Source organism: Rhyacophila brunnea, unplaced genomic scaffold (genome assembly GCF_057557595.1).
Source record: "Rhyacophila brunnea isolate RB1 unplaced genomic scaffold, BYU_Rbru_1.0 scaffold_2, whole genome shotgun sequence".
Taxonomy (NCBI): Eukaryota; Metazoa; Arthropoda; class Insecta; order Trichoptera; family Rhyacophilidae; genus Rhyacophila; species Rhyacophila brunnea.
The window spans coordinates 50,502,363-50,574,451 of record NW_028232859.1 but is presented as its reverse complement, the minus strand read 5'-3'; the positions used below and the strand labels follow the sequence as shown (position 1 = coordinate 50,574,451).

At 33.9% G+C, this 72,089-nt stretch overlaps 4 protein-coding genes across 8 annotated transcripts; 2 read left to right on the top strand and 2 right to left on the bottom strand.

Annotated features, from left to right (window-relative positions):
* Window positions 1-15,763: 15,763 nt before the first annotated feature.
* fs(1)N (female sterile (1) Nasrat) lies at window positions 15,764-31,796 on the top strand. The gene is made up of 13 exons (XM_085947323.1): window positions 15,764-15,860; window positions 16,598-16,770; window positions 16,871-17,058; window positions 17,764-18,203; window positions 18,780-19,277; window positions 19,494-19,654; window positions 21,153-21,410; window positions 21,589-22,833; window positions 23,513-23,692; window positions 24,904-25,380; window positions 26,148-26,561; window positions 30,376-30,648; window positions 31,791-31,796. The coding sequence occupies exons 1-13, from the start codon at window positions 15,764-15,766 to the stop codon at window positions 31,794-31,796; spliced, it is 4,410 nt and encodes a 1,469-aa protein (XP_085803449.1).
* Window positions 31,797-41,272: 9,476 nt separating this feature from the next.
* Window positions 41,273-53,070, bottom strand: eEF1delta (elongation factor 1-delta). 2 transcript variants are annotated; one of them, XM_085947264.1, is made up of 7 exons: window positions 53,011-53,070; window positions 52,639-52,738; window positions 48,630-48,719; window positions 46,886-47,074; window positions 45,208-45,379; window positions 43,348-43,589; window positions 41,273-41,928 (listed from the first exon to the last, which is right to left on the bottom strand). In XM_085947264.1, the coding sequence occupies exons 2-7, from the start codon at window positions 52,726-52,728 to the stop codon at window positions 41,890-41,892; spliced, it is 822 nt and encodes a 273-aa protein (XP_085803390.1). In that variant the 5' UTR covers window positions 52,729-52,738; window positions 53,011-53,070; the 3' UTR covers window positions 41,273-41,889. The 2 variants fall into 2 exon arrangements, with proteins under 2 accessions (XP_085803390.1, XP_085803391.1); XM_085947265.1 differs by lacking the exon at window positions 48,630-48,719.
* A 302-nt stretch (window positions 53,071-53,372) lies between these two features.
* Window positions 53,373-60,385, top strand: Ctu2 (Cytosolic thiouridylase subunit 2). Its single transcript, XM_085947258.1, has 5 exons — window positions 53,373-53,591; window positions 54,483-54,757; window positions 56,041-56,423; window positions 59,225-59,521; window positions 59,877-60,385. The coding sequence occupies exons 1-5, from the start codon at window positions 53,521-53,523 to the stop codon at window positions 60,207-60,209; spliced, it is 1,359 nt and encodes a 452-aa protein (XP_085803384.1). The 5' UTR covers window positions 53,373-53,520; the 3' UTR covers window positions 60,210-60,385.
* CkIIalpha (casein kinase II subunit alpha) lies at window positions 60,237-68,764 on the bottom strand. Of its 4 annotated transcripts, none has more exons than XM_085947259.1 (8): window positions 68,524-68,764; window positions 67,761-68,056; window positions 67,204-67,391; window positions 65,886-66,078; window positions 65,564-65,793; window positions 64,813-64,872; window positions 62,940-63,088; window positions 60,237-62,486 (listed from the first exon to the last, which is right to left on the bottom strand). In XM_085947259.1, exons 2-8 carry the CDS (start codon window positions 67,965-67,967, stop codon window positions 62,398-62,400), a joined length of 1,116 nt encoding a protein of 371 aa, XP_085803385.1. In that variant the 5' UTR covers window positions 67,968-68,056; window positions 68,524-68,764; the 3' UTR covers window positions 60,237-62,397. The 4 variants fall into 4 exon arrangements, with proteins under 4 accessions (XP_085803385.1, XP_085803386.1, XP_085803388.1 ...); XM_085947260.1 differs by having other exon boundaries at window positions 68,689-68,764; XM_085947262.1 differs by lacking the exon at window positions 64,813-64,872.
* Between the last annotated feature and the right edge of the window lie 3,325 nt (window positions 68,765-72,089).

Sequence of the window (72,089 nt, the reverse complement as noted above, 5' to 3'; positions counted from 1 at the left end):
ATGTGGTCAATTCAAACGGTAGATGAATCGGTAGCGCACATTTCGAAGTGAAGATGTAAAAATAACAATAAAATGTCGCTTAAATGAGCTGTTGGTGTATTTTCCAAAATCTCTTAGGATAATAATAATGAAAGATTATGTACCTAAATCAATTTTAGCGATATATTGGTCTCCGGAACCCCATATTGCGACGAGAAAAACTTACCAATAGATTTATGTAATTCCTCCTACCTATAATGTAAATTAGAAATTGAATATTGTGTCAGTTTTAATATGCATTCTAGTCAATATAGTTACCAAAAATAAAACAGCTGACAATCATTTTTTTAGTTATAATGTTCTCATTCGAAATTTAAAATATTTAGATCGATCAAAAACTTTTTTTTTTTAATAGCTTCGTGCATATTTATACAACGTTTTTATTATGTCGTATTCTTGTTTGTCCGGTGGTTTTTTATCCAGTACAAATCTTGCAATCGATTTTTAACTAATTTCCCGACTAGCTATAAATTTGAAACTTTTAGAATATATCAGAACACGATGCCAATGCATAGAATTGAATTAATTTTCAGTTAATTCTGTTTTGTATGGAAAGTTATTTCGAAAGAAATCCGTAAACAGTAAAACACTATTTTGGTTGTTAGGGTTCTGGGGTCCTAGCAACTAAATTATTAATATATACATGCGTTACTATGGAAATCAAAATGACATTTCAGTATTATTTCTATCAAGTACAAATTTTTTTGATCGTTTAGGCTAGTCAAGTCAAGTTTATATGATTCAACAGAAAATTTAAAAACGTTGTATATACAAAGTTCTTTTTATCTTGTAATTATTTTAATAATTAATTACCAATTCCGGTTTCGTACGCTTCAGTAGGACATTCTCGACTTACGATGTCAGGTGGTTTCTGTTTGATAATGTCATAATATATCATATAGATACCTTGATCGTTAGGTATTAAATTATGTGGAATAAGTACCACATAATAAATTTGTTGTATTATAATTAATATTCATCGTGTTTTAAATAAATTTTAGTGATTTACTGGTGTCCGGAACCCAATATTGCGACGATAAAAATAATATAGTAATATACCTACTTACCAGTATGCACGTCTCCCTCCCTATAATGACTGTCAATTAGAAATGGAATATTGTGTCAGTTTTAATTTACATTATAGTCAATATGGCTACCAAAAATAAAACAGCTGACAATCATTTTTCAGTTATATTGTTCTCATTCGAAATTTAAGATATTAAAAACTTATTTTTTTATTTTTTTAATTGCTTCGTACATGTTTTTTATTTGTGAATTATAACGTGAATCCTCGCTGGTTATAAATGAGTAATCTTTGACAATTTGACAGGAGATATTATTATTTATCAATTGTACACAATAATATCGTACTCAGCAAATAGTTATTATTCTCCTGTCAAAAACAAACAATTGAATAGCAATTACATACGGCCTACCTAGACACTAAGTGCGATTTGCGAATTGAATTAATTCTGTTTTCGTTCTATTATATCAGCGCAAAATGTGATTGGCGTGATACATTCAAGTCTTTATCTTTGAGTGGCAGTCCATTCTGACTATGCATTATTCAAGTCGGCTGACTAGAAAAGCACAACAGTTGAAGCTGACAGCAGCTAATTATTAGAATCATAACTGCACTTTAATTAATTGTATAACTATCAATAGAAAGTGTGTAAACATATTATTAGATTCTTCAAAGTGATAACTGATAAGTTTTATGTATAATCTCCATACAATCTGTCTAAATTATTATTCGAATTAACTCAAAGGTTACAATGTTTTACAAAATATAAAGGTTTTTTTTTACGTTTTAACTGTATTTTTAACCGAAACCAAACGTTGGAACCCTAAAAGCCCTTAATTATTTTGGAATAGCTTTAATTCCAAATCTTAACACAAAACCACAAAAATTACGGTTACATGTAAATTGTACCTACGTAAAACATTTCATAACATCGCTGTGAGCTTTCTTATCGGAAAGAAATGACCGTAAACTATTTATTAGATTCAATATGAACATTAATTCAATTTTCATAACTGATTTTGGCAAAAAACATGAATTGAAGAATGAAAATCTAACCTAACAAATAATCCAGTATATCAGTATTTTCAAAATTTGCTTGCTGTTGGCCTCCTGTAAAGGGTAACCCGACAAGAACCGTGTTTTATTTAGACATGAATTTTATGTCGTTACTCTATACCTACGACAGGTTGGACGGTCTTTAATATACGGACATATATTTCCGATACAACATTTCACGGTGAAGTGTGATACGGCGAACTGCATACGTACAAGTTTCCAGACACGAAAAATTACGTGGTTCTGGAGATTTCATAGTTATTTTTTTCGTGTTGTAATCAACTTCCATTTCGACAGCCTTCTCCACCGCTTGGCTCCATCCCTCTCGGCATTCAGCGACACGCAGAAAGCACCTGGCATTCTTAATTTGGTCCGCCTATCTGGATAGTGCTCTTTCTCGTCCTCTCCAACCATCGACCTGACCAAATATTAAAAATTTCCTCGGATTATCATTTTTTTCTGCGGGCTATATAACCAAACAATTGAAGAATCCGACGAAGTTAACCCTAAGAGATTCTGCCTCGTTTGTATTCTTGACCATAATATACGAGAATCGCAGGATCCGTATCTAGCACTACATTTCTTAAACGTGTATACTCGGCACTTCCCTTACTTTTACCGTCCAAGTTACAGATGTACCTATACAAATCGAGAAGACAAGATATCATACTAGGTGCATTTTTGTCATTATTGTAATATGTTTGCTCTTCCAAGATGGTTGTAGTTTCGATATATTTTGCATTACTATTCTTCTTCCGCCAGTCTCGCATCCGCCTTTGCTAAATATGCTCGACCTGAGATAAACATATTCGCTGACCATCTCCATATCTTTCAGCAGCAGACTGGGTTACTGCAAAGTATAATATGAGATCGATGACCTTCAGTTTCGCATTCGATATGTTTATTTTTAAGCTCATCAGTTCACTTTCGTGTTATAAACTTTATATGCTGTTTATCAATCTAAATTTGAGCCAGAGCATGGACCGAACATAATTGGTTGAGTAAGTGCCTAGCATTAATTTCTCGATAAAATCAAGATCCACATTGAGTTGTAGAGCCAATATTAATTGTATTATTTTTGAACAACGTTCAGTCTTGCTGGAGTCAGTTTTTTTTCCATAAAAATATATATTTCACATAAAATTATGTATGAATTACTACTACTGTTTTTTACTAGTATGGTTGCATATTTACAAATTGTGGCGTCTATTGACAAAACAAAACTAATTTTCTATAAGATAATAATAGCGGTTAGGTACCTACAAAGCTATAAACATACGACATTAGCGTGAGTTTTGATAGTTTTAACAGAAAACTAGACAGCTAGACAGAGGGGCGCCGATCGGAAGGAAGCAAGGCAATACTATTAGTTTATGCAGTCTAAGATAGCAACTGTAACAATATTATTACAAAATTCACATTATTTTTTGTCCTGCGTGTAATTGCTGCGCACTCTAAAAATCTCATCTGCGCATGTTCAAGATTAAGTCTTTTCACTATAAGTACCTACTCGAAATGTGTAAAATAAGTGCCCATATGACATGTATACTAGGTATGTATATCTTCCTTTGAGTGTATAACAACTAATCCTCGTAACTCTGTCAACATATTATACGTTCAATTAAAAAAAATCGCATGTGTCTGATTGTGTGAGAAGAATATAGAGACATTTACAATAGAAACGATAAGTATTGGAGAAGCCTTCATATTGATAATGAATAAAATGCGTCTGATGATATCATCCTGCATCTGACGTTTACAGTGGTCGTTTTGCTCCTACAAGTACCGGGTGTAAAAGAAGTATCCAGTAGGCAGTGGCTACCGTGAGGCGAGTCGCTTATCTGTGTGCCATCAGCCCTGATGCCGCCTGCTCGCCTGTTAATCATCCGCCCACCGAGGATTTATTTATAGCGCACGCCGCCCACCCGATAGCCGGCTAGCTGAGGACTTCGCAGCTTTTAAAATTTCTACCATAACTTCAACAGGGTGTTTTATGTAAGGTAAGCTAAAGGCGAAAGGTAAAACTAATGACCTTTTTAATATATTTAACGTTTACTTGGTGGTATATTTCAAAAATATAAAAATGCATACTGGATGATATTATATAATATTCTAAATTGCTTAGACAGAATGCTTTCAAAGAAAAGGCTTTATAAAAATATATTGCAATGAAATACAAACCTCCAAAATGCACTCAAATATCACCAATATAGAATTCGCGTAGAAATTTTAGTACATAAAGACGTAACAATTGAAAATAACATATTCTTTAACATATTGTGATCAATTTTTATCCCATATTTCTCCACAATCGAGAATTATTATACCTTCTTACCACACCCAGAGAACTCATAAATAATGGGAACTGAAATACCTAACGGGTAAGGAGAAGCAGGCAACCGATGAAGAATACGGGATAAACTTTAACACGTGTCGAGAATACGTCATACGTCGAATACTGACAACTGCTCTCGGTTTATGCATTGATATCTCAATTAATATTGCTGTATTACACACACTATTGCACGTATACAATGCATGGTTCATTTTCGTAGGACACTCACACATTCAAAACCCTGCGTCAAAATGTATTGTATTGGTATATAGCCTATCGGAATTCTATTTATTATCTGTTCTGTGTATCTAACGAACGCATTTCCGTGTTCCATGATCCCTGGTCGCAGAGCGTTTGGCAATAATGTCAAAAAAGATAATATCTTTCTTCGCTTTAAGTAATCTCTATTGAAGATATAATATCTCTTTTAACTTTTGTAATTGTTCAAGACATATTATATGAAATTCTAAAAAAGAAACGTAAATCTTCTCTTCGAAAGGCAAATTGGCGACATACTAAGTCTATTGTATCACAATTTTATTTTAACACCTTCAACCCGAGAGTCGAGACATCTTTATTTTTGTCACCACAAATTGACGACATTCAATAATTATTATAATAAAACTTTGTATATTATTGACAGATTGAGCATGGAAGTATTCAGTCAATTTTAAATGATGACGGTTTTTAGCCCTCCGCCCAACCCATTGGTATAGGTGGACGTTATTTTATAAATTCTTAAAATAGGGTCTGCTTAACTCATCCGGTGTACTTCCTTGTACCTATATACTTCACATTTTTTGTATTTACACATTTATACTATAGAATAACTTAATATTGCATCATTACAATATTACATAATACTTTTTTAATAATATTTATTTGTTTCTAAATGTCATGTTGTGAACGTCTTAAACTTATAATTTGTAATGTCCACAATATGTAAAATAAATTAAAATTGAAAATTGAAAATTATGTTACCAGATATGCGATTCAAACCGCCACGGCTACAGATATGGGTACTCCACCATAGGACTCAAAAATTAAATGTATGTATAATTGCACAAATAAATTATCATAGACTACAAAAATTCTAATATCATAATAATAATAATATACTGTTTGCTAATGTGGTGAAATGCAGGATGACAATCACACCAGTGACGTCCCGTGGGGGTAGGCGGGTCATACACGTATTAAGGGTGGTACATTTTCAGTTGTGACAAATAAATAAAATAAATAAAACGATAGTTACCACTTTTATATTATGTTACATTCAATATGTCAAAAGCTTGAAGATTTTGATTGCATTTATTCACTTAAGTTTGACATAGGCCGACAAGAAATGTTTACGTAGGTAATTAATTTACATATAATTTGAAAGGTACCTACTAAAATGGAAGAGACGGTGTTCTCTAAAAGCGTCATAGTTTGTCGATAATACGTATTAGGTAGAGCCATTCAGCAATCGTCATGGCGGTTTATCGTACATCCAAATTTTTCACAAGGGTACCTCCAAAGCATCAAGAACCTCTGCGTACCTAAAACCACCACTGCTTTCGAGTAGGTTTTGTGGAAATGCTCTAATTTTCAGTAGGTATATGGTATGTACGTCAATTTAAAGAGTTTTGGAGTATTTGTTTGCTCCAAGATAGCCGAAAATAAATAAAAAAAATATACAGTAAAAACGAAACAATTATGCGGTTCGTCGATTGTATATGTAAGCATACGTACGAATACGCGGTCATTGGCTGCTAGGCATTTATCACGGCTCCCCATACGCACGCACACTATCGACCGGCCGCATTATTGTTTCGTTTTTACTGTAAGTAGGTAGATACCTAACACATTTCCAGATTATGTGTAACTTTAAAAAAATGGGACGTTGTTCTATGTCGTACAGTGATACGTACTTTACTTACGGTACTTTAGGTACAAGGACGTTACTGTATGTATGCCATGGATTCTGAAAAATAAATGTAATAAGATACTACGTTAAATGAATTATTATTGATCCTGTTATTAGATAGGCCATAGGTATATACAGATTGTTAGTTTGATTGAGATCGTATTATAATTAATTTTAATCAAAAAAAATAATACTTTAATAATTAAGACAGGTGCCTAAGTGTTATTTAATGAAAGACAAGGTACACGTAGAAAGGGATGCAGATAAAACAGAGAGACAACTTGATGAGAGGAAAAAAACAATATGAAGAATAAGTAATGAGCGCCAACTGTAGTGACGGTAGCCAACTCAAAATGTATGTGGGAACCTAACCAATCGGAAATGGGATCAGGTCTGAAAATGTTCTTCGCAAAGTCATTTTCAAATAAACCTCTCTAGAATGAATTTCCCAGTTAATAACTACGGTCTGGCTGATGTGACTAGGCTGGTGAAGTAGGAATTCGATTAACATATTAAGGTAAATAAAAATAGGTAAATAAAAAAGGATACGAGATCCTTTGCTCAATTCCTAGGTAGGAAAAATCATATAAGTATATTATTATTGGTTCTATAATACATATAAATATTCCTGTTATTAGAGCTGGTGTCATCGCATCTACGATCAGAATCTGTTTCTTTTTCCTCTTTTATCTCCCTTGATGTGGGTTTGGTGAATGGCTAACAAACCAACCACTTCACGCGAACCGGTAATTTAAAAAAAAAACATGTCATTGTGATGTGCATGGTATGAATATATAAAATCTTAGAATTATAGCATATTATCAACTGAGTGGAAATGAAAGTTCTACATATTTCCATCCCTCTACAAAAATATTAATTAATTATCGTAATGTTTAAAATATCTTTCCGACAAATTTTATGTATTTTCCAGGATTATATCACTAACATACCTACCTACCCATAATTATTAATTTTCGTGTCACATCTGCCCTGTGGGTATATTCTACACACAATGCAGTATCGACGATAGTTTATCACATTTATGTATTGAGGCAGTTCATTGCTACAATAAGTTAACCGTCTAAGCACTCTAAACTGTGAAAAGGTGCTATGTTTTAACAGCCCCTCTCTTTTATGTGTTAACTTTTAAAGCGAGTTAGACAGTTTTGATAGTTTAGACGGCTAAGTTATTTTAACAATTATACCTCAATACATAAATGAGATAAACTATCTATAGAATGAGATATACTAGAAGTACAAACGTCCGCAAGGTAGACCTAGAGGCCGCTGGATCGACGAAATGATAAAGTTCTGCGGAAGTACGTGGCAACGCAATGCACAGGTACGAGAGAAGTGGAAGCAGCTTGAAGAGGCCTTCATCCAGCAGTGGATAGATTCAGGCTGATGATGATGATGATGACATAAATGAGATAAACTACCGTCGATAGCCGCTGATAGCCGCCTTGTGTATAGAATAGACCCGCTGGAATGTAATGCTATTGAGGGCAGAATTAAAAGCATGCAATTTAACAAAATTTAGTGACAATTTACATTTTAAGTATGTAAGTATTTTGATGAATAAATAAATACCTATCATATTATCTATCAAAGTTTAAAAAATCCCAAGAATAAAAAAAAACCGTTACGAAAAGGGCGTGCCATAGTTTCATTTTATTATTTCGTGGCTATTTTTTGATCATTAAAATGGTAAAGGTTTCAAAAAATGTGACAAAGAAAATTTTGAATTTTCCACGGTAATACAATAACTATTTATAATTTAAATTGTTTTTTTCTACTTTCATTTTATACCTACACCGAAATCAATATTGATAGATAAGATTTCAATTTTACACATTTCAATTTTTACTTAATAATATAAAATAAATTAAAAATCTCTTTATGATCTTCCAATGAATTTTTAAGGCGGCGAGAGGTGACGGGGTTAACAATATCTACCAGGTGCCACTGACTTCCGTATTTACCCGTTAACTGCTTCTGAATACTGCATATTTCCAGGAATATTCGCCATACCCAGGCACTCCACACTTTGTGTCTAGCGATAAACACCTGACCTACGTGTATTACTAAGGGTACTCACTTACAAGTCGTTACCAGCTGTCACATCAAGTGATTATCAATTATTGTGCGTGACATAATTATTAGAATCGTCAGTATCTGTTTGTGTCGTCCGCTCAGTCTTGTCTTTTAGATATGCCGCATCAGAATATTAAAGCAAATATCGGGTGCCCCAGATCGTTGCAACAGTTTATGAGTGTCTTTCAGTGGCCACAATTGCCGAGAGAACCTTTAAAGGCTGTCCGGGTCATGAGCCTCATGACGTCTTCACAAAAAAGAATAAGTAATATTCCATTTACCTAGATAACTAAGTGTTTTTCCATTTTTGGGGGAATCCAGACCCGAAAACCCCCGTGTGCCCGCCTGCTTACAATGCTTACAATGCTCTGTTGCACCAATAGAGAGGTGCAATTGTATTTTATGATTCAGTGATATTAGCAGTGACGGCTTGTCCATATGCACTGCGATATTGCAGCACCCCCAAGCAAATTGAAACAAATGTAATATTATAATATACATAAATTTATGTATATCATATGAAAATATCAATATTATTAAGCGTGTAATCAGCTGGCCGGCGCACCGATACATCCAATGTCCAATAATATTATCATACACCGCCGTAGGTACTTGATTTTGCACAGTACCGATTTCAATAGAATATTCTCGAGTGGGCGACGTAGGGGCGCGGGCAGCGGTGCTCGCAGCTTCGTACTGCCGGTCAGACAGTCCAATTTCAATATTTCTCCGTGTCTGCGTCGCGCGTGAGCACGCGCGCCACAGCAAGGAAAGAAATATAGCTATAATGATGTATTGACATTGTTAAAATTTATTTCTGCAAGCAATTTATGCAAAGTTCTTTATTTTGATTATTAATAATATAATTAATTATTTATATTTAATTTTGATGTTAATAATAAAATATAATGCAAATAAACATTTATTTTTATTTTTAATCAACCGCAGCACCCCCAAATATCTTATCTACGAGCCGCCACTGGATATTAGTCTATGATTTAGTCTTTGGTAACTTTATTGTCAACCTGTCTGGTCGATATTCGGTTTTCGAATCGATCCTACATAGAAACTACGTAAATATCGATCGTGCACTTTAACCAAGTAAGTAACCGCATATTTGTGTAGTGAACAGTCAACGCTCGAAATGGAAAAGTTTACGAAACGGAGCGCTCGAGATATTTACATAGTTATCAAATTGTATGCGTATTTCATACAAATAAATGTGTTAGATTTTCTATTATATGGCCCATCTAGCTCAGACGGTCAAATTATTTTCTCCACGAAACGGAGCGATAATTTTACCGATTTCACGAACAGGAACGGCGCTTCGGTGCACTCCATTCCATTTCGAGCCCTGGAACAGTGAGAGACAAGTGCAACGTTTACGTATATTATCTATGAATGCAATCAGACGGTCATCGCAAAAAAGTATGTAGGTAGATACCTATGATTGTTTATTTAATTAACTATTTCTTTTATTCAACGAATAATTCACAATATTTTAAGAATGTACTATTCTTATTGAACATACATAATTCTGAAATCACTCATGAGAAAATATAGCCAATACAAAAAATCTGTTTTGAAAAAAGTAAGACACCCGGCAAGATAGAACCTGTGTCTCTTGGGTATCGCGCCCTGTGCATTACCACTATGCTACGACTGCCATGCTTAATTGTGACAAATTTTAACTATTTTAATTACTTAGGCCTTTTTAATACCTGCTCATAAGCGCTTTCCAAATTGAGTTAAGATACCTGTCTCTTGGGTATCGCGCCTATAGTTAAAATGTGTCGCAATTATGTATGTCAGTCGTAGCATAGTGGCAATGCACAGGGCGCGATACCCAAGGGAAGCAGCTTCGGTTCCTGCCGGGTGTCTTACTTTTTTCAAAGAAGTTTTTTTTTATTGGCTATATTTTCTCATGAGAGAATTATGTATGTTCAATAATAATTGTGGTAGCATTTTTCGCTAAGATTTTTATAAAGAAATAAAACAGAAAAATATAAATATAGTTTGAAAATACTATAAATAACTACCTAACTAATAATAAGTCTCTAATATATATTTTTTAATTTTGTTGTGTTTCTTTTTTAATCTTTTTTAAGAAATCTTAAAACTCGTATCGTAGCCATAACAAAACGTGTAAACATGTATTATCGTACAAATTGCAAGATGCATGCATGGATCAAAAAAGTTCAGAAGCTTCTGAATTTTCACGTGACAATTGGCGCAATATCTGCACCTGCGCAGTAGAACGATAGTGGCGAAGCTGCCAGTAAAAAAACAAACTACACTGTGCAGACTCATTTTGAGGTTAATCGATTTTTACGACCTGTCAAATAGTACCATACAACGACAACATCGTGTCTCACTTACTCTTATAGAATGAGATTGGCGAGACAGTCAGCACTTTTAAGTTTAAACAGTTATTATCGCGATAGTTTAACCGGATGTATGCCACAAGCGAGTATACGCGCTCTCCAACTCTCTATGCGCAAGGCCAACCATAGAAAATGAGTGTGTATACATGGTGTACTTTACACTCATACTAGCCCCGGTCGATTGTTTTAATTAATTAAATATATTGTACACACATTGCCATCTTTTAGAATCATGGTGAAATACTTAACCAAAATACAAAACAGCCTTTATGATTTAAGTACCTACTTTTAATATATTTCCAACAAAAAGGTACGTTTATAAGGTTTAATTTGCGGCCCACTGGGTACTGCCATGCTAATACTTGCCAGCCAATGTCATTGTTGCCAGCAATTGAAAATACACACTATTTGTGTACACTAAATCCATGCATGTGTACAGGCGCTATTATTTAATCTATGAGTAGGTACACATTATGCTCAGATTGTTCAAAATGCGTATCTGTTAAGTTAAGGATTTTAAAACTTTCTGGCAAAGCTACACCATTTTAAATTTAAATGATTTAATTCAGTAAAAAAACACTCAATCTGTACAAATTCGATTCCAAAATACCTACTATAATTTCAAAAACAAATAATAAAAAAAATCCTTCCTACCTTCAATATAATAAAATTCTATACTTATGTTACGAAGCATTACAACTACTAAACATTGTTTATTTTGTTCTACATAGGACTTTTAAATTGATTACTGAGTGAGTATGTACTTTTTCTAGTACCTAAGTCATTATGGTTAATTAAATTTCTTGTATAGTTTTCAGTCAGCTTTTGGGTGTCAACCATGTTTATTGAACTGCAATCTTTGTTATTTCTTTTTTGAAATGCATTTTTTTATTTATATTGTTGTTAGTTTGAGTGTTGTGTCTTCGTTAAATGTAAGTAAAATAAGATTATTATTAAATTTATTACAAACAAATCGCTATATTGGACTATTTTTACACTTTATTTGATTAATATAATAGTATCTATGAACTAGCCAACTAGGTGTCATTATTTTTGAGTTAAATGAATTTTAATTAGAAATTAAGGTTAGAAATACTGAGTTAAATAATTTTTTTCACCACAATAACTCTGAACAAAACTTGTTTAAATATTATATTAGTATCATCATTCCACAACTCTACTCCGTGTGCAATTATTGAAAATAGGCAGGTATAGATTGGACAATATGTTTTCATCTGACATCAGATAATTTAGTAGACGGATGATACGTACAAGTAGGCAAAACAATGCGAAGAAAAATAAATTACTTACATAATATGAATATGTGTATTAATTAAGGCGCTATGTACCAAAAAAATAAAAACTGACATTTTTATAGAAAAATGTTCTACATACCAATGTCAACTATGGTCTGAGTGCCTCAAGCAAGTCAAAACAATAACAGCAATATATTTAAATCTGGCGACGTTGTAGTCTGTTGGGGTGTTTTATTTATAAATACTACTGCAGTGGTCAACGGCATTGAATATAAAATGGCTGACGACGCTGTGTTGACACTCGCGAGTTCTTAATTCCTAAAATTATTAAATTAAGCTACCGAGATTGCTTCACACTGTGAAACCACATTTTTCAAGAGGTCTGCTTCATGCAATTTTACTGCAATGACTCAGTATTTTGTAACCGCAGGTTTGTACTTAGCACCTTAATTAATACACATATTCATATTATGTCATAAAATATTTGGAGAACTGTATTCATATATTTTTACTTGCATTCAGGATAAACTATATCAGGATATCAGGCATTCAGGATATACTATTACATAAATCTATTTCTATCTAGATTCCCAAAAGTAATTCATCTTCATCGCTGAATGAATCATTGTCAGAAAATGATCAATCATATTTGTTCTTCAACACCGAAGAAGACGAAAGTGAAACAAGCACAAACACAAGTAGTGAAGAAGATAACGTTTTCAGCTCGGTGTCTTCAACGAGTCAAGACAATCAATCGTTAGACTATATCTCGCTTCCAAATTGGTCAATTGTAACATCATCGAGTGATAATGTTTCACTTAATATTTCTTTATCCGATATCCTATTATCAACCCCGTCTAGTTCGTCGGATTCTCAAGTATCGGAGATATCTTTGAGTGATGTTGAAGAATGGATCTCGTTTGAGTCCCAAGAATCCCTATCTAATCTCTCCGATTCGTCGATATTAAATAGAAGTCGCAGTTACTCAAACTACACTGATAAATCTGATGGAAGCGACTCTACAGACACAGATGATAAGGAAATTTCAGATGACTCCGAAAAAATTATTGATGAAAATAATTCTACAGACACGGATGAAAATGGTGCTTCAGATGCCAGTGAAGAAAGTATTGATGATAGCAATAATGATAAAGAAGTTGAAAAACAAAACTCAAATGAAAATCCAATAAATGGTGAAGACCTTCTTCAAATTGTTCATAATTCTGATGATGATAGTAAAGAAGGCGTGATATTTAGTGATGCTTCTAAAAATCCAAGTGATATAATATTTCAAGACAGTGATGAATTTGATTTTAATGAAATGAACAAATTTAAACCAGAAATTGAAGATGGTCATAAACCAAATGATGACAGTTTTGTATTTGTAGGCAAGCCCAATCCATCTTTACATGGAGATATTATAATAAATAGTGGTAAAAATAATACAGAAAATGAAAGCCCACTTATGGAAAGTTCCAAGACGGTTAAAAAAGCAAGGGAAGCAGATATTATGTATGATGAATTTCCAGATGAAGAAGACTTTGATAATAATTATTACAGAAAAGATGAATACACGTCAAACGGTGCATACTATCCCAGTCTGCGAATAGTTGTTAATAAAGAAAAGGGCAAGAATAATACGCAGCCTGAAAAACAAATAACTACTTCGAAGCCTGATTTATCAAAGATAATCTCAAATGAAACAAAAAGTATTACCCACACCCGAGTCACAACTGAGAAAAGCTTAAATTTACATAAAACAACCGAGAGACCTAAAATTTTAAACAACCATGAGCAAAAGATTCCCAAGCGTATTGATGAAAACAAATTTATTAAACCAAATGTCAATGAAAGTGCTCACGATTCTAAGAAGACAAATTTTCCTAATGAATCTTATCCGGAGGAGAATCAGAATGTTGACTTTGATGTTAATGCAAATTCAAAATGTCCAACGGCCGGTGATATTGAGAGAGAACTAGGCAACGTCAATAATAACTACAATTTTGAGAGACCGATATGGCATTCATACACTTTTAATACAGGAGCATACAACAGAGAAGGTAAATTAAAATTTGTTAAATGACTTGCAGTATGACTATGATTATTATAACCTATAATAATATGTATTGTTTCTGCAGGTGCTTTTCTAATTGTACCTTTGTTCAAAATCACATTTTACTTGACTTAATGACTTAATTTCAGCATAATTCATTTACGGTTTGTTTCTAGAGTTAAGAATTGTGGAAGTTGTCGCAGAAAAATCATTCAGTTTGGATAAACAAATAGTGGAATGGGTGAGCGCTGGAGTTCATGCAGTAGGACTAGGACCACATGGGTTAACACTGCTCACATCTCACTCCAATGGTGTCCATATCGATAATCACGGTAAGAGAAATTACATATTTGTCGATAAAACTTAATAGTTCGTATTATTGGTTATAAATTATTTTTTCATGAGAGAAGGGCAGGCGGAAAGAAAAATCATGTCCATAAAAATCACAAATTGAGTTAATGATACCATCTTGTGGAAAATTTTGTAAGCTATTAGATGGCATACTTAGAAAAAAATAATAAAAATCATTGTTCAAGCCCTAACCTCAGAAAGAAAACATTGAAATTCAAAAGAAAGATCATTATCACAAACATTTGACAAAGAATATTTATATTTTATATATTTTTTTCCAAAACTATTTATTTAGCTAAAGTGAATTGTAATTAATATTAAACTGACATGTAAGAACTTTCAATTTTGAGTTTAATAAATAATATAACAAAGAAGGAATTAAGCTGTTTCAGCTTATCTCAAAACTGAATTAATGTGACAATGATCTTTCTTTCCCCCTACCCTTCATTAGTATTTTTACACTCATGCTGGGAAAGATAGTACATTGCAGTTGACAGGGATTTTCTCAGTTCTTATAGTTTTTATACTAAACTTGCAAAACAACATAATATGTTAGGACCAGTGGCGGCAGGTGATTTTTTGGATTGTAAGTTTTGAGGGTGCGCTGGAAACTTACTTTATTGAAAAATGAAGTCAATTCGGCATTGTTTTTTATTTGACAAAACGTTATTGACATTTGGGAAATTACCTGTATATTTTATATGTTTAATAAAACATGAGAGTTACTTAAATCTTTATTGGATTAGTTTTAAGTAACGATTGTATCTCTTATAGTAGATAAATTACCTCTTACTTTTAACGGAAGCTATCTTATTCTATATAAGTACATTAGGTATCTTTAGCAATTTGTACACTGTATGAATGCAAATGATTTCAGTGAGGATGACGTATATGTGTACATAGTGACTATATTTTCACCTATTGGCAATATGGGCACATCGGTTTATGGTTTGCATTACAATAAGTGAGCGATAATATTAAAAACCTATGAAGAAAAAATATGATTTACGATGTTGAACGATGTATGATGTTAGACCAGCCGCCGCCGGTTAGGACCCAATCGCAACAAGCGTCGAGACAATTGAATTGGTACCTGAATTGTTCCGTGTAATTGCTACTTAAGATTGACGATTTTTTATGGCGATCTGTGTGAGCCGTCGAATCTGTGAATTTACTAAGTAATAATAGGTAATGATAATATTATAATATTATAATATTATAATATACACTACTTTGCAGATTACAATGAACATGTGACGGCAATGGCCATTTTTGAGTGGTGGAATAAATTAGAAAGAGCCACAGAGACTTGCCTTTTGACTGTTCATGAAGCTACCATCAATTGGCACTATTTAAGAGGTTTGTGAACATATTATATCCATCATAAATTATTAAGCATAGTTTTACCAGATTCGTTTTCCACTGTCACGATATATTTTTATGAGCCTTGATCCCCCTTTACAGATGATAACCAACTGGAAAACCTGTGGTCGTGGAAAATGAATGATCCGATTATTCATTTGGACATTTTCATGACATACGATAAAAAGTGGAAACTGGCTGTCACGAGCGAGCATGGTGATAGTTATGAACGTTCTGTGTGTAAGTATTTATATCCAAAATCTTAATCGATATTATTCAATGACAACTATAACATGAGGCGTGACCTTGGTGCTAGTGTCGAGATGTAAGTATTGCCAGTGTATTGTGAGATATTAGTTCTTCAAGCCAACGCACCTTGTTATAGTTATCGGTCTCTAGTAGAAATGGTGTAGTGGGCCTGAAGTTAGGCGTGTGATCACAGTCAACTTTTTCATATAAATACTTCTCACACAATATCTACTGCATAGAATTTCAAATATAACAAATACAAAAAATAAAGCCCCGGTTTTATTTTAAAATTTATCGGCAATTAAAATATTATAGACACAATTTAGTAGAAAGTATATAGATACTACTATAGATATACTCACTAGTTTTTTCATCACTGTAGAAAGACCATAATGAAATTTTAGCTACACTAAAGAAAATAATATGGTAAGATGAACATTATTGGACTTTATGATGATATAATGAAATATTGGATACCTTTTTAGCTATCTACGGGATGGATTTATGGGAAAATTGGTGGTTTGAGCAAAAACTCTCCGGACACGGCAAACCGACGATTATTAATAGTGGAAAATTTATAGCAGTTCCAATGAGCGACTCAGAGACAGTATCTGTCTATAAATACAACCGGGAAGACAAAAAATATGAATGCTTCAAGGTAAGATCAAATTGATATAGTACATAATAAAATATATAGGTATACTAATTAGTATTTGTTGTAAATAAATTGTAAAATTGGTAATTTTATCATTCCTCAGAATTTTACCAGTCCAGAAGTAGTTTCAATATCAGCCTTCACGGCAGGTTCAAATAGCTTTTTAGCTATCGGTGGAGAGAAATCAGCCATTTATCAGATTATCGGAGACAAATTTATCGAAAAAACATTACAGAACTATCGCTTGGATCACGTAGAACTATGGTTGCCAATTTCATTGGGATATTTCAGGTTTGTTACATATTTTTCATTATGTAATTAAATTATAATTTTTAATTAAAAGGTACAAATACACACAAAATATTTTAAGATTATTGGGATATTTCAGGTTTGTTACATATTTTTCATTATGTAATTAAATTATAATTTTTAATTAAAAGGTACAAATACACACAAAATATTTTAAGATTATTTTTTATTGAAAATACATCATTTTGAAAAAACTCATTATGAAAATTCTCTCTCTCTCTCTGCTCTTATCCAATAGGTACTGACCCATCTGTCATACATGCAAATAATTGTAATAACTATGCTATCTTAGATAATCCAAAATCGTCAAGAAATGATATTACTAACATGATTATAAATGTGGGCGAAAGGATGAGGGATAAGTCTTAAAAATTGAAAAATGAGTTAAAAATGGCCGATGAACTATAGTACACATATGCACAAATGAGAAAAAGGATAAGTCAAATAAATACCACTGAATTACTAAATTTCATACAGAAACATTGAAGTTCCCATAAAAATGGTCTAAAAATTAATCTTCTTTTGGCTGTCCCGAAAAGTAGCGATTTAAGACTTAACGCCTTCTTCCTTTTGCACACAGATATAGCTGGCATCAGGACTAATCTAATATGTTTATAGACTTCAGTGCAGTGACGGAAATTCATTTCCCATATTCCTGAAATCTAATCAATCCCATTATTTTTACAGAAATGATGCGATAGTCCTATTCCAACACAAGCTGGACCACCACAGTCACTCCAGCAGCATCCTGGAGGCTCTGCAATGGAATGGAGAAATGTTCACACTTCTGGAACATTCGCCGTGCAAGTCTCACGAGGAAGAGATGTTCGGCTTCACCTGCATCCTCGATGCGGAGGGCGAAAAGGGCCTCAAAGGAGCCGCAGTCTTCCGAACGGTCAATGGCGAGGTCAGCGTTATAACAGCCAGCGAAGAGTATACTCCGATTATGTTTGAAATCAAGACTGAGGTAATTCCGGTGCCCGATCCTGTCGATCTAGAAGTGGAGAATATTCTTTCCGTGCAAAGATCACTGCAAGAGAGATTTGTCGCTCAGCAAAGTGTCATCGATGAAGCCGAGAAAATCATTCGACAAGCTGTTCATCATGATGAAGATTCTGTAACGGCAGGTGAATTGTCAAAATATTATGATTATAACTAGATTTTAGGATTATCAGTTTACCAACATTATCCAAAGCCAAGTTATCAAAAATTCACATAAGGTGACGGCTAGTTCTTCTCTGAAATGCCAAAATTTCTTAAAAGACGGCTAAAATTAAATTTATTAGAACAACTTGAAACTATTTATAGATAGCTGAAAAGGTTTGAAATTCGAGATAAAACTTCTCAAAAATAATCGCCTTTGCAAAAATTCCAATGAGATAGCAGGCGTGGAGTGGTGGGTGAGGTGTGTCAGTCTTCGCTACTGACAAAGTTTAGTGTGCACTATTTATGGCAGATCTTAACAGTCTACCTCCACCCTTCGCCACTGGTTTGTGTAGAGGAGCATCTGCTTAGACCAAAAGTGTTGTCTATCTCATTGATTTAAAAAATTCAAATCAAAACAGCCTATTTGTTCATTCTGTATATCTGTCTTCAGTTTCTTTTTATTTCTGCGGACAATCGCTAATTATTATTATAAACTATTATATTTCTATTTTATTAGTATATTAGCAGATTGTCTCCATTAAATATTTTGTTCACAGACAACTGGCGAATAAAAGAATTACACGCCCCGGCAATTCACATAGACGGAAACTTGAGAGACTTCCTTGCAGAGAATAGTTACATTAATTTAGGCGGACAGGATTTCAAAAATGTCGATCTGGACATTGATATATCACAGCTGTTTGCGCAAATTAACAACAATCACAACCGAATGAAGACCATCATCCACAAACTCAAAAACGCAGTAATGAAAAACGAAGACCTGTCAGAATCAATGGAGAATTTAGTCATTAAAGGAGGAATATCTGTCAGAGGAAAAGTGCAAATTCAAAACGCCGAAATTGAAACTTTAAATGGTATAAATGTGGACCACACCCTTAAAGATTCTGTCAAAATATCCAACGATAAGAAACTTGTTATAAAAGGAAGAAAGATTTTGAATAATTTAAAAACTGAAAATGTGGACGTTTCTAATATCAACGGAATAGAAATATTGGGTCCGACCGCTCACAAATTTAAGCCTATCATAATTGAAGGTGATTTAATTTTGCCAAACCGTTTGAATGTAATTAAAGATATTCACGTCGGTGAATACGGTACATTTAATAACATAAATCTGAAGGAAGATATTTATACATCAAATAATAAAATAAAACGTGATATCTCTTATGACAAACCGCTAATTTTTGACAGTATTAAAGTTTTAAATACTCTGATAGCTGAAGACAGCGTAAATGGCTATGATTTTACAGCAAAGGGGCTGAAGAAGACCATCGATGAAAATCCAAATAATGAGTACTATTCTGAAATCGAATCTCAAGATGAAATGAATTTGCAATCACTGTCTGTCGGGAAAGGACTCTATTTCAAAACAATTAATGGACGACCCTGGTCTGATTATATTGATAGGATTGTATTAAAAAATGAAAACATTGCGCTTGATAAATTACGTGTTACCAGAGTAAGTTGAACATTGTCTTTTGATTTTATTTTTAATCTAATTAATTTGAGTTTTTACTGTTCCATTTGAATCATTTCAAATAAAACAGGTGATGTCAGGTGGTAACCGAATAAATATATTAATGACGTCCTTATACACATGATTAAGGTGAATATTCCACTTAACAGAGGTACCTAGCGGAAAAATACAAAGCATGCATCTATAATAAATAGACTGCGGCAAGTTTAACGTGAAGCGTGGCCGTTTCGAGAACTACAATACCTACTGACAATCCTTTCACAATAATATATCGCAGCGCCACGACGGCGGCCATGACACTTCAACTTATAATTTTCGTACTCTAAATAGGTACATTAGAGAAAAAATATTTAAAGTCGAAGATAAACTCACAACTGAAAAATTATTAAAGGATCTAATCTCATTATCACATATTATTTTGGGGTCACATTATAAATTATTATAAAAATTATTATAAAAATTTGGTTTATTAAGTTTTTTCTAATGTGCAGAGAAGTTTTTAACTAATTCATAGTTTAAATGTTTTTTAAATATATTTAAGGGGCCACATGCTCAACGAAGGTCAAAATGGAGATTTTATGGTATTTTCAAAGCATTAGCCTGAACATTCCTTTAACATTGTAGATAATCTATTTATATAATTTTGAAGCCTTATTATTATTATTATTATTTTAAGCATTTGATGACTGCATAAATTATTTTTATTGCATAAAATAGTATTCTTTTAAACCTCTCGATCTAATGTTTTAGAATATAGTCATATTTCAGTACATCCATGTGCAGTGGTGTTAAGTTTCTTTAGATTTATTAATTTTGAAACACATTTATAAAACCATTAGTAGAATTTATGTCGACATTATTATAGTGAAATATTTACGATAAAAAATTATATTTATAATCTTTGTGATCCCAAATTTAACTAGAATTAGGCATTTTATTATTCAAAAAATGGGCACGATTACCACATTTGAAGATAATTCTAAAGAGACTGATTTGACCATTCAATTGTGAAAGACATTCTACGAATAATTATTGTTTTATAATAATTATTGACCTAAGAATAAGGTAGTATTTTTTTGAAATAAGTCATTTCTATTGGCATTTCCCAGTGATTAGGCTACAACATATGGCCGTAGCCATAAATTGACAAACTATAACTGATGTAGGGAGTAAGATCATGTTAACGCTTGTGTTTGAACATGTACTGAACCGAAAAAGAAATTTTTGTTATTTGAAATCAAATTGTTATCATCTGAGAGCAAAATGGTGGCAAATATTAAAAATAGCAACATAGAAATATTATTCTTAAAAGGGTTTGATCCCACCTCCACACCAACCAACTATAGATTCTTTCAACAATTTATTATGCAAAATATAAGACATATTTTCATTGACCCATTCTTTTGGCATCAAATTTGATTATAATTTGCAGTCAGTGACAGCAGACAACGGTCTCAGTATGGAAACACTCAACAATATCGTATTCCCGAGGGACTACATGATGCTGAACGAAAGCTCTCCGGTTAGGATTTCAGCTGCCAAGACTTTCACCGCTGACTTGGAAGCTGTCGCAGTGGACTGCGAACAAACTGTCAGTGGCATCGATCCGGACACAATCGTCACTTTGAGCTCGCCACAGAACCTCGGAAACTTCACCTTTTTAGATTTGACAGTTACAGAAACAATGAATGTAGGCATACGCAATCTAATTTTTCAGTTTATATTCAAAAATAAATACTGTATTTAAAAATCAACTAACCAATATGGTCGTTATGCTTGGAATGTGCACTTTTTTTTCAAGACAGTGAATCCTCTCATCACAGCACTAAAGAAATGATATTGACATTATAATATCACTTTTTTTTCAGGTAAACGGCGACATTACTGGAAAAGACCTGGATGACTTTCTTTCAAACCCGACATTAACTGAAACTAACAGCATCAATTCTAATGTCATATTTAGATCGCTCCAAGTCAATGGAAATGTCAACGTTCAAAATAGAGTAAACGGATCAGACTGGGACACCATAGTAGGCGATATTATCCTGAAGACAAACGAGCCCCTTACCATAGAATCTTTGAAAACATTTAACGGACACATATCTGTGGAAAAAGGCCTCAACGTACAATCAGGATTTATTAATAACAGAAGGTTGATGGAGTTTTTAACGGCGGATACCGATCAAATCATTGACAGTGATGTTTTGAATGGAAATTTGCGATTTGAGGCTCTCAAAGTTGGGGGTACATTCGATGGAGTTAACATTAAAGAGCTCGAAGAAAATATCGTCAGGCTTTCGGCCGATCAAACTGTCATGGCCGACTTGACATTTGAAAATGCTAATAATTTAAATATCCAAGATGAAACGAATTCTACGGATAGATCTTTGTTTAATGTCGACGCAAACAGTTTAAGAGTAATGGACACTTGTAATGAATGGAAGGTACCGTCGGATGCTGTTCATATTAATGATGACAATATTGTACTCAATTCTCCGGAGTTCCATAAAGTTCATATCGATCATCTGATCGTTGAAGGAAATCTACACACGACAAAACATATCTCCGGTGTAGATTTAAATGAGTTTAATACTGTCAGATTGAGCAAATCTCAAGACAGAACGATCACTGCACCATATACCATTTCAACCGGCAAAATGAATAATTTAGATTTTAATTACTTCAATAATATGCACAAGGATCAGATTAATAATTTCATACAACAGGTGGACAATGTAAAAGAAGAAATAAAGGCGGGAAATGTCAATATTGGAACGCTTCATGTGAGTGACAAGCTCGATGTCGCTAAAATAAACGGAATTGATATTCGACAAATGGCGGAAGACGCCGTATGGCTTAAAGAAGAAAATAATATAACAAGAAAGATTAAGTTCATTGATAGAGTCTATGCAAAACATCTTGAATTGAATGGAAATGCCTTTCATAAAAATTTTGAAAATTACATGTACGATATCGTCCAGAAAGGTGAAGATAACGTCATCTTAACCGGGAAGAAAACATACCTCAAAGGTCTCGAAGTTTCAGAAAATATTACTACCGAAACTGTCAATGATATTAAAACATCCAATTTGATGACTGTTTACGGTGACCAGGTAATAGAAGGAGATGTTCACATTGATGGTAACATGATTATTACTGAAAACGTTGACATCAACACCATTAATAACATATCCATGAAAGACATTTCAAGAACATTCAAATATTTAGGAAACGATGAATATTATTTCAATGGAAGTTTTTATTTCGAAGACAATTATTGTCAGATTGATAATCTTATTGTGTACGGTTTAATCAACGACGCATACAATCCTGAATTAATTATAAACTCAGCAGTTGACGTATACAAAAACAATCATTTTAAAAATCACATAATATTTAAAAAGCCTGTCACAGTTAAAAAAAATCTCGACATTGCAGAAACATATAACGGTGTTCATTTGAAATCACTAGAAGATAATATAGTTTACGTTAATGAAAAAGCAATCATCAACAGTTCGGTCATTTTCAAGTCACCGCTAACTGTCGAAGGGGTGTTGAAGATTCACGGAAACCTCAATTGTGAAAACATTCAGAATTGTAACATGGAGGAATGGAAAAACAATGTGGTGTATTTAAATGAGAGGCAACATATACAAGGTAATTAAAAAAAAATATTAACAATTTAATTATTATTTCCAAAAGTTTTTTTTTACTATTTTAATTAATTCATTACAATATAATCATTGTAACATTATTATAGGTGTGAAACATTTCAAGAATTTAAAAATCCAGGGAGATATCAATGTCAAGTACATAAATGATGTGGCAATGAGTGACATAATTCCTCTAAACTGCGATGAAACTGTGGGGAAACTTTTGAATATCGATAAAGTAGAGGTCGGAAATGATATACATGTAGATGGACTTGTAAATTCAATGAAACTCGATGAAGAATTCAACAACTGTTTGATGGTAAGGATTTTTGATTCGATATTGATTTTAATAGGTATCTATGATCACGGCATGGCCAAGGGGTTACGCATTAGACATGGGATTGAACATGGTAAAAAAAAATGATTCACGATTACTAAATTCACATAAAATTTAATATCCAATCAACACCTATCAAGTACCCTCAATCGATAGTGTTAATTTTATTGTATCAGTTGATATGTGTATTATTATACTATGTAAGTATCACATTGTCCCCTTAGGGGTCGTGCATATATGAAATCACACCCTAATCAGGTAACTCATATAATGTGATGAAGGTGGTAGGAAGAAGTATACTCATTTTGTTCTGACAATAAAATGTCTCATGAGAACCAATACTGAAATTAATAATTTTCTACAAATTTCCATATGAAATCCTTACCTACACCCTATCACGAGGTAAGCATGTTATTTTAAGCCTTTGCTCCACAACGAGTGTGTATTCAAAAAGCTTAGTATTATTAACCGGTTATATGCCGAGAGATTTTAGTATGGCCACGCACAGAGGGCCGCAATTTTTTTTGAAAAAATAAAACCTAATAAATATATATTTTTTTGGCAATAAATTGATAGTAGGTACCTATATCATATTATTTTTTTTTCGACCATGTCCAATCCTAATAAGATCATATTATGGGCCTCCACAGAGTGGAGGTTTATATTAACAGATTTTTGTTTTTACGAGAAATGGATGTCAGCCACTCGCTCAACTTATTAGGTCCATACTCTGACTCATACACAAATTGAAAAACAATCTGTACTTGCCAGACCCAAGATTCGAACCTGGGACCCACGACACTATAGACCAGCGATACTCAACCTACGGCCCGCGGGCCGCATGCGGCCCTTTAAGCTTTTATGTGTGGCCCGACACATTTATTATCAGGAATTTCGTATATCTTGAGATTCGTTCCGTCTTTGACGCACAGATCTGGTATAAGAGTGTTGCTATTGCACACGATTAATTTAAAAAACACGCATAATTTTTAAAATCTCAAAAATGTTTTGTAAAAAAGGGGGGGTTTCATGATTTTTTTCGTCACATCAGTAGTGATGCGGCCCGCGATACTTTACAAATATATGTATTTGGCCCGAAGAAAAAAAAGGTTGAGTATCATTGCTATAGACTGACGCTTATGCCGCATTATGTATATTATATACTCATCATTACTGACAACATAATGTTTCAGATTGATGGAGACCAGACTATAGAATCTCCAATACATTTTCACTCCAAAGTGTATGTTACGAATGATGCTCACATACACACAGTGAATTCAAAACCGTTTGATAATATTGTCACATTGGATTCAGATCAAAACCTATATGGCAGCTATGATTTTGAGGGAGAAACATATTTCAACGGTGACCTCAACGTGTCTGGAACGATTTCCGATATACACTTCGATTTATGGATGAAGAATGCAGTGTTTACCAACGATTACGGAAGCAGTGATATAAAAGGAAATTGGAATATCCACGGTGATCTACATATGAAAAAAAATATCCAAGGAAAGGGCATAATAAACGGAATAGGCGTTCACGAAATCGATAAGTTTTTGGAACACAATAACTTGGAGGGTAAACAAAGCGAACTAGATTTAATAGCGCAGTACAAAAAGCTTTGTCGTGAACTCAATGACATCTCCGAGCTGTCCAACGAACAAGTATACTTATTTAAACACTTAGAAGAGATTCAGACAATATCGAGCATGCAAGACATAACCACGCATCAGTTTTCACACGCCGGTTTAAATTTTATTCTGATGAGTAAAAATGGATTCTGCAAAAGCGACATTTGGAAGTGGAATACGGAAACAGGTGTTTTCGAAAACATCATGAAAACAGACACAGGTTGCGTGAATAAATGGTATACTACCAAACAAGGGCAATACACTTATCTTATAAGTCTTAGCAGTTTCGATTGTAATTGTAAATTCGGAGGAGTCGACCTTTGGAGCTTTGATGGAATCAAATTACAGGTATGATAAAATAACTATTAATTTGAACATACATTTTGAAAACACTTCTGAGAAAATATATTATTACCATTAGATGCTTGACTGCGACAAATTTTAACTAATGGCTCTTAATACTCTCTGAAGCGCTTTCCAAATTGAGCTACTATTAGTGATCGGCTTTTGTATTTTAAATCAAAGTAGGTATTACTTTAATAACTAACTGACATCACTCCAAGATTTTTTGTTGTACCTTAACCTTACTTGAACCTGCTAATAATTTTTGATTAACTATTTTTTTTATTCAACGAATAATTCACAAGATTTAAGAATGTAACATTCTAATTATTGAACATAATTTTGAAAACACTTCTAAGAAAATATATTATAACCAATAGTAAAAATCTTTTTGAAAAAAAAAAACGTTGTATATAAAAAGTTCTTTTTATCTTGCAATTATTATTTTTAAATTGCAGCACATCAACAACTTATCTCCGGCCGATTACATTTTGACACCGATAGGGGAACAAGGCACTTATTATAGCATTGAAAATAACATGATACACAAATACGAATTGCTCAAAAAGCACAGCTTGACTGAAACAGTGGAGCGGGGAGTTTGGCCAGTTCAAGGAGACGTGTTCGCCATTTTGCCATTCAAATCAGCCAATGGGATTATTCTCACAAATGGACACAAGCTGACAGAACTGCCACAGTATAATGGAATGGTGACCGGAAAAAACAACCAGATTAAGCTGACCACTGTCAACAACGACCACTTTGTGTTGGCCGATGAGATAATAAATTTCAAAGTCGGTAGCAACAAACGACTCACCGCATTTGTTTGGTCTAAAGAGACATTTGATAATTCAACCGAAGGAGCTATTACGGTAATAACTAATGATGTTTTATAAATATAAGATCTACTAAGAACTAAACTATTCTACACAACAATGTAAAAGTCATATAATGTTTACCATTTTAAAGAGCAGTATAATAATTAAAATTCATAACATGCATCTTTTATAAATCCAATAAATGTCTACTGTATCTTTTGTGCGATATGTATATGTTACGCCGTATATGCGAAATTGACTATCACATGAAATGGGCTAAATTTTGGCTAATTAATGTAATAGTCAAGCCCGTTGCCTTATTCATGAATTAGGTAAATTATCTGCTGAGTGCGTGAATTCGCCAGAGTATGGAATTCTTAAACTGTCAACATGACAGTAGAAAAAGTAAATTTAATACGGATGGTTTTATTAGTTATAATTGGACATAATATAATATTATTATTATAGGTTAGGTTAGGTTAGGTTTTTTCATTCTGAATTCAACTGAATGTCCATTTTGAGGTTAGCTAACAAGTGTCAACAAACTATCAAATCATACTATCAGAAACATACAATCGACCATTGCACGATTGACACCCAAGCACGAATCTAATCACAAAAATACCTTTTAATAAAATTGTTCCGTTATCATACGAGGATGGGTCAATAAGTCCTTAGAAAAGCCGACAGGTGGCGCGACTAGTACTGTAAGCGGTTTGTTTTCATGCAGCGGCACTACCGATTCAGTATGCTGCGAAGTTTCAATCAGATTGGTCGGGTTGTTGTGTGTTTCTCGTACATTTAAAAAAAAAATTTGCTTGTGGAAAATGGAAAAATGGAAAATGGAGAAAATTGAGTTTAGAGCTGTTATTAAACATTTTAATATAAAAGGGTTAACAGCAAAGGAAATAAAAAATGAGTTGGATTTAGTTCACGGCATATCTGCTCCTTCACTTGCAACTATTTATAACTGGTTAAATGAATTTAAACGTGGTCGTACATCAACAAAGGATGAACCACGCTCAGGACGTCCTGTAGAGGTGACTACACCAGAAATGATCAATAAAATCCACGATATGGTGTTAAGTGACCGAAGATTAAAGTTGAGTGAGATAATTGAGGTTACAGGGATCTCAAAAGGTAGCGTCATTTCTATTTTACATGACAAATTGGGCATGAAAAATATTTCTGCAAGATGGGTGCCGCGTTTGCTCACAGTCGACAATAAACGCAATAGGGTGGTGGCCTCTAAAGCCCTGTTGTCGCTCATGCAACGCAATCCGGATGAATTTTTTTGTCGCTTTGTGACGGTAGATGAAACATGGATACACCACTATACTCCCGAGACGAAAGAACAGTCAAAGCAGTGGATTGCGAAGACAAACCATGTCCAAAGAAGGCGAAAACCGTAAAATCAGCTGGTAATGTTATGGCTACTGTATTTTGGGATGCACGTGAAATTATTTTCGTTGACTATTTGGAAAAAGGAAAAACAATAACAGGGGATTATTATGCATCTTTATTGGACCAGCTAAAAAACGAAATTGAAGAAAAACGGCCTCATTTAAACAGGAAAAAAATCCTCTTTCATCAGGACAATGCCCGTGTTCACACATCTTTACGATCAATGGCTAAAATTGAAGAATTGAAGTTCGAATTGGTCGACCACCCACCGTATTCGCCAGATTTAGCCCCCAGTGACTTTTTCCTTTTCCCAAACTTAAAAAAATGGCTAAGTGGACAACGTTTTTTTTCAAATGAAGAAGTCATCGATCGGACAAATGCTTATTTTGAGGACCTTCCGAAAACTTATTTTTCTGACGGTTTAAAAAAAATTGAGAAACGTCTAACCAAGGGTATTGAGCTCCAAGGAGATTATGTTGAGAAATAAAAAAAAAATACAAAAATAAAAACTGTTTTAATGCTTTTTTCTAAGGAATTATTGACCCACCCTCGTATCATAGTTCTAGATTTTTTTTGGGCATAATAAATGGATATGAACGTCATTGCAGTTATTGATTGGTATATTTTTATATAATCAATGACATTTGACACATTTGGTTAGTTCGATTAGTTGCAAAAAACACCACCGGAGCGCAACCATCTATTTTGACCAATGCATGAGCACTTGACACATTTGGTTTAATTGCAAAAAACACCACCGTAGCGCTACTATCTAATTTGCCCAATGCATGAACTAGGCAGAAAAATTACTGCCGAATTCACGCACTCGACAGATATTTTGTCTAATTCATGAATAAGGCAAAGGGCTTGCATTTTACATGATTTAGGCAAAATTTTGCCCATTTCATGTAATAGTCCATTTCGCACATTCGGCGTAACATATACATACCACTATTAATTACTACAATACAGATTATAATTATGGCATATCGTATTTGCGTTGGAAATACTGGTTTTAATAATAATAAAATTATTCAGTAATCGGTTACCATCTCAATATCAATTGAAATGGATACAAATATTTATTGTATTTTTCAATAATCTAAAAAAATATATAATATATTTTTTTAACACTACAACAGACCAAGAGCCTCAATAACAGTAGTGTATTTTAGACCACTGTCATCATAATCGTACCGCTTCAGACATCAATTTTACCGTCATACGCTATTTTTGACAAACAAAATTAGGAATATAAATATTTGAATATGCGGAATAATCGAAAGTGGAAAAAATAATTGGAATATGTCAATTGTTTGAAAGTGGTCATACTTTAGCTACGCTCCTGTCAACGTGTTGTCCTATATAATATAATAGTAGCCAACAGCTGCATATCGCATATGACACAGTGGCGTCTTTAGACATACATACATATACAACTTTACCATATAGAATAAATTTGATTTTCAATTTTAAACACGCGGGTATATGTCACTACATTGTGTTTGACTCGCCTGGCCTGATGTTTGAATTTTGAGGTGAATGGTAAATAATTTCAAGTGACTAAAGTTGCTTTATAAGTTGGTTGTAAATACTTTTTTCGATGAGTGGGCATGGGTGTTTTGAAACATCTGTAGTTTTATACTATTTTAGCCATAAAAATAAACTATATGTCACGAGATTAGCAATACTAATAACGCATGTACACGTGCATGGATTTACTGGCACCAATAGTGTGTATTTTAAACCATCGCAATAATAACTGTTTGCACGTAAAAGTGCTGACTGTCTCTCCAATCTCATTCTTCAAGTGTAAGCGAGATGCGATGTTGTCATTGTATGATGTTATTTGACAGGTTCAGACAAGTTAATAAATAATTTGATAAACGTCAAAATGTTCTATGCGGTGTAGTTTGTATTTCTTCTGGCAGGTTCGCCACTATCGTTTCACTGCGCATTCTCACTGCCATGCAAGTGCCAATTCTTGTGTGTAAATTCAGAAGCTTCTAAAAATTCTTGATCCATGCATGCAATCTTGCAACTTGCACGATAATACGTGTTTACACAATATGCATTTCCTTGTTATGGCCGCAATAATACATACTGTCAGCAGTAAATCCATGCACGTGCAAACGGGGTATAAATTTAAATAAACTGATCTAAATCACATTCAATAGACTTCAACCCCAGAGTGATAACACATTGGGATGCCATTTTATTTAATGCATTGATGTATTTTAAATGTCTTCTAAAAATTTGATTTAAATATACATAGCAGCAGAATTATAATATATAATATTAATTTAGTGATCAAATTTTGCTGATTTTTATCAAGTATCGCCAGTATTTGGCGTATGTACCTACTTATTTTGCATAATTTTGCACATCGGGTTGAGAACAAATTTATTCATATGAACGCAAAAAGATAAAATATAATTACATATTTTATATTGTGAAATTTCAGATCTATGAAGATTTCTTGGAGGACAGAGTATTCCAAAAAATACCTTGCTACAAGCCGACATCTCTGACGGTTGTACAACTCAACAATTACCAAACCTTGATTGCGTTCATCGAGAACTCAGAGTCAATCAAAATATACACATATCAAGGGTACCAGGGTTTTAAATATCTCTACTCGTTGACCATACCGGCCAAAAGCATGGAGGTGGTGACCCTCAGCATGAACAAGTTCCTGGACAAAATACACTGCCTCCTGGTGACCACCGATGAAGCGGTACATGTCATACAAATATTTATGCATGGGGATCGAAAGAAAATTCACCATGTACCTTGTTACTTATAAAAGATTTATTAATATAATTATTTATTTGTGTTTTATTGATGTGTAGAATTATTTTAATGAATTTTATTATTGTGCTGCAATACTGGAATTGTATAGCCAAAATAATTTTAATACAATTTATTTTTAGTGGGTACAAACCTACTTACATAACTATGTAAATTTTTATAATTATTATAAAACCATTATTTTTTATTACGCCAAGTGTTAATAATTTATGTAATTCATTGAAAATATAACTACATACTTAACTGTTATGGATAAAATTATGTTTAAAAGCATTTTGAACTTAATACCTAAATATCATATTTTTATTTTAAATTAAAATATAATAAAGCAAGATCAAAAATGAGTTGAATTTTTAAATATATGAATTATTTACAGAGCACTGTTTTATAATTTTTATCATCTCACCTGTATTCGATAAAAGAAAATTTCTGTGAATGAAATTTTCAATGCCGATATCTTTATAATATGTTTTAAGATTGGACCGGTTTTTTCCTGTCTTCTCTGAAATGTGTTTATTCCATGCAAGGTTAAAACGAATTGATACACAATAAACTCTTTATTTATTTAAAATCTGATAAATAGTATTCTAATGAAACTATTTGTGTCATTAAAATTTTCCGAATCGCTTTACTTTTTAAAATAAATGTCAAATAGACGGTCCTGTTTTCGAAATTGGCCAAAACGACTGTCACGCCACATTGGCTATAGATCATGGGTGGCCAACCCGCGGCCCGCTGGGTGTCAACTTGTGGCCCACGGAGCAGTGAGAAAATAAAAATAATATCAAATGCTGCTGCTAGATTTGGGATGAATGATTGGGAAACATGGAGGTTTAGTAAAATTGATTGAAAATGAGGCCTGCAAAGTTGATAATACATCGATGCTAAATTTTCATTGCATTATTCATCATGAGAATTTATATTCCAAGTCCCTTAAAATGGACCAGTCATGAAGGTGGTGATCAAAATAGTGAACTTCATTAAGTCGAAGGGGGTTGAATCACCGTCAGTTCCAAGAATTTCTCAAGTCATTGGATTCAGAGTATAATGACGTTACATTTTATGCAGAAGTAAGATGGCTGAGCCGCGTCAAAATGTTGAAAAGACTGTTTGATTTGAAGCAAGAAATACAATCATACTTCGCAAGCAAGCCTAAAAGTATCCTTACACGTGTGAACAGCTTTTTAGTCGGATGAAGCATATCAAATCCCGAGTGAGAACACGAATCACTGATGTGTATTTGGAAAACTGTTTGCGTGTAGGAACAACCTCACTCAATATCGAAATTGATGCACTTAGTTCTGCCAAACAAAATCAAACTTCTCGCTAAAATTTATTATTTTGTTTATTTTTTATTATTTAAAAAGTCTAATCTAATAAATATGTTTGATTCTCATTTTTGTTTTATTTTATTAATTATTATATACCATTTATTCGATTGCGATGAAAATTTGGTGAGTTGTTGTGCGCACGCCCGCGAAGGTTTCTGAATTAGTACAAACATCTTCTTCTTCTTCATTCTATCTTTTTTTATTTGTATGGTTCTTATACCATTCATCCAATTGCGATGAAACTTTCATCAGTTGTTGTGCGCACATCCGCGAAGGTTTCTAAATTAGTGGAAGCATCTTCTGCTTCTTCATTCTATCTTTTTTTATTCGTATGGTTCCTATACCATTCATCCGATTGCGATGAAACTTTCGTCAGTTATTGTGCGCATACCCGCGAAGATTTCTGAATTACTACACCATCTTCTTTTTCTATTCTATCTGCATCTATTCGTATGCGTTCCTATGCCATTCATCCGATTGCAATGAAACTTTCCTCAATTGCTGTGCGCACACCTGCGAAGATTTCTGAATTAGTACAACCATCTTCTTCTTCTATTCTATCATCTTCTATTCGTATGCATTCCTATACCATTCATCCGATTGCAATAAAACTTTGGTGAGTTGTTGTGAGCACGCCCACGAAGGTTTCTGAATTAGTGCAACCATCTTCTTCTATTCGTATACGTTCCAATACCAGCAAAAGTTCTTGAGATGATCATGCACAGCATGGTTTCTCCAAGGATTGAGTCATTTATAATGAATGAACAGCATGGATTTAGAACAGGCCGAATGGTATTTACTGATTATGTGTCATCAGCACTAGATAGAGGCAGCCAGGTTGATTGTTCTTACAATGATTTCTTGAAATCATTTGAGTCGATCATGATATTCTAATGGAAAAATTGTAACTAATTGGATTGTCTGATCGATTTCTCAGGTTATTCGGGAGTTATTTTAAGAATCGTCAACAATACGTATCGTACGGCCTTTATCAGTCACAGACATTTGACTTAAACATTTTCTGGTGTGCCTCAGGGCTCAAACTTGGGGTCATTGCTGTTCACGATTTTTATAAATGACATAGCATTGGTAATTAAAAATGCTATGTTTATGTTGTTTGCTGATGACTTGAAACTCTTCATGGAAGTTGTCACTTTGGACGATTGTCGTCAACTCCAACTTGATATAGATAATTTATTAGATTGGGGCAGGCGTAACAAACTGGACTTCAGTATTGATAAATGCAATGTTTTATCGTTTACTAAAGCCTCACGAGTATTGTTTTTTCCAGTCTTCGATGCATGGCAGAGTTCTCTCGTGAATATCATCTGTAAGGGATCTTAGCATTACGTTTGACAATAAACTGACATTTAGTGGTCATATAGATACCATTTGTAAAAAGGCGCTAAAAATGTTGGGCTTCGTCTTGCGTACTTCCCGGGTCTTTTCGGATGTTACGGTACTAAAAGTTCTCTATAACTCTACTATAGTTAGAAGCAGACTTAAGAGTGGGTCTATCGTTCGGGCCCCGCATCAGTTAAAGTACGGCCTTATGGTGAAGAGAGTCCAAAAGAAATTTTTGAGACTCCTTTACTTTCGGCTGAATAGATATTATCCGTGGCTCTATCCGACTGACTTTCTCTTAGGTATGCTTACATACTGTAGCTTAAAATTTAGAAGGGATCTTTATTTAGCTACATATTTTTTCCGACTTATACGCGGCGTAAATGTGAACTCTGCCATTCTTGGTGGTGGTTTAGGAATCGAGGGCATCCGTTGTTTGTTCTCCCAAGGTGCAGAACTAACCTGCCATTAGTGATGCCAATTGGGAGAGAAATAACCATGTTTAATGAAATCGCTTCAAATATTGATATCGTCGGTCCCTATTAAAAAAGTCGGATCTGCAAAATGCTATTTTTCAGTACGAGCAATTAAAGATGTTTCATCAAATATCCTTTGTGACCTATTGCTTGCCATAATGAATAAAAATACGGGTTATAGAAACTTTTCTAAACTTTTATAAAAACATCCGTCTGTCCGGTGAACATAGCAGCAACTGTCAGATCCAACGCATCTTGCTCACCCACGCCCAGCCAACAATGTCGGTTGGTAAGAACCGACATTATTATTCGGACACTCTCGGTAGATCCGTCATTTTTAACTTGAATATCTCGAAATTTTTCAAACAAACAAAAAAAACTGTGATTGTGGTATAAATGTTTAAAGTGTTTAAATAACTTTTACATAATAATCCGAAAATGTCAAAATTTCAGATCCGACTTTTTTAATAGGGACCGACGATATATTCCATTTACGTGAGGTGAATTTAGGTGGACGTTGTTTTATAAGTTTTTAAGATAGGGTCCATCAATAGTTCACTCTGTGTGTTTCCATCTACTTTTACTTTTATTTTTGTTGTTTTTATTTTATTTCTTATTTTATTACTTATTGTATTACTCACATTTCTCTGTATCTTTATTTAAAAAATTGTTAACACTTATTTTATGTCATGTCGTGAACGCTTTGAATTAATAATTTGTTATGTTCATTATATGTAAAATAAATAAATTTGATTTGATTTGATAATTTTATAATCTAATAAAAACGCAATAGCAGAATTTTTTCTTGCCATCTTGTGAATGTTTTAAACTTATAATTTGCAATGTTAACTCATGAAAATTAATAAAATTATATTTGTTCACACTTTCGTGTTTTTTTGAATATGTTACGCCGAATGTGCAAAATTGACTATTACGTGAAATGGGCAAAATTTTGGCTAATTCATGTAATAGTCAAGCCCGTTGCCTTATTCATGAATTAGGTAAATTATCTGCCGAGTACGTGAATTCGCCAGGGTATGGAATTCTTCAACTGAAAATTCTTCATTCTTCATTCTTCAGAAAAAGTAAATTTAATACGGATGATTTTATTAGTTACTAGCTGAAGTACCCGGCTTCGCACGGGGTCGCTTCGTGGTTATATTTATCTTAGATATTTGAAAAATAATAAGAGGTAATTATTTCTTTAATATTAAAATATCTGTGTAATACAATATGGCAATATGAAAATAATTATAATAGGAGTAAAGGTCAAACATAAGAACACTAAATTAATATCGAATCCAAAATATGAAAACGTTATTAATGTTATAAATATGTAGTAAAAAAAAAATCAAAATTGGATGGAACAAACAAACAACAAACTTTGTATGTTATATAATAATAATTTAGAAACCGCACACAACTGACAAAAGTTTCATCGCAATCGGATGAATGGTATAGGAACGCATACGAACAGTATAAGAAGATGATTTTATAATTCAGAAACCTTCGTGGGCATGCGCATGACAACTCACCAAAGTTTCATTGCAATCGGATTAATGGTATAGGAACGCATACGAATAGAAGAAGAAGAAGATGGTTGTACTAATTCAAAAACCTTCGCGGGCTTGCGCACAACAACTGGTCAAAATTTCATCACAATCGGATGAATGGCATAAGAACGCATACAAATAGAAGAAGAAAAAGATGATTGTAGTAATTCAGAAACCTTTGCGGGCAAGGGCACAACAACTCACCAAAGTTTCATTGCAATCGGATGAATGGTATAGGAACGCATACGAATAGAAGAAGAAGAAGATGGTTGTACTAATTCAGAACTCTTCGCGGGCGTGCTCACAACAACTGGTCAAAATTTCATCGCAATCGGATGAATGGTATAAGAACGCATACAAATAGAAGAAGATAGAATAGAAGAAAAAGAAAATGGTTGTAACAATTCAGAGACCTTTGCGGCGTGAGCACAACAGTTGATCAAAATTTCATTGCAATCGGATGAATGGTATAGGAACGCATACGAATAGAAGATAGAATAGAAGAAGAAGATGGTTGTACCAATTCAGAAACCTTCGTGGGTGTTGGCACAATTACTGACGAAAAGTTTGTTGCAATCGGATGAATGGAATAGAAACGCATACGAATAGAAGAATATAGAATAGAAGAAGAAGAAGAAGAAGATAGTTGTACTAATTCAAAAACCATTGCGGGTGTTACCACAACAACTGACGAAGGTTTCATCGCAATCGGATAAATGGTATAGGGACCATACGAATAAAAGAAGATAGAATGAAGAAGAAGAAGAAGAAGATGGTTGTACTAATTCAGAAACCTTTGCGGGTGTAGGCACAATTACTAACGAAAATTTTATTGCAATCGGATGAATAGAATAGGAACGCATACGAATAGAAGAATATAGAATAGAAGAAGAAGAAGAAGAAGATGGTTGTACTAATTAAAAAACCATTGCGGGTGTTACCACAATAACTGATGAAGGTTTCATTGCAATCGGATGAATGGTATAGGGACCATACGAATAAAAGAAGATAGAATGAAGAAGAAGAAGAAGAAGAAGATAGTTGTACTAATTCAGAAACCTTTGCGGGTGTTGGCACAATTACTGACGAAAATTTTATTGCAATCGGATGAATGGAATAGGAACGCATACGAATAGAAGAATATAGAATAGAAGAAGAAGAAGAAGAAGAAGAAGAAGATGGTTGTACTAATTCAAAAACCATTGCGGGTGTTACCACAACAACTGATGAAGGTTTCATCGCAATCGGATAAATGGTATAGGGAACATACGAATAAAAGAAGATAGAATGAAGAAGAAGAAGATGATGATTTTTCTAATTTAGAAACCTTCATGGGTGTGCATACAACCACTTGCCAAAATTTCATTGCAATCGGATGAATGGTATAGGAACCATACGAATAAAAGAAGATAGAATGAAGAAGAAGAAGAAGATGATGATTTTTCTAATTCAAAAACCTTTATGGGTGTGCATACAACCACTTACCAAAATTTCACTGCAATCGGATGAATGGTATAGGAACCATACGAATAAAAGAAAATATAATGAAGAAGAAGAAGAAGATGATGATTTTTCTAATTCAGAAACCTTTATGGGTATGCATACAACCACTTACCAAAATTTCATTGCAATCGGATGAATGGTATAGGAACGCATACGGGACAGACACAGACAGACAGACATACAGACAGACAGACATTCATTTTTATATATTAGTATAGCCTATACTCTTCCCGCAAGTGCAAGCAATAAGTTTACAAAGTTTTATCGCAATCGGATGAACGGTATGGCTGCGCATTAAATACGAACAAACAAACACACAAATATTAATTTTTATATATTAGAAGATAATAATTGGACATAATATAATATTATTATTATTAGGTTAGGTTAGGTTAGATTTTGTAATTCTGAATTCAACTGAATGTCCATTTTGAGGTTAGCTAACAAGTGTCAACAAACTATCTCAAACATACAATCGACCATTGCACGATTGATACCCAAGCACGAATCAAACTGCAAAAATACCTTTTAATAAAATTCTTCCATTATCATATTATAGTTTGTAATTATTGATTGGTATATTTTTATATTATAATCAATGACATTTGACACATTTGGTTAGTTTGATTAGTTGCAAAAAATACCACCAGAGCGCGACCATCTATTTTGACAATAGATAATATACGTAAATTTTGATCAATGCATGAGCATTTGACACATTTAGTTTAGTTGCAGAAACACCACCCTAGCACTACTATCTAATTTGTCCAATGCATGAACTAGGCAGAAAAATTACTGCCGAATTCACGCACTTGGCAGATATTTTGTCTAATTCATGAATAAGGCAACAGGCTTGCATTTTTCATGATTTAGGCAAAATTTTGCCCATTTCATGTAATAGTGAATTTCGCACATTCGGCGTAACATATACACACCGAATTTGCCATCTTATAATTTATTCAGCCTTCTAAAAAAATTTATAAAATGTATTAGGAAAAAAATATTATTTATTAAATACTTTCAAAATCTCTGATTTCGTCTCTAACTCGGCGGGCTCAATTGAAATTAGTACCCTATACATTAACAAAATTTAATTATTTACCATTAAAAAAATCAGCGTCTTATTATGGTTTAGATCAGGGGAGGGCAAACTGCGGCCCGCCGGGTATTTTATTGCGGCCCGCCATCATTAATTGTACTTCTGATTACGAATAACTTTTTTTATACTTTTTTAAAAAATATTGACAATAGATTAAAATTTGAAGAATTTGTTGTTTCGTTAATGTATTATCTCAGTACGACTTACTTGCGTCTCGTCTCACACTATGTAACTACTATTTTCTATGTTGAACATCGTGACACATTTAAATACTTTTTAACTCTGCGTTGCAAGGAAAAAAAATATATGCCCAGGATATGGTGAAGAGTTTGAATGGATTTCAATTATTAAAACTCAAGTTGTTCCTTCGACAAATATCGAATAACAACGTGGACCACTTTCCAACTTTGAAGTTGCTGAATATACCAGAATATAAATTTGAAGAATATGGTAAAATTATGAAAGCTCTGAATGACGATTTTTTCAACCTATGTATGTGAACAAACATTTTCGATCATGAACCTCAATAAAAATTCTTTACAATCAAATATCTCCGATGCCCATTTACAAGCAGTTTTGAAAATATCAACCACAAAATTAACACCTGAATTTGAAAAAATGTTGAAAAATGTACAACACTTTCATTCTTCTCATTAATTTTTTTGTAATGTTTATTTTTCGTGATAATAAATAGTGTATATCTAAAAATGCTATTTTACTTGCGGCCCGCCGCTCATTTTGAATTCTTGAATTTGGCCCTCCATCCAAAAAGTTTGCCCGCCCCTGGTTTAGATACATTGTTTAAAAAACAATGATGTATGTACCTATAATCTTACATTTTAACTATTTCAAAATTAAAAGTAGGTAGATATCTAGGTATATTAACATTATCGATGAATTAAAAAACAAATATTGACTAATTAAAAAAATAACATGTGCCAACCCTTGAAAAGCCACGCTAGGTTTAGCTGTGTAGCACGTGCATACTTCATTTTTTGTTGCCGACTGAATTTTTTATTATTATTTTTACGCAAATTCTTATCCCTACGCGTATTAGCTCGCTGTCCTGGCACTTATGTCGCAATTGAAATTGGATATGAATCTAACAGCCTTAACCATTAACGGTGAATACCTCTCTCACCTTCACTTTACAGAAAACACTGTCGTCTTTGTGAACGACCCAGAAGACCTTCAGAACAGGATGCAGGACCTCGCAAATAAAAGCCGTCGAGTAGGTTTAAAGATAAATGTCTCAAAAGACAAAAGTAATAGTTAACTGCTTTGCTAAACCAAAGACAATCTTCATCAAAGGCACTCCACTCTACTCCAGCGAGTCTACAACATCTATCATGAAAAATAAATGTCAATTGACATTGGTACGTATGAGATGCTCGCAGAACCAAACTGGCATGGAGTGCATTCAGGTGGCTGAACAGTATCTTCAAAATTGATCTATTGTCTCGTAAGCTTAAAGTTTTCAAGCAGTGTGTACTACCAGTGATCACGTATGCCTGTGAAACATGGACTCTTATGCCTCAAATACATTATCATCACGTTATGTGCTATCACAGTAAGCTGCTACGGGAAAAATAGTGTGTAATGTCATTTTTCTTGATATTTAAAATGTTATCAGACTGATGCTCCCATCCCATAGCACATTTTGAGCCTTTAAACGAACATTGTTAGCAAAATCTGTCAAAATCGCCAAAACAACAATGAGGTCACCTCACGCGTATCGCACTACATCATGAACGGCCATGATCAGTGAACATTTTTTTCTATTTTCTGCAGGCCTATTGACAGGCTATCGCATGTTCTTTGTTTTTAGAGGTTTTCTATTATATTATTATCTATGTGTGGTGTTTACGTATATTATCTACGGTCTGCTGGTTGGGTTCTGTTCAAAATATTATTTATGGATGCAATATTGCAAGTAATTTCAATATATGCACACGTAGAAACTGCTAAAATTAAAATTGGCGTGAATATTGAATAATAATTCAAAATACTAATACACCAGACTTGGCACTTTCCGTAATTGAATTTATAGAGATGGTGATCATTCAAAATATTCTGCGGAAACCCATAGACTAAATTTGTCACCGTGCCAGCATGTGACGACACATGAGGCGATAATGTAATCGCAGCATTAATGAAAGTGAAATTAAAAAATTGCAAGTCGCGGAATTTGGCATGGAAAGGTGCATGTCGGCCATAACACGGAAAGACCACAAAAGAAATCAACATATAAGGATATAGTATATAAGGAGTACATGAAATTGCAGAGGGCTGAATATGTTGGCTGGTGTGCGGATAACCAGAAAAATCCCATCATACAGTGGTACCCGAGGGACACTAAACGACCGTAGGGACGCTCTAAAACCCGCCGAATAGACGAACTCATAAATTTCGGTGGATGTACATCGCACACTAGGGACCGAGAAGCGTGGGGAGAACTATGGGGAAGCCTTCATCCGGCAGTGGATCGACTCCGGCTGATGATACTACGATTTATATGACATAGATATTTCCATATTATACTAATCAACTTACTAATGCATAATTTATTCATTTTTGAAAAAAATCACAAAACATCAATATCAATAGCAAAAGAAAGTACATATCAATACTTTCTTTCAGTCGTATCGATATTTTTCTTTTGATATAACGGCACTAACAATAATTATTGTTAGTTGAATTATTCAAGATTTGTGGTAAATTGTTTATTATAGCATTGGTTTCATTTTACCATAGTATCGTATTTTAAAATTAGAACAATATTCCCGTATTTTATTAAACATTCAACCCTTTACCTACATAAATATAAGAAATAGAGCATATTGACATTTATTTGTATTTTTTAAATTGTGTCGCTAAATTTCAAAACCCGCTATAACACTTTTTTGAAATAATTAAGATATATATATCGTTGGATTTGTTATTAAAATGTCTACATGAAAATTTTATCGCCTCTTTCAAAAACCGCTACAATTAACTGTCATTTATGAAACAAAATCAATGTGTCTATCAAATCCCGCTATAACACTACTGAAACATTCAAAAACCTTTTTAGTTCAAAAAGTTTTTATTGATTTTCTCAACATAATGAAAAAGTGTTATATGTAGCGGGTTTTGAAACTCAATTCATTGATCATATGCATAAAATAGACAGGTCAGTAGTTTCTACATAATATGTATGTAACTTATAAGGATTTGAGGAGGGAGTAAATAAAATGCAATGTCATTGAATTTAATAAATTTATTTCAAAGTTACACGGCACGCAAACTTATGAACAATCAGGAATGAACATTCAAACAATTTATTACAATACTCTATTAGAAGTCGCGAGATCAATTTACTAGTATAAGTCATGTACGGGAATAAAAAAGAAAATCCCAATCTCAAAAGACATACATCGAGAAAAAATGTCTCAAAAAATAAAAATGTTTTTTGCTTATTATGTACGTACTTAACCTTACTGAAACAATCTGTAAAAAATGTTTATTTTATCAACGCAACGCAATATTGGTCGAAATATAAATTACAAGACTGAGGACCCTAAAATGTTAAGTAAGTTAATAAAATGGACATCTAATATCATTATTATTATAAATGGAGAAATCAATAATAATTTTCTTTCCATATTGAATGTTACGCGACCTAATCGTCTGGCACACTTTGTTATGATTTGATAAAATACTTTAATTTTTTTTTATTTATATGTTATTGTAACATTTTCAATTATAGAAAATGTAAACAGAAGAGTAATAGGAACGGAAACGGATTACATACATGAAATGGTTTTAATAGATTCAAAACAGAGCCTCTCACTTCCAAAATGTCTCTTTGCATATAATTATTTACACTTTGTTGAACGCGTGGATGTCAACACTTTGGACCTGTAATGAAAAGAAATACACAATTATTAGACTTAGAATTAGACGGGTAGAATCAACAAAACAACTTAGTGCACCCACAGTAAGTTAACCGTCAATCAACATAGACGAGTGGGAAATTAATTTATTTATTGTATGTATATCTTATTCACAATGTACATTTTTCACAGATAAAAATAACTGAAAACATTTTTTTTTATATATGTCAAATAATTGGGCTCCATGATCCATTTGAAACCATGGTGGAGTAGTGGCAGAAAACTTATCTCTGAAGCTATCGGTGCAAGTTTGATCAAGAGCATTACCCAATGCATTGGGAAAATGGCTAAAAAGTCGGTCAATATAATTTCTATTCTACAGAGGCTCATATGCTCCGCTTAGGGGTGAATATGGTAATTTCCTATATATTAATAATTAAATATAGCGTTATTTCATTATTAACCCGATCAACGCCGTTGGCACATACCTGTGCGCCCATTCATTTAGCCTATATTCAAAACTTAATAATGAAATAACACAATATTTGTAAATGAAGTGACAATTTTATCCCAATAACATGCGTTATTATTAACAACTTCTAGTATTAATAAAGTAATTGCAGGTAACCCCAGTCTCACCAGGGTCGCGATACCCTGGCGACAGCGAATTCATTATATCGCAATCAATTTTTGGTAATATTTGTTTTGCCCCGCACTTGATTTGACATATACCACGTGTCAGGAATCGTCATAATAAGTGAAATCACGCGAGGACGATCTGTCTCACCCACTTACATATAAGAGTTACGAGTGCGAGTGAAACAAAAGTAAGGCGATATGTCGCAATGCAACATTTTTTAAATGAGGAATATTATTTTACAGTTTATTGCAAAACTAAATTCTTACTTTTATTTATGCATGACATTTATTTTCTTATTTAGTGTATAAATAAAGTCTTTTCATATTTTAAATTGATTTTTTTTATTTCTAGTTGATCGCTAAATTTGACTTATTGTGACCTTATCTGAAACGTATTCCCCACAGTCAATGAGGGTTTATTGTACCATGTTCACTCCTAAACCGACCACAGGGTGGAGGTTATAATGACTTATTTTTACAAGAAATGGTCAATAGTCACTCCGCTAACCCAATGTGTTCTAGCACTGGATCGACCACACAATTAAAAACAACATGCATTTTTTTCCCAGCTGCGGAATCGTACCCATCATCGACGGCATCAGATGGGAGGAGACCAACTAGGCCTAAAAATACGGTCAACGGTTTTTTACAATTATTTTAAAATGACAGAATGTGGAGGATCTTTGAAACCAACCTCAAATTTATGAATGAAATAAATTGTATTCAAATAATTTCTAAATGATTGTATTTTGTATAAAAACAATCGCCTCTTTGAAGAAGAAAAGTTTAAGAGATGTCCACTCACCACTTCTTCAAACTTCTCAATCTCCTCGGTGAGCCAGTCGATGGAGACTTTGTCGTCTTCCACGACGCACGCGATCCTCAACTTGCGGATGCCGTAACCGACAGGAACCAGTTTAGAGACCCCCCACAGCAGACCGTCCGTGGCCAGGCTGCGGACGTTCTTCTCAATCACAGTCATGTCTGTCTCATCATCCCATGGCTTCACATCCAGGATGATATTTGATTTGGCGATCAAAATGGGCTCTAAAAAACAAAATAAATTATATCATCATATAAGTCCACGTCCGGGAAACCCCCTTCGTCTGCCGCAAGCTCCCTCCACTGCCTTAGTATAATACCAAAGGTCGACAAAATAGATATTATGATATCAAATACATCTTTATTTATTAGAAAAGTTGTTTTCAAAAAAGATTTCAAGTTATACATACATATCTTTATTTTTAAGAAATAATGTGTTTTAAAATAAATTTTAAATAAACCATTTCTTTTATTCAACGAATAATTCAAAAACTGACAGCCAACATTAACACAATTTGATAAGCATTTCATGTAAGGTCTACTAGTTAAATTCGTCATAATTAAGTAGGATGCCTTAATTGGTAAAGCACATCGGCACGAACCCAGTAGTTACAGGTTCTGGTCCCGTCAAGCATCGTATTTTTGTCAAAAAAACATTTTTTCTAGTAGGTATATATCCGAGGTGTTTTCAAATTATGTATACAATGAATTCAAAAGTATTTTCGCTTAACACGTATATAACCATAAAGTAATAAATAATAAAGATGGGATCACTGGTATTTATAGCACTCCTAATTATAACAGATGAGGGATCTAGAAACAAAAACGCCAATTTTTATTTTTGAAAAATGTTGACAAGTCAATAAAAATGTCCTTTTTCTCTTTTATAGGTATAATTTCTAAACAATGTCGATCCTAAAGATGCAAAAGTCACCATGGTACATTTTAGTTAGTAAAATTACAGAGAATATAAAAAAAAATCCTTCGTTATAAATATAGAAGCAGAAGTTACCAAACTATGTATGGTGACTTTTACTGATCTCTCATTTGAAAACTTCTAATACTTGTCTGAAACGGGCAACAATAACTAAACAGGAATAGTTACTTTAGCTTGTCATAATAAGATCGCTTTGTTTGCTAAATTAAATTACACATAACTCGCTATAGCGTAATGGTGACTTTTCTATGCTCATAAACTTAGCGCGCTGGGTGTTTTTTTAGAGGTATAGAACTTTAAAATGAAATAAAACATAAAAATCGTGGTAATGGCCATGCATTGGCTTTATTGGAAAGATAATTTTATTGCCGTGTATGCAGCCCCAAAAAACACCCAGCACGGTAAGTTTCGTGAAGAGAACCACAATTTTCGAAATAAATTTGCACAATTTGTAAGCCTAAAGAATTTATTAAGAAAACGTGAGAAAATTATGTAATATACATAAAACCTTAAAAACATTAAAATCTGATTTATACGATATATTATTAGTATACAAACATTTAAAAATACTTTTTTCAGAAATTATACCTACAAGAAAGATACAAGACATTCTTAATGACTCGTCGACATTTTACAAAAATAGAAACTGCCGTTTTTGTTTAAGCTTTTCATATTATCACCATTATTTGTGTGAAGCAAAGTACATGAGGCCTGAAGTCGTTTAAACAAAGTATATTCCACTTTCTGTTTTGAGACACATCTGTCTGTCTAGACTCTAGATTCTAGAATGGCTGCCCTAATAATATCATAATAAACCAAAGGCTATCAAATCAGGATTATTATATATTATATTAAGGAGGGAAAATGAACCACAATATATTGTTTTACGATAAATTGAATACAAACTTGTCGATTTCTTGGCTGCATATGCGGCTACTCTGTCTTCTTTGATTTTGGCTGCGGCTTCATCGTCTTCTTCCGAATCGGAGGCAAAGAGATCCACTCCGTCATCGGAGTCATCCTTGGAAGAAGCAGGAGGAGCAGCCTTTTGGGGAGCAACTTGGGGTGGTGCAGGTGGCTGAAATGCACCATACAAAATATAGTGTGTAAACAAAACAACAGCTTATTTAAGAAAATCAGAATTTTACCCAGCATTTATTCTCCTTAAAAGTCCAGCAGGCTTATTCTAACATATCACTTAACATCGAAAAAGAGCTAATTGTGATAAATATATCACATGTATCACTTAACGTATTCCGGCGGTTAATTATGTAAAAAAGTTAACCGTCTGAACTGTCAAAAAGTTTTAACTGTGCCTCTATCGGGCGTACTAACGTGAGAACAAGACAGCGTATGTCAATTTTACATATTGAAAATTGAGATGCAAGATGTTTCGAAAAATAATTACTTCAACATCTCCGTGTCCAGCTGGCAAAATTGTAGGTTATGTTGACTGTTTGAGGTTTAAAGGTTTAATATTTATTGAAAAAACTTCACGTATTTCAACATTCGGAAACCAAAACCATATGACATGACTAATAAAATTGTAGGTTATGTTGATATGTCAATATAAAATTATTGTGTTCGACCAGCGCCATCTTTAATATTGTAATAGAGTTGGCTGTGGTTCGGCGCATTACCGATTAGATGGTGCTAGTTTGGCTTTATCCGCTCATGTTCGGACTTATCCGCTAGGGTTCAGCCACATGAATATATCTGAATTTGACCGACAGGTCTACCAAGCATTAAAGATAGCTGTCGGTAACCGTTTTATCACATTTAGTGTAAAGAATTCAATTTGACCAATGATAATAACGGAAACGTGCTAAAGTGATATTTAACTGTTAAGAATAGACCTGCTGACATTAGTATGTTAGACAAAGTGACAAACTAATGTGTTACAAGTATTTTGACATAAGATTCTCTAAAAAAATCTTACTAATTTCCAATCGACAAGTGACAAAAAAGCTTATAAAAATTTCATTGGCTGTCATCTGCACTTCGTCAAAATTAATCAATGATATTATGAGATCGCTTTTATAGGACTGCTGCAGGATAAAGAAATGACTTAAGGGTATGGAGTTTCGCACTCTTCGATGGCTTCCAACACATGACCTGGCCGGGTGAAGCGCATCCTATGTCAATCACCGAGGACTGACATGTCAGCTTACGAACTCGAGCGTTTGTAACACTATAAGATTCGGCGGAAACATTGATTCCCAAAACTCAAAAGTTAAGACGTTTGGATCTTGGTAAGATGTGATGCCTCACAGCCATACAGAAACACAGGAAGACTTAGACTTCTATATCGAGACGTACACGTCATTGCAGCCGTTTCTGGAACTAAAGCCGTTGTAATACCGCTAGCATGCAAAAAGTGTGTGGCGTAATACTAAAATCGCAAACAGCACCATGACGTAGATGTCAATATATTGAAGCCGAACAGTAGCATGCACGCATTCAATAAGCGGCATGTAGTCCTCATAGAATGACTCTGATTTGGCTGTATGCAAATCCCGCAGAAGATAAAATTACCTATGAAACATCTATATCGAGCTAAAGAAAAAATAAAAAAAATACTTACCATAGGGCATACGGCAATCATAGGTGGTCGTGAATATCCCATATGCATCTTGGCCATGTCGCTCTGGAGTCCTGAAATGATCTTCTGTAGTCCATCTACTGTGGACTGCAGTTTGGCGTTGGCTGCTTCCAGGCTATTTAATCTGTTGACTACTTCAACATTTGGCACACTTGCTAACACGCTATCCATCTAAACAGACAACAAATTTATCAGATCATGGATTCAAATTTAATATGTATGCATTTACCGTAAGATCACTCAATTAAATTTATATTAGAATAATTGATTGTTGTATTGAAATACTAGCCAAATTTGTTAGAAGGAAAGCAATATACAAGTCATCTTTCACATTAAATGGAATCTAAACTATCTATTTTCTTTATTGAATACTACAGTGCATTCTGTTTTGTTTTTTATAATCAAAATAACACAAGAAAAATTTAATAATCCAGACTGTACTTTTTAGGAGACAGTCCAATTTACTACATTTTGGAAGTGTCTATCCTCTATTGCAGTGCTTCTCAAACTTTATCATACCACGGCACCCGAAATCAGAAAAAAAATTCCAAGGCTCCCAAAAATTTCAGTCTTTAGTGACCAACAGTACGTTATTGAGCATTAATTATTATGGTTAAATTTTTATGAAAACTGATAGAACATTAAATTTCATTTCCTTGCTTTTAAACTTAAAGCAAAAAAATTTGAAAAAAAAAACAAATAAAATTTAACTTCAAATATATTGCAGCTACAGTCTACAAAAACAATTCAATGAGAGGGGTGTGATTGCATATTTTTTCATAATAAACGAATATCCGGTACAATGTTTGAAATGCTTTCGCAGGGTTTGGTCCAAAGTCTCCGTTAAAAGACATGACCTTTGATTATTTTTTATTACCAGTAGTGATGAAAATGCTGTTTCGCATAGGTATGTTGTCGCAAAACAAATTATGATTAACAATGGTGCTTTTGCGATTGGCGGATATTCTTGCTGTCGACGTACCTAAAATTCTGCACGACTTCGTTCATTAAATTCGACTTCAAGGGAATTATCTGATATAATACCAATCACTTTTTCTTGAGCTGCCCACGTAATATAATCATATTTTAAGGATTTAGCAAATGGTGTTCTTATCCAATTGTACTTTTGGTCTTCGTTTAAGTTTGGGAAATATTTATTGAAAAACTGAAATATCGCCCCCCAGTTTGAGAAGTACTGCTCTATTGCAATGAATTATTTTCAACTCAATTTTGTTAAAATGAAAGTTTTACAGGTATTTACATTAAGACTCTATTTTCTTTTACCTCTGTAACAATGAGGATTAAATCGATTTAAAATATATATCCTACAATAATAATGTCCAAAGAAACAATATTTTATAACAGCAAACATGAGAAAATATGTCAAATATATAATTTAATTTTAATAAAAACTGCATAATAATAACACAAAAAAGGAAGATCAACGCTGCACCTGAAGTCATTTCAATTTAGTACCAAAAGGTTATTCAAAGCCATGTTATGAATGTTAATTATTAGTAAGTTGAATAAATCAAACCACTCGTATGAAAAATTATGAGATCTCAAGTATGTTATGTCAAATATTAATATTGTTTAGAGTTTAGATTCACTAAAACCGAGAGAAACTTCCCCGAGTAATAGAATAAAAATAAAATATTACAACCTGAGACATTTTTAACTGACAGTTACTATAAGAGATTAAGAGTATTTCTTTGAAAGTACTTACACATTCCAAGGAGTTTTTGATGTGTTGCCTGGCCTTTGCGACTTCACTCGCAAGAGAGCATTGACTGCTATTTTTTTGTGGAGCCCCACCCTATGCAAAACAATATTCCTCGATACAGCTTGTATAATGTATATCTAATTATCTATATATTAACAGGAAAGTGCCTGCATATACACAATATAGATACAGAACAAAAAAAAAACCGACAACATGTCGTCACTTAAAGCTTAACACTGAGTACCGTATTTACTTAGCTTGTTTAAAAAAAGGATTTGTGGTCTACTATTCTATTACTGTTTGTTCTCCATCAAAAACCTCAATTCAACCAAATTTTAACTTCAATGAAAAAATCAATTCATTTAATTAAAATCCATGATTAAGTGACAAATAATAATATGATGATATGCAGCGATGAGTGAAACTGAGAAAAGAAACTATTGTAAAATGATTGGGTAAGAAATGAATTGTCAAATAACTTCTCAACATGAAATTGAATCGTAATTATTCACTTATTAAGCAAGTTCACGGATTCAAAAGAGCATATGAATATATTATATATTGCCAAGATATTTAGGTGATCAATCACAAATAATATATCAAATGAAATTTAAATCGAAAAGTGAAAACATAGAAGGTGACTATTATGCCAGCTCCAATCTGCCAACTCACAAAATATTAATTTTGTTATGGCAAACCTACCACACTAAAGATATTCAAAAAATCATCAAGTGTTTTAATACTAAAATCTCATAAATGTATGTATAATAAGGTATGGCCAAACCCATCGATCCTAAATTATTCTTTCTTGCAGAGGAAAACATTTATAGTGTATTTTTTGAGTCTGTTAATTAATTGTTAATTTTTAAAAATGAGATACGAGGTGTAATAATTTAAGTGGCGATATAATGTGGCGATAAATACATGTGAGATTATTGTCCGGTGCTGTCAATTTTAAAAGGCAAGTATTTTTGTCTACATTAATGCTTTTACCTTCTTACGTTTCCAAAAATCATATACAATAAATCATCTCACATATTATTTTAATGCATACCCAATGAAAAAAAAATGAATATTATTATAGCACTTATGTTATTTTACATGGGTAATATATACAATTCGTTACCTCTAAAACTAAAGAAAATTGCTAGTGTTAGGTATGAAAATAAATTAGTTAATTCTAATCGTTATTGTCATCACACCTATGTGTATGGATATGTATGTGTAGGCACCATGATTAATTCAAAATTGACAATTTCTATTAAAGGATTGAACAACCAAAATGACCATCATCACAATGTTTACAATTCGATTCCAATGTATTCGTTTCATGCATATATATTATTAATATCATGATTAAAACTCGATCAAATCTAAATTATTGTAATACTAAAACCTCCACAAATTGAAATTCATTGTAAACTATTGCAGTACAAACTGAATGTATTTCTGACATATTATTTTAATAACATATTCAGTCCAAGGTATTATTTCAAATCGTGGAAGTTTCAAAGTTAAGAACAATCAATGAAATAGTGTGTAGCAATGCCAGTTGTTGCACGAAAAAACCAACATGAAAAACAAAGAAATCAACTGTTTCGGGAGTTTAGTATACCTTCTCGTTGGTCTTAATGATATCAATTTCATTTTTCGTGAGCGTCTCCTCGACCTTGCAAGTCATATTATTCGCATTAGCGTTGTCTTTTTTGTTCGCCTGCTTTTTATCATTCTTGTTTTGTTTCTCCTTTGCTTCTTTGGTCTTGGAACTTTTTACATGCGTATCGATTTTGGGCAACGGCGATAAGACGATCTCCTCTTCTTTAGTGGGAGAAGGAGGAACGTCTTTATTCGAAGTCGAATTGTTCAAGAGGTCACGCTGACGTTGTGCCTCGCGAGCTTTTTTATTTTTTTTTGACGATTTCTCTTTTCCCTCATTTTTGCGAGGTTCAATCGTGTTGGTGGGTATTTTTGGCACCTCAATGGGCTCATTTTGCTGTTGGGCAATGATGGGCATATCTGCTGTTTTTGATTTTTTAGACTGATTCACGACAGGAGCGTTGGGAGCGGGAGGGTTTATTACGGGAGATACTTCCTTATTACATCCTTTCGTATCTTTGGGCAGCTTGTAAAGGAAAAAAACACTGATAAAAAATGACCCAAAACAAACACAAACACAACGACGATGCAAATTTATAAAATAATATATCACTGAAAATCAAAATTTTACTTTTAAATTAGAAGAAAAAAATTCCTAATTAAAATACATATAGACTACGAATTAAATTTTAGGCTATAAGAATATATTTTTTTAATAGAATTGGATAGAACAGCTCCACTAGATACTAATTATATTTTTTTATATTTTAAGTTAACTTCGTGTATCAGTGGAATCAAGAAAACAATTGTTTTTTTAACCCTTTTTTTTATATAAAATGACAAAGGTAAAAAGTCCATGATAGAACTAGAACTAAATGATAAAAGAAAGATATACTAAAACCGGAGCAAAATGTAATATTCTAAAAAGGGGTCATTTTCTGTTTTTTTACTCTCTCAAACACCTCATACCCACCGAACTGATAAAAACAGATTATATAAATCAATTAAGTCATTCTTAAAAAATATATCGGACTATATATAAGTAACATCATAAAATGATAGCTACATATAGGTATTAGTACTAAATAATTTCAACTTTAAAAAAAAATCAAAATGTGATCAAAAATGTTTGATTTTCACCATGTCCTGGCATCCTGTAACAGCGATGCCAAATTGGCGCCGCTTGTCTACAATAGGTTGATGAATGAATTAACATAACACTGTTTCGCATTGTTTAAGAAACTAATGACAAAACCAACCAAAATTTTGATTATTTATGATTAGAAATATGCCCGAGGTGTGAAATGTCAATAAATAAGTTTGAAGTATAAATAAGAATGAGACTATTGAGGGTGTTATTTACATATATCTTTGTATCCCACACCCACGATGGCGAGCGGTTACCTAATGTCGTGGGTCTTGGGTTCTAGTCCCAGATTCGGACCTAATAAATTGAGCAATTGGCTTACGTAGCGTCGGTGTTTTGTAAAAAGGGCAAATCAACCAATTTGGCGAAATCGAGATTTTAATGAAAAAACAATATGTAGCTCACTAGCTTTGTTGTGTAAAAATGGTGAATTTAAAATCTCCACAGGAAAGTACTTAAAAACGATAATCGTAAGGCGGATATCAACTTAGTGTTACGAATAAAAAGCGAATGTGACATATTAGGCCTTTTAAAATATCCTATTATCATACCTATTATTAAGACAGTATTCTTTCTAAGCTTTATTATAAACTTGTTAGACATTTTATAATCATCCACAGGTATTAATTCGCCTTTTTTTACAAAATACCGACAATACATTTCTCGTAAAAACAAAAATCTGTCAATACAACCTTCACTTGGCAGAGGTCCACATGATCTTCTTAAGATCGAACATGGATTGATATATATATATATATTTATACCTACCCATATTCTAGAATTCTCGCGCAAATTCACACGTCATTTTTCAGTGTGTTTTTACGAAGAGTATGGACTCAATAGGTAGAGCAGGGCTACAATTTACTTGTTCTTAAAAAAAATCTGTTAGGACACGTCGGATTCCAGAGCCAATGGAAAAATATCTATATCGCTATGTACTTAATAGTCAAGTTTGGGTTATGTTGTGTCTTTCATAACTTCTTAACGATAAGTGGTATTTATTGTTGCACCTATAAATAGATTGCACAATATTTAAAACCTTGAACAATGTGACGAAATTTGACTACAAACTACACTGCTTGTTATGAGTTACCGTTTCATAGTAATATTGTATTGATCCTTCAATATGCCATGGTAAAAAAAAGAATCAGTACACCATAATGTTCATGCAATTTTAGTAAATAAATTAAGATAAAGTTCCAGATGACACCGAAAAAGTACCCTCAGAAATGAAAATCCCTCTCGCAAACAAATAAATACTATATCTACCTCGGCAAGGCTTTCATAGTGCTGACGTTCTGCATCGTCATATTTGCTCTTGTCTGTCCAAATTGTCCCGAGAATCATTTCAGATGCCATTTTCCAAATCCTGAAATGGGAAAATATTGAGAGTCAATCCGCACTCCGCTCTTCGCTTGCAATATTACCTAACTCCGACAGAAACAATAATTTTCAGGCGTCATAATTTGACGAACAGCCCATGTGGTATATAATTTGGCCAACCAGGTAATATTTTGCAAAGACGTCACATAACATGTCCCCGTCCGATGTGGTTTTATAGATATATGTATATTGCAATGCTTAAATTTTACAACTATGCTAAATTTAAGTGAAATATTTCGATAAAAACATCACATTTACCTTAATTTTATAAATCAATATGCCAAAGCGGCCAACAAAAAATTGACGTGCTCAAAAAAGACCGTTTCCAAATCAGCATCAACTGCAAAGATATTATGTCGAAATCTCGATTCCAAGTTGTGACTGCACTGTAGAAAAGTAAGTAGTAAAAAATCATGTTTATTTAAAATAAATAGTTAAATATTATGTAGGTACCTACCTCAATAATATATGAACATAACTAGGTTAAATAAATATTTACCTATCATCCCTACCGATACCCTTATATCTGTGTCTATGGTTTGAATAATGTCTGTACCTACAAACACATCGCACACGTCACGTGACAAAACTAGTTCTGTCAAATTGAACTGTCATTTTACGCATGCCGTGTGTCTATGGTTGTCATGTCAGTGTCACTATATCCCTGAGATTAAAATTTAATTGTACACTACCCAATAATTACATATTTATCTTTAGTCACAAGCCTACTTCATAACAATTTACAACTAGGATCATTTTGGATTAAAAATGTGCTCAGTGGCTGAAGATGAATTTGACGAACTAAAAGTTATGGAAAAATATGAACCACTCTTAAAAACGTCAGTATAAATCATAGTTCTTATTCTTCTTCGCGAAATCTCATGACCGAGATGATTTGGCGGTCGGCAGGATTCTTCACGGCTCGGTTACACTCCTCTCGGTATTCGACGACACTCAGAGCCTGTATCAGTAGAAAACTTGAGGCATTCTTGGTCCATCCATCTAAAGGGATCTCTTCTTTGTCCTATCCGATCTAACTAAATATCAATAATTTGGAAAAGATACAGTATCGTCTAAAAACAGTAAACAATTTACATTTTAAATGTTGAAATCACAATCACACCGGTTTATGGAACAAACATTCCATTATAAATAACAAACACAATACAATTCAATGACAGAACCTAATGAAACAATGGCAGTAGCAGTAATTTATTCGTTGACTGTCTCCAGCTGAATTCCGATAACTTCCTCGTGCACGACAAGCATTGGCGCAAAGCCCACTACAAGTAGCAGTTTTCATTTGTCTCTGGGTTACAGTAGGTTGTGTCAGGCCACTGGTAGAATATTTTTTATGGAAAAATTCACCTACTGCCATCGCATGTTTAGTTTTCATGAAATAGTTAATTATAATATAAATTTTTAATACATCGTTAGCATCCATTAATTTTGATTTCATTAATGTGAATGACAGGCCGTTTTTAAAGCTTATTTTTGACAATATGGAGTGCTGATCTTTACCAAGAATTTGTCTGGGTTGACATTATCCCTGGGGGCTTTATAACAAAAACTATATAGGTACTCACTTCAATGGCAAATGAAAAAATATAGTAATGTTTGGATGGCTGAATAATATATTTGTTCTGTAAGAATTCCTTTTGGAATAATCTGACTAGCTAATAGGTACTTAATTAAAACGTGGACTAAATTATACTTTGTATTTTTTACAGGGACAATACACCTTGCAAGAAATGCAAAATTCAAAATGCTGATGTAATCCTACGAAAGAAAGATCCTTACTGTAATGAGTGCTTCTTGGGCGGTGTAGTTCATAAGTTTCGAGCTAGCCTTGGAAAAACAAAGCTGATTCGAAAGGGAGACAGAGTATTGATTGCCTTCTCTGGGGATGCGGCTTCTTCAGCTCTTATGAATCTGGTTGTGAATGGTCTTAAAGAGGACAATCATAAAAGACTTCGCTTTGAACCTGTCGCTCTCTATATTGATGGTTTGTTGTAATTTATTAATGATCTTTATTATAAGATTGATCTGAATAATCTATAATCTTAAATTGAAATATTATACTACAATGAGGAAATGTTATTAGCTACATCTTTTATAAACACACTAAATAGGTACACATCAAAGTATTACTACCACCTTATTTCAGCTGTCAAAATTTAAACCCAGTAAGGGACTTCAGAAAAAATGTCCAGGAACGTCAAAAAACATGTCTTTATGAATCCTATTGCAATAATTATCATAAAATAATATATATTAAAATTTAAGTGATGATATTATATTGTGTAAATGTCATTAATATTGTTTAATTCAAGAATGGATTTTTAAATACTGACCAAGGATTTTTAAATACTGACCGAGGGGAAATAAAAAACCCCAACAAATATGCCACCTTTAAGTCGTAATACTCGAGTTAAATTAACTCGATATCAATCAAAAAATACTTTGAGATAATTAAAATACTGTTGCATTTTTGTGAAAACAAAGTGGTTGTATTCATCAATTTACGTTTATCAGTATTATACCGTACGAAACAAGTCTACTTCAAATCAGTGTGGCATAATTCAACAAGAATACCATAATAATTATAAAATAAGAATCCAAAATTTATTATAACCCTACAACTTTTCTAACTGTCGCGCCCCCAAACCTCTACTTGGTTTCGAAATTATTTTTGTTGGATACTGTAATAAATTTGTAAATCAGCGGTAAGTTGTAGTTGCTAGGTTTTGTTAACGTTGAATATCTCGAAAATTAAGCATTTTTTTTTTAAATACAGACACAATAATTTTAAGAGATTGTGTATTTAAAAGTACAATAAAACAGATTTTTGATAGAATGTCCCTTGCTGTGTTATAAATTTGGACGGCCCATTTGTTTGTAAATACTATCCTCACTGATATTTACAAACATCTTGTACGTCTGTCATTTGTAATTATTTAAATGTACCTAATATTATTACTAACTTCGATTCATAGAAGGCAACAGGATTTCTCCAAAATTTTAGTTTTGATGTCATTGCATGTGCTAATATTTTTTATTCAAGACAATATATTGCAACATACGCATTAGATTAGTACTGAGGATTTTTTAAATAGGTATATCTCAACTTATGTATTAAAGAATGTTACATTCTTGAATCTTTTGTAAAATCAAATGAAAATATTAATATCTATTATAATATTGTAGTTATTTTTGACACTGTCATCTTTTATAGTTTTGTTATACACTTTTTACTCATGTGATAAAATCATATTTCTACTTTTCCAGAGGGTGCTATAAATTTATCAAACGAAGAGAGGCTTAAAAAGTCTTCCTATTTACTATCACAAGCGCAATTATTAGACATGAAGATGACAGTGGCGTCCATATCCGATGTGCTAGCTGAAGATAACTCAGTCAGTTTAGTCAGTAATGACAACTTGGTAATTGACAATGAGAAAGATGTCAAGATAAAAGCAATATTTGACTCGGTCACCAGTATGACAGCAAAGCAAGATTTGTTGAAGAAACTTCGGAAGACACTGCTGGTAAAATATGCTGAGGCCTTCAATTGTGCATTTGTTTTTGTAGCCGATACTGCCACAAGCTTAGCTGCTGATTTATTGGCTAGCCTGTCACTGGGAGCAGGATCAAATTTAGCAACAGAGATTGTAAGTTTTGTTTTCGAAGATATTTTACTATATTATTCTGTAGGTGTAAAATATAGATGAATATCCTCATTTCTTCTACTCACCACTCATGTATAGCTATTATAGTTCTGCAGTTATATTATGTATTAACTGATTAGCATGTCGTTGTTCATTCTTTTACACCTACATATTATTATGTATGTTTGAACATCTTTTGGCGGTTTTGATTTATGTACACAGGGAAATAGGTTGTTTTCTTCATTCATTTATAGTGGCATGCGATAAAAATCAGAAGGCGAAAATATTGGATTCATCCGTCAATTATTAGGCATAAAGGACCAAATACACTCTTATGATGATCGGGCAAATATGAGGAGCAAACATTCAAAAAGTAATTTGTCACACATTTTGAAAAATGCCGTTTATTGTCAATTCTGATAGTCCATATTTAAATCTATGAAAGGAAACCAGAATCAGTGTTCAAAGAACCTTTTATCCTATAAAAAAATATAATGCCTTGATTTTCATTCAAATAGTGTTTTGCCCACAAGTTTCATGCAAATCGTGTTTTGTCCAAATTTCAAATCAAAAAATGAACCACTTCCGCGAATTTTGGATTATACAAAATACCAGGTTTAAAATTCTTTCCTTTAACAGTTTTATAATAAAAAAACCATTTTGAGTACAATATGTTTTTCTTGATTATCTCAGCTCAACATCTGTGTGACAAATCACGTTTTGAATGTTTGCTCCTCATATATGTCAAGAGCGTTTTAGAGTCTATGATCATATCTATGCTATTCCGTTTACACATAAGCGAATATATGTCAAAAAAATCTATGACAGAGACGTGGGCATAGAATCTACGACACCCGCATGTGCCAATCCGTTTACACACGATGCCGTAAAATCTATTGTCACATATTTGCCACTGATAAATACTACCAACATGACGTTTGACAAACATTATGGTTGGTACGTCTTCGAAAAATATATTAGTCTAGATGAGTATTCACAAACGCCAATCTGTCAAATGAAAATCGAAATATGATTGAAATACATCAGTTGCATATCAGTTGGCTTCCTAGGTTGTAGGTAGTGAGATTTGAAACTACCTATACTTATTAACTATTTTGTTCTTGTCCACATCGTATTATAATGCCGGCGAATGTAGGAAACCCATGGATGCTTTCAGAAGTTATCATGTATGTACATTTCGTACCTACGCTTGTCGTGTGAAGATTTCGATGGGTGATTATTAAAGGTTGAGCCCCGAAAAAAACCCGTATGCGAAAAATAACGGCCGGCAGCGGCCAATAACATTGCTTTCCAAATCCTGAACTATTTCTACCCAAGCAGCATTTATTTTAACTCTGTCTTCATAGTCGGATTGTGCGCAATCCCACAATAGTTGACTGGTTCCCAAGATTCTAATTAAATTAATAACAGCGTCATCCGTCCATTCCACCACGATTTTGCGAACTCATTTATCAGTTTTATCCATTTCATTACTGTTTATATAACTACCGTGTACCTGTATTTACTGTCAAGATGACGTTCGAAATAAAAGACAGAAAAAACACTTCCCGCGCGATCTATGACCCATAAACAATAATATATGACAACACGTTTGGCATAGACATCACAAGGAACGAGTGTCACACAAAATTATCGAGGTGTTCACACTTATGTATACTTACGAAAAACTATGACATTAAAGGCTGTCATAGATCGTTTGACATATATGACAGTCTATGACATCTTATTTACACTCTCGACACAGAACATAAGAAACGGGTTTTTCGGCATATATATGCCTGACTGCATATATATGCACAGTGGATCATCTATCGCAGCAGAACCCATCAAGCACCCAGTAACTGACGTCTAGATAAAAATGGCCGGATCGAGTGCTTAGCGCAGGCGCGGGCTGGCATCGCGACATCCAACATGTTAGAAGAGTCAATAGTTGACCTGTCGCATTTGTTGTTCAGTTGCATTCAACCAATCTGCAACCTCCATTTGATAGCGTGTGTTATGACGATAACGTCACATCTACGAATTCGACATGCGGCGAATTCTGATATGCGAGCTGACTTAAGCTAAACTTGTCACGTTCTATAGTCTTTACCCTAAACCCCTAAACAATACGGGTTAATAACGATTAAAAAATACATAACAGTGATTTCTATTAGCAGTAATTAGTGCAAGAACGTAGTGGTCGCGCGGGGGCGGCGTCTTGCGAAACTCAAACGTATAACCGTGTGTAAAATGTTCGTAGACAGTGCCTTTTTTGGGGCATAATACACACGGTTATATGTTTGAGTTTCGCAAGACGCCGCTGCGCCCGCCAAATCACTACGGCCGAGCACTTAAGATTTGTTGATAACCCTGAATTATATATTATATGGATTTTTATGTGCAAAATTGACAATTTCAAGATACAATTTTTTGAACTCTTCATGTTTTGGTCAAGCCAAACTATGATAATACATTTGATGATTAGTTTTATAAAACCTACCGTTGAAGTTTATTTTCACGGTATACAGGGGGAAATTGAGAACCCCGAGTATCCTAATGAAAAATATCAGTTTTGCACTTATGGTTGGTATTGGACAAAATAAATTGACCTGAAACCCGTAAAAACTTCACTTCAATAGTGTTAACTGTCAATTTATTCTTGGTGGAGATGCTGGATTAATTAAAAAAAGACAATATTAATAGTACTCAATGAGATAATTCAAAATGATCAGTACTTATTTCATCCACCCAAATGGACATTTTATCAACTGACAGATAAATTAATTATTGATTTTTTTTAGGGTTTTTGTGATGACAGATATAACACTGTCAAAATTTTAAAGCCGATGAGAGACTTCACTTCAGACGATCTCGAGCTATTCGTCAGAATCAACAAAATATCCCACATCGCCCATACACCACTAGTGGGAAGCAATAATCATTATTCCAGCATACAGTCGTTAACAAGAAAGTTTGTGACAGACTTGCAGAACGATTTTCCTGCTACGATACCTACTGTTCTTCGGATCGGTGACAAAGTGGAAAATAAGACGTCTGCTGAAATTGATTCTGAAGAGAATCAATGTGCACTTTGCCAGGTAAATACTTTTCTTCATAGGCGGCACAACTTACATTGAGGATCCAACAATGACATTTCCTAAGTGCCATGCATTTACATTACCTGATTGTTCACTTTCAGTCGTTATCCCTGAAAATACTATAATTTACAGGACATGTGAATTGGGTGAACACCAGGCAACTCTTAGTTTGTGAAACATACCATCGAATTAGTCAATAAAGGCCTCAATTTAAAATTTCTAACAGATAGACCTAGCATGGTTGGATTTGACGCTTCCCTTTTGTTTACAAGTAAATTCATGAAGGTAATTCAATTGCAATTCAGGAAATCTTTCGGGTTTGACTATTGTTAATAAATGGTTATGTTTGTTTTAGTCACTATTGGATACAGAGGCAGTCCCGTGCTCCGCACTTCAAGCGACCGAATTTTCTAGAGAAATGTCAAACCGAATCATTGATGACGACCTATCGACTGGTCAGAATCGAGGAGCAGAAAATGCGTGCAAGGACTGTACATGTAAATCAACATCAACAGGCGACAAGACACTGACCAGGCGTGAAATTGAACAATTCTTGTGCTACAGCTGCCGGTTGATTATGAGAGACGTCCAAGATCTGAGTTCACTGCCTCCGCCTTTCATGTCTTCCATACGTTACAAAAGATCCCTTCGTGATATAAGAAACAATATTCAGGATTTTCTTTTATAAAGCACAAATTAATGTTAATAAACAAAATAGGTCATTTAAATGTTATATATTTGTTTTAAATTAACTACAAATTTTGTACATGAAAAACTGTTTATTTACTTTCAATCGGTTCTTATAGGTTGTTACAAGCTTTTTTCTTCCAGTTTTCAATAAAAAATGAAAATGTGTCGAGAAGGAAAGCTGCTTTACAATAATATAATGCGAGGATTAAATAAGTTTAGCACAAATTTGACGTATGTGATCAGTTAAACATACAATGATTTGAATCGGAAATGCAGCAACTTTCCCAGTACCGTAGATATCAATCAGATGTAGCAGAAATTTAAAGAAACGACGCCAGTTGAAAAAATTCACAATACGCCTGCTGCCTGTGATCCACTACTGGGAATGTATGAGTAAACCGAAATACAAAAATTCACCATACCTGTCTGCACTGTCTGCATTTATACTTAGGATGCTAATGGAATAAATTACAGGGAGATGGTGATCTATGAAAATTGCAAGTCAACCAACCGACTTGCCATAGATTTTTTTCATAGATCACGAGTGAACTTACATGGGACATTAAAAGTGAAATAAAATAATCAATGAGATACATAATAGAAATGACATTATGATGACAGTCAGTAGGCATATTGTTGAAGTGCTGAAATCACTTTCTTAGCTTCCACTTCTTCCAGAGATATTCATTCAACATTTGTAAAGATTATTAAACAAAACTAACTAAATTAATCACACGGCAATAAACAATTGACATAATTATGACACTAAACAGTTTATACATTTCAGTGACTCGGATCAATTGCAATATTACCTCATCAATTTTAACAATTCATTGAAATGACAGTTACATATTTGCACAACGTGCGAGTTACCGAATACACTTTATATGAAAAAATAATTCTTTACAGTGGTCAATAAAATGCACATTCTGCATTACCGAATGCGATTGTTTAAATATATAGGCGACTGAGATATCTAATCTTTCTCTCGGGTGAACTGGTTATTTCATTTGTATTTCCTTATTGATTAGCTGATTAGCTGCACAACGTGAGGTGGTTATTATGCATTTTATGAGTTGAGCGATTGCCCAAATTACATCACACGAGATAATCGATTGTAGAAAAGGACACAAGCGTTGACGAGTGTCGGCCAAATTCGGCGTGACAGGCTCAATAAGGAATAAACTAATTCGATTTGTTCAATCCTACAATACAATATGTCCAGCGACATTGTCGCTGACGACAAGACACTTCATCTCGGGCGCGCCACAATACCTCGGCTGCTCTTATTTTATTACCGGTTTTGTCTGATTTGCAAAATATACAACTGCCAGAATAAAAATTATCAGACAACAATCGCCGATCACCGATTCGCGCAGATCCTAAAATTTTGTATTTATGCCCTTACGCTATCCCCGTTTATCTACAGTTTCCTACTAGATAAATACAAAATTTTAACGGATTATATATTTATAACGTAACATCTCGAAGGCGTACGTTGAAACGGTTGTTATATTACAAATAATTACAATATCAACACTAAAGATATAAATGCAAAACATTAAAGTGCATCAATGGATCGATGAAACTACTAAGGTATGGATGTCTAAATCAACAAGGTCGTATTTGAAAATCCGTTGAAAACAATGTGACAAAATCGACAACCGGATCGCTCAGAAAAGTACGAAGATGAGACCGGCGCTCCATCCGAAGCTCCGCGCCCGTATAAAACATGTCCCAACCTAAAAAGATTTATCATATAAACTGCGCCATCGATGGTCGACAAGATCGATGACTCCATTAGACCTGAAGGGATTTTTAATATTTTAAATTTTAGCCAGAAACACTTTTTAAGAATCTATATAATAAACATATGTTATTTTCATAATCAATAAATCTAAACAATATTGTCTCTTCCTAATGTGCCCGATCGGTTAACATCTGTCATGACACGCCACCGGGCCCGGCGACGGACGCCTCTCCGCCCCGCCTTCACGACTCACGCCCTCCCCTCTTCCCGTACTCTATTGTCATAGTATCCTAGCCACAGTTGCACTGACGGACCGAGAGGCGTTAACCGAGAACGTGACACAGTGGTGAGGGCGAAGCCGCCCAAGCGGGCCCGCCGATGGTGTAGTCTGCCGCTCAAAGAGAAGGAGTGCAGAGAAGGGGCAGTCGGCGGCCGCTTATTCTGTCGTCGGAATTGGTCCATGAATTGCACTCGGAGTGGGAGAGGACGATGTCACCAGACGACCCTGCTCCTTCACTACAGGGTCTGAAATAAAAATATCAGTTCTATATTTTACACATTCATATATCTCGGTAACCAGAGATTAACTCGGTAACATGACAGTATGCGCTTACTACAATACCTGTAATTCTTTTGGCACATCTTACGAATGACAAAACCAATAGACCTTATCTCAATGGTAAGATAAGATGTTTCAACATGATCTGTTTGAAGGTTGGATCTAAATTTTTTGAAGATAAGTCTTATCATGACTGCTTGAACTTAGAGACCGGTAAACTCAATCATTGAAATTCAAACAAAATTGGCTGCAGACATGCAATGGCAAAATGTATCAATTTTATTGTAGGAATATAATGATTATTTGAGTGCCTGAGCAATTATTTAATAGAATATTCTACAATTAATATGTAGTTACAATGCGTATTGTGAATTATTAAGGAAAACTATATATAGATAGTTGAAGACAGAGTGACTTACAAAAGTAGGGGTGTTCCATAGCTTCATGTGCAGTGTACCGTTCGTAATGGTCATAGCGCAGTAGGCGGTCGAGAAAATCTAGCGACTCGGGAGTCACGAGATGCTGATTCTCACTGTGCACAAACCGCTCCCACCGCTTGCGAGAATGCCTGCCGACAACATTTACATCATATTAGACATGCACATCGATTATCTCTTTGTATGATTCATATTTCCACATGCATGCTTGCTGCACAATATTAGGGCTAGAGAAGAACATCGGGTACCATGTCGATTTCATAACACATAGCTGGAAAAATCTAGGTCGACTTTTTGTACCGCGACATCAATATTTATTTTGATTATCTGTGCAGAATTTATCATTAAATGGAATTCATAAAAATAAAAGGTAAATCACCATTCCCACAGAGAAAATGGATCTCCAGTGTGGAGGGTATCGTAACATACTTTTTATGAGAATCAGTTGTAGGATGTTCACTAAACTCGTTTGCTCCGTGTGCACTGGGTCTGAACACATTGAAAATCTTTCGACCCAGTGCCGGGATTCAAATCTACATACCACGGATTAAAGGACGGGTGTTCAATCCTCTGCACAAAATAGGCATAGGCCGCACAAATAGTTATTTAAAAATATGGAACTTGTGAAAAATATCAAATTCTAAATAATACTGTAAATAAAAAAATGGACACTATTTAAGGTACCTAACGCAAAGTACAAGTCAGCGATTATTTGTTTTGGGGACTGAAAAACCCATCCATGTATGGAACTGATATTATATACTATTTACAGCACACGGATGAGGATCATTCAGTCTGATTTGCTAGAGCAACAAATATTTGTGTCACTCAACCTATCATAACCATATTTTACTGACGCTGACTCATATTCGCTAGCACCTCGATCAGTCTGTTTAAGGATTCTATTAGGATACAAATGAGGTAAGTATATATATGATGAAGTTCCTACAACCTATTTGAGACGGAAAACGATACCTATATTAATAAGGCAAGCATAAGTGAAAACAAAATTAACTGTTAAGAGTAAAACTAGTGAGCGAATGGCAATTGGGCTTCGGAATTCAGTAAGTTTATTGTAAAATTTGCTTATAATATGAGTAATCTAGAAACAAAAACAGCAGTTTCCATTTTTGAAAAATGTCAAGTCAATAAAAACGTCTTTTTTGTTTTATAGGTACTATAAATTCTAAAAAAACTATTATAAAATGTTATATATTATTAGTATACAAACATTTAAAAAAGTTTTTTTTTCAAAAATTACACCTGTAAACCCAGTCCGCACATTAAAAATTGTCATGACTGAAATAAATATCATGAATCAAAACTGATCGCAACTCGAGGCCATGCCAGGGAAGGGGCATCAACCGGCTAGCCAGAATGAATGACAAAATGTGACATTTTGGGATTAAACCTACGCCGCATGTCAGGTGAAATTTGTTGAATGCGGCACCAGCAGTTTTTTTAATGTTGTAATCATGCCATGTGCTGCGGTACATTTAGTTACAATATCATGTAATTGTGATTGCCATTTTTAAAGACTCACAAACATTCTACGAAAATGGAAACTGATGTTATTGTTTATAAGCCCCTCATATATATGCATAGTGAACGCAAAAATCTTTGAACTTGAAATCCAAATGGCCATTCCTTCAACGGCTTCAATCTACAACCTATTGAAATATGATAAAACAAATTTACAATGGATTGAGAATAAATCATCTGGAAACAAAAGTAACACGAGCGAATAGTAATCCACTTATGTTTCTAAAGAACACAAATAAAACCATAGAGAATATTGATATTGGAAATAGACCCTTTGCAAGTGAAATTGTGGTCCGAATATGTGATATTATACCTTATTTGCAGAGCCGGCCCTACGGTTTGACGGATCGGGGTGGCCGCCCTGGGCCTCTCCCTTTGACATTAAGGAAAGTTTATTTATTTAACATTTTGAAATTTTCAACAGGCACTGAACATTCGTCTGCACATTGCACTTGCATCTGACTAAGGATGGCCTTCATTCCGCTCAATCCTAAAGCGACAGCGCTCCGAATAAAACTACCAAAGAAACTTACAATAATTAATTATTCGGCACTAATATTATTCAAATGAAATTGACTACTTTAAAAATAGACGTTATATTTAGGATTGCGCAAAATATTACGGTAAATTTTTAACTCGGATCAATGTCTCTCATTGGCACGGCAAAGGAACAAGCATGGTAAATAAGTGACATACATAATACAGAATTGATAGAATTGAAAAGATAAGGTTCATAAGTTATTAAATTCGACAATTAATAACAGTTTGTCTTCTAATTTTGCGACTTGCTAACTTCATTCAATTGCGACAATTACAATTAGAATAATCTTGGAGTCTGAATAATGAATGGCATAAGAACTTTTGAATTTTAAATGATTAGCAAACATTACAAATTGATTAATATTAATGTTAAGTGCTCTCAGGGTAGTTCATTCATTTTATAAGTTTAAATGAATATCATTTTGATTTCTGACTGTTGATTGACTGAAGAAGATCAGTTACAATAATTTAAAGCAAAATTACAGCGAGTGACGGAATAGAGTAGAATGGAACGCCATACACACCTGCCCAAAATGTCATTGAACCTGGGATCGAGTTCTATGTGATATTTCTCGAGATACTCAAAGAGCTCCTCCGTGCCGAGGACTTTGGCAATGCGCACCAGCTGGTCGTAGTTGTCGTGGCCGTGGAAGAAAGGCTCCTTGCGGAAGATCATGGAGGCCAGCATGCAGCCCAGCGACCACATGTCCAGCGAGTAGTCGTACATCTGGTAGTCCACCAACAGCTCCGGACCCTGCATCATCCCACATCCGATATTCAAATATATACTATACTCCTAAATCAAAGTTGAGACTATAATTTATAAAATTGACGCAGGTATGTTACCTTGAAATATCTAGACGCCACGCGAACATTGTATTCTTGGCCCGGATGGTAAAATTCGGCGAGGCCCCAATCAATTAGACGAAGTTTCCTATTTTTGTGATCAATCATCACGTTGTGTGGCTTCACGTCTCGATGCATGATGCCCTGACTGTGACAGTAGTTGAGGGCTTTTAGCAACTCGTACAGATAATACCTGAAAGCATCGCAGGGAAAGCGTTCAAAAACAACTGACCGAAGACATCGTTAATTGTTTAAATATTTTTGAATGATGTATCACTGTGACTATAAATAAACACAATATTTATATACATTTGAAAAATCTCACTCACAAAACTCACAGCACATTTTCAACAATTAAACAGTTCATTCATAGAATTATGCAAAAATCTTCATCATTCAGATTATAGGTAATACGAGTTTTATAATGCTAAATTGTTTTGTGGAATAGCTGGAATTTTGCCAACAATTAAACTATTCATTTTTCGGGAATAAAATTTTTCTACATAAAATTGTCTCGTTCAAACACAATATTGATATATCGCTGTGTACTTATCGCAATAACTTACGCAATAATACAAAATTGCATGATGCATAGTAGATAATACCTACTTATATCAAAACGCAATTTATTTATTGTGCAAGTATGCAGAATTAATTCAAAACCAAAATAGGTAATAAATGTGTGTTTTCATCATTATTAAGTCTTATTAATTTTGTAATCAATTGAACATAATACATAATATTCATCAGTCATCACACAGAAAACAAAACTGATGAATCATTTACTCATCAGATTAATACTATAATTTTTGTGTCAATTATTTTGGCCATGTTAGCAGAAAACTACTATAGTGTGACCAAGCCTGGAGAATAGATTGATTGAAAACAAAGCAACTTGCACTGAATGGCAGAGTAGTGTGACAAATTGTTCATGACGTGTTCACTGTTTATGACTCTCAGATTAGTTTATATTTCACTACATTTCTATATGGTAACACCAACTCGGTTTATTTAATTTAATCTGTGAGTGACTGAATAAGCATACTGTTTTGTGGCTCACATGAAAGACGGAAGCAAAGGAGAGGGATTTTTAGTTCCCCAAATGATGCATTTAAAGTGTCACATCATAATATAAGAGTTGCACTGGAGTAAGTAGATACCATATGGCTCTAGTGACATTGAGATTCAATGTAAAAACTGTGACTGTATAAATAATTCAAACAGTATTATTTTCAAGGTTCACTTCCAAACAATTTAGTTATACATGCGTGCGCAAATCAAAGCCTTATATTATAAGTCAAGTGACGAGGTCGCTTACCTTATGTCAAAATCAGATAGAGTTATATAAAGCTGCTTGAAGTCCGTATTGTTTACATGCTCAAATATAAGTGCCGGAGTTCGGGAAACTGGATCCTTTACAACCGCCTGCAGCGTTATTATATTTGTGCCACCACTTAAATTTTCTAAGATCTTTATTTCTCGTTTTATCTTCTTCTTTTTTACAGGCTGCGGAAAAAAAACAAAATCTGTCATGACACCAAAACCAGTGGTAGTGAGCACTTAAAGCTTGCTTACGTTGTTAATGATAAAAATTGTCGAGGAATATTTAACGTTCATGTGACATTTGATGTCAATGTGACAGTTTTAAACATAATACACTGAATAATGTATTGAGTAGATACAAAATAAGCTATGGGTTACGGTTACACCTAAAAGAATGACTTTTCAGGCTTAATGATATGCAGCCAATGCACTTTACCGGCTTGTCCAGTTAAGAAAGGTCAAAGGTGTGCATACCATATCTGGGATAAATACGACACAGGGGTTATATTATTATTATTAAGGGCATAGGTATATTGATTGGAGGATACTCACTTTTAATATTTTTACTACGCATTTTTCGTCATTTTTGACGGTAATCGCCTCAAAGACTTCACTGTATTTGCCTCTGCCGAGCTTGCGGACCAACTGGTAGTCGTCCTGGTCTCCCCAGTTGACTAAATAGCTCTCGTAGTCCCAATAGTCTCTAGTCTTGTGCGAGTTGACGTCCGCGTAGACTCGAGCTCTACTGGGCAATGCCATCGCCGGTTCCTTGAGACGGATGTGTCTCACACAGCCTCTACTGACACCGAAACTCTTTGAAGCAGCTGCATATGTGTTAGTTAATGCACCTACAAGAAAAGGGTACAGGGTTCGATTTAATCATAACCAATAAAGTGACACTCCTCACAACACAATGCTTTGAAACCGCATGTTTCCACCGTTCCGACCGTATTTTCGACAGCGCACGTATTCCGCGAAATGTAATAAGTTCACTGGCGATATTACGACGAACGGGTGAAAACCGAATGCTAATTTACGAACTGGCAGGCAGCCGCGAGGCGAATCGGCAATGGGTGGTTAATTTGAAAGGGCGTCAAGTCTACACTGAACGGGAACACACATGAAAATATCACAGCGCCTTAAAATACACAAGGATAACCGAGAAGCCCGGTGTTTCGACACGCTCAGAGATCAAAAAAAGTCTATATTTGACAAATTTATACGAAAAATTTGACCGTCATAAGACGGTCCACACGCCATTGCTCGCCAAATCGTCGGAGCGATCGCAGTCAATGTGGAATTAAGTCAAACATACCTAGTACATTCCTGTAGATAATCTTGAAATATTTTATTTGGTTAATAAGCTAACTAATAGTGATAATATAAAATAGGTATTTAGACACAGCCGTCAATAAAAAATATTTAAAAATATACAAGTCAACCGGCTTCAAAGCGTATAAAATACAAGATGGACGCTCACATCCCGCCACGGAAAACTAGATGCGAACTTTTTGTCCACGGCCACGGCACTCCAGTCGGCACATTTTAGCCCACTCGTCATTTTAGAAATTCTTTCGAACGAAATCCGCTAGAGGGCAACTCTTCAAAAATGTAGGCATACCAATTGTGATAAATTATTATTTTAACTTGTATTCTATTTATATGTAGAGTAATATTTTTTAATTATTTCAGAATAGGTAGGTTAAAGTGTTAAAGATTTTAGAGTTATATTACTGATCACAGAAAAAATGCTTTCTAAACAATACAGTGAGTGTTCAGTTTCACCGATGTTGATAATATACCTAGAGGTATTTAAAAATGATTTCGCTATGGACAACAGCTATGACGTACATTATTAAAGTATTCATCGCCATCATCAGCTATGCTCGAGCCACTGCTAGATTTAAGCCTCCCCTGGCTCCTAACATTTTTCTTTATTTCTATTTTCGTTGCCACGTACCTACAGACCTACAAACTTATCTGGCGAATGTGATGGGAGAGCCACTGTCGAAAACTACCTAATCACGACTCGTAACTGGCAAAATCTAACATTTGAATGACATTTTTCAATATGGCGTCCTATGGTAGTTCGTAGTTCCATTTTTGGCCATTCTTTAGATAAGTTTCTAGCCTACTAGTAATTTTCTGATATAGTAACACAGAGCACTTATACTTTGGTATGGTGGCTGCACTGCCGACACAAATGTATTATGTTCAAAAAGGCGGCAATTAAACATTGCTGAAAATGATATTATTTAGAATCCAAAAAGAAAATGATTCACAAATAAACGCGCACTATCGATATTTTTATTAAGACTATGAGTTAAATTTTATTTTGTCATAGCGCTCATTAAATGAACGCCAAATCCGTATTATCTAAGCTCTTCAACTTCAATATAATAATTCCATCGTTTATATTGTACACTACACCATTGTAAAGCAGCAAAACCCCAATGCGCATATAATTGTGTAGGTATGATTATACTATGCAGATTTCATTTCGTATAATGAATTGGTGAATTGAATAATAATTCTAAGGACCAGGTAAGTTTACTATAGAGAAGTACTAATCTTGACATTGACAAAACGTGTTGTAATAGGTACCACCAAAGTGGCACTTACACAATATTCAATTGTATCCTTGATAGTTTAGTCATAATATAAAGAGGTTGTACAAACCATTTATTAGTAATAATTATAGCTTATGTCAATAGGTCTTTCACAAATACATATGTACTTACAGTCTTTATATGGATACCTACTATTCTAATAATAACACCATTTTTTAAATCCAAGTTTCAACCCCCCCACCCCTCCCATTTATTACGACGGCCAGCCGCTGAAAATCAACGCAATAGCTGATGGTTGGACTATCCACCGAACGTGTTCGAGGGACAGTAATGTTGGTGATCCCTAGTGAACCTTTGTGGTAGACTTATACTATATAATATATGTATTAGTTACTCCGTTGCGACCTCGTGCATAGAGTTGGGTATTTCCCGAGTAAATCTCCCGATTTCCCGAAATGATGAAATTTTGTATTCTCGAGATATCGGGAAATTTAAAAGAAAACCTGTAAAAATCCTAAAATCAGTGTAAAAACAGACAAATTCCAAAAAATATGATTTTTTTTATTTATGCAAGAAGACAAACAAAATAGAAGTAGGAAAACAAAAATAATTCAAAAAATTACTTATTAAAATAGAATTTTAAAAAACACAGACTGTCAACCGCTGCGTCCGACAATCGTGTACGCTTTTGAGACACAAAATTCCCTGATGTTGCAAAAATTGCGCTCATTTTGAGTCGACGTTGAACGTTTTGTGTTTCTGTCCATTTTTTTTCATTCAGAAAATCGTTTTTTCAATTAATATTTGAAAATAAAGAATTCCCGAATCCCGAGAAAAGATTCTCAAGATCCCGGATTTCTCGGAATGTTAAAAATTTAAATTCTCGAGATTCGGGACGGAAAATTTTGAAAATTTCTCGCGAATTCCCGTCGGGAAATTCTCGAAACCCAACTCTACTCGTGCATACTCGCCTCCAAGTATAATACCTTGTTTACATGTGTATGGATTTACTCCTGACAGTACGTATTATCGCGGCCATAACAAGAAAATGCACGTGTAAACACCAACGTTCCCTCTAATTTTTCTATTGTGTGTGCGGATCATCAACGCACGAGCAGTGGCGTGCGTACCCGGTGCGGTAAATTTACACCCCCCCCCCCCCCCCACACACATACAATTTTTCATTCAAACTTATATTTTAATGTTTTTATTAATTTCAGTGATTTTATATAATAATAACACAAACGATAATTTTTGAAGTAAATAAAAAAATAGGAAATAAAGAAAAAATCCGATAGTATTCGTTGATAAAATATATTAAATACTAAACTTGCAGAATTCCGTAATTCGCTAATTTTTACTGCATTAATGCATTCGAACGCATATTTTTTACTTCGCCAGCTTTCGGGAATATCTGTGTATTTAGATACAATATGATTATGAATATCTTGTACAGAAAGCATAGAATCATTTATTTTTATAGCCAATAGTACATTATCAATAAATTAACACTTTGACTAGATCGCAACCAGATTTTTTGCGCTCAGTGATCTCAATCCTATTCTTTCGTTCTTCGTGTGTTTCCATCATTATTTTGAAAAGTACACCTCTTTTCAAATTTTTGAATTTCGTAACAGCATCCCGGTGTACTTTTTGACTTAGATGTCTTTTTAAAAGATACAACCTCAATTCAATCCACTTCTTTCCAGACGTGAACTATTCTTCTTAGATAATTGCTACGAAGCATATGATGCATTTACCAATCATCTGTTTCCGAATAAACAAATATATCACCAATTCTTACTTTTTGCGAATGCATTGAAGATGGCATTTCTGTTTTGACGATTCCAGATAGCCATTCCATTATTTTTTTAAATTTTATTTATTAAGGAAACAAACAGTTACATTTTGATTACAAAAATTTAAAATATAATAATGAAAAGTTATTGCAACCAGCAAAGTTTCCATCATCAATCAATTTAAATTTATCGCAGGATTTCTTCTTAATAATCGCATTTAAAATATCACATCCACTCCTTTTAGACATTTTTAGGGGATAAGTTTTCTATACCTAATTAATAAGTATAATTAATTGTACTATAATATACGTATTATCTAACTGTGCAAGCAATCGCATTGTTCACTTGAATTGTTGCTTTCTTTTACAATATTTTTGTGTGAGGACTGTGCGGGGGATGAAAACATGTGTGCAAACACATTATGATAGGTGTGCGCGCGCACACGCGCACACCTTAGAGGGAATATTGGTAAACACGTATTGTCATGCAAGTTGCAAGATTGCATGGATGAA

Coding starts and splice junctions, on each gene's coding strand:
- eEF1delta (XM_085947264.1), bottom strand. CDS start 52,728: ATGGCATCTGAAATGATTCTCGGGACAATTTGGACAGACAAGAGCAAA. Junction 45,380..46,885: donor TGATTGCCGTATGCCCTATG/GTAAGTATTTTT, acceptor GGTGCATTTCAG/CCACCTGCACCACCCCAAGT. Junction 41,929..43,347: donor TTGAGAAGTTTGAAGAAGTG/GTGAGTGGACAT, acceptor TTTTCATTACAG/GTCCAAAGTGTTGACATCCA.
- Ctu2 (XM_085947258.1), top strand. CDS start 53,521: ATGTGCTCAGTGGCTGAAGATGAATTTGACGAACTAAAAGTTATGGAA. Junction 53,592..54,482: donor TATGAACCACTCTTAAAAAC/GTCAGTATAAAT, acceptor TATTTTTTACAG/GGACAATACACCTTGCAAGA. Junction 59,522..59,876: donor ATCAATGTGCACTTTGCCAG/GTAAATACTTTT, acceptor TGTTTGTTTTAG/TCACTATTGGATACAGAGGC.
- CkIIalpha (XM_085947259.1), bottom strand. CDS start 67,967: ATGGCATTGCCCAGTAGAGCTCGAGTCTACGCGGACGTCAACTCGCAC. Junction 65,794..65,885: donor TGGCGTCTAGATATTTCAAG/GTAACATACCTG, acceptor GGGATGATGCAG/GGTCCGGAGCTGTTGGTGGA. Junction 63,089..64,812: donor GGGCCGGCTCTGCAAATAAG/GTATAATATCAC, acceptor TGTTGTCGGCAG/GCATTCTCGCAAGCGGTGGG.